The following is a 53,776-nucleotide window of genomic DNA, read 5'->3' as shown; positions in this document are numbered from 1 at the left end:
ATAAACTATAATAATATATATCAACGAAATGAACTTAGAACTGCAAAGAGATAGTAAGGGTGGGGGAAAAATATGATCGCTTCAGATAGGGTTACCAACTTCAAAATTAATCGCCATTTAGCATCTGGCGTTAATCCTTTATAATGACTTGATTAGAAATTATTCTCATCATTTTACCAGCTAGTCAATATTTGCGTTTTTATGGTGCTGTACAATGTTTAACTGTTATTTTGGGAGAAAATTATATGGGTTTGATTTTTTAATGCTAACAAGGATGATTAACTTAAATAAACTGTTTTACTTGCTGTTTTTTTTTTTTCGTTAGATGTCTACATTTTGAAAAATACAATCTTTTAACATCCGATATAAGAATCATATTTTGTTCTTTTTTCAAGCTAACTTCGCTTTATTAGGATGCAAATAAATGAAAAGTCTCTATTTTTCTTATAACATGCATTTCAAGTTTTTAAAGCAAAATTCCATTTTCTTTATGAGTCAAAAATTAAAATGCTGAATCGATGGCTTAATTTTATTTTTGCTTCAGCTGTGTCCACAGTTATTAATGATATGTTTATCATAGGACTCTAAAATGCAATTTAAAAATAATTTAATCAAAAATATTTCTTTTACAAGCCGTTTTTATACCTTTGATGCCTTCACTTGGAGAATTGCGATCTCTTTGCATCCGCTATGGGAATCCGATTTTTTCAATTTTTGATGTTTAATACACATTGTTAAGAAGTAAACAAAAAAAATCTCTTTTTATTTTTGTTAAAATGACGGAATTTATAAGTTTTAAAGGAAATTCTGTGCTTTTTAAGAGTGTCTTGGGTCAAAAAGTTAAATGCTGCTGAACCCTCGTCTGAATTTTATTTATTTATTATTTTTTTGTTACAATTATTTTAAATGCTGTACCGAAATATTTCTAGTATAATTTAACATAATGTAGAATGGAGATAAATATTGCTACTTGAGGGAGCGATGCCTCCCCCCTGCCAAATACTAGAAAAACACACCAGAATGATATTCTCAACATAGAAGAGGAAAACACTCTACTTTAAGTTTAAATGATGCAGTTTGTGCCCGCTCTAAATTCTAAAATTTCGATTTAACTTTTTTTTTTTGCGAAATTATTTGATTTTTCACAAAATTAATTCACTTTTCACAAAATTATTTTATTTTTCACAAAAAAACGGACCCTGCAAAAAATTCTGGACAGACCCCTGATTTCAAAAAATTACCAGGCCCACAGCCCCATTTTTAAGAGTTCATGTTCGAAAAATTTATGGGGAAGGGCCCTCGAAATCTATCCCTCTAATATCAATAAAGAATGATAAAAACTGTTTTCAAAACTACAGTTTCAGTAGTTTTAAGGGGAAGGACCTCTGAATTTATTCCTCTAACATCATTGAAGAACCTCTAAAAACTTTGTTTTAAGGACTTCAATACCGAAAAATTTCCAGAGGAGAGTACCAGGAACTCCCCTTCCTTTAATATCTTCTGATTGTTAAAAATTTCGTTTTTGGAGCTTCAATTTTGAAACATTGAGTGGGGTGGTAAATGGACTCAAAATATCGATCGGAGACATTTCCTAAGCCCCATTTCTTTATCAACAAATCTTCAAAAAATGCAGTCTATAATCACGTTTTTAAGACATAAATTTCAAAAATTTTCTGGGGGGATGAGGCCGAAAACTTGCTTTCCTTAATATAACCAAAGATCATCTCCCAGTTTTACCTCCCAACAGCCCTGTTAGTTTTTGTACGAGTGTGTATATATTTCAAATATATGTCTGAGGGGAGGGAAAAGAAAATGATAAACTATTTTCAGGTTGCGCCACAGCTCTTCTTGGAACTTCAAGAGAACTTGGAACTTCTTTTCGGGAGAGAGTTTTGAGAACCTCTATTTTCCCCTTACGTCAATGGATGGAATGCAATCGCGTTTTTAGGACTACAATTCCGAAACATTTTTGAAGAATCCCAACCCTCCTTCCCTTACTTCATCAAAGATCTTCTGAAATTGCGTTGTTTTGAATTACAATATCTGAAATTGGTCGGTGGACAGTCCCTCAAAGGATCACCCCATCGTCTCTCCTTGCATCCTTGCTAGCCCTTTCTATTTTTGCATTTTGTTAAAGGCAGTATTACATAAAACCATTGTTTACTGAAAATGCTATGCGCATCAATTACTTTTTGTGCAATAATAAATCAATCATTGTTTTACGTTTTTTTTTTTTTTTTTGCTGGGAGGAGAGGAGTGTCAACACTCCCCTCATTTGGTGGTGTCATTTGGTGGACGTCATTTGGTGGTGTCAACACCAGTAAATGACGTCCTAGGTGTCATCCGTTCTGGGAACTCTACAATGAAATCACATTATGTTCTACATTAGTTTATTTAAATTATTTTTTGTTTCCAATAGCAATGAATTTTTACTTGATATTTTTTTACCAAACGGAAAAATAACTGAATATTCAAAAGTAAAGACGATGTGGATAGCAAACAAAAATGTGATTTTTCCTCCTTTTGAGGGGGGGGGGGGGGCGAGCGCCGAAGTTGGAAAAAAATTGCCCCTTCTTGAGCCGAATCCTGGATCCGCACCTGGCGGGAAAAGAGGACCATTTGGGAGCCCTGAGATATTTAACTTCAAAAGTCGTAAATCTTAATCCAGAGTCCGTACTCAAATGAGAAGTGATTTGTGAGCCTTCGCAGAGTCCCAAAAATAAAACAAGGGGGAAAATAGTCACTTTTTCATAAACTTTGAAATTAAATATCTTTGCACCGCTTCTAGCTATACAGTCGACGCTCATTATAAAGACCGTCCCACTATAACGACCAGTGGCAAAAATCCCAACTTTGTTCCTATGAACACTACGTTAATTTGCCTTCGTTATAACGACCATTCTGTATCGTCTAATCCAATACAACGACCGAATTCAGCGAACGCTATTTCGGGTGTTCTTCCCAATAAAACAAATTTGTAGCTTGAAATGGCCTTGATTATTGTTTACGGACATCTGCCTGAAGTTTTCAATGTCAAATCCAACTTTGAGAGGGGGTGCGCGTGGATTACCATTCATCGCAGCTAGCACAAAGAAAAAAAAAAAAAAATAGGAGGAAAAATCGAGAAATTTCCAGGTTCCTAAGAAAAGGGAGTTAACAGATGTGTTGGTAGTTTGGTGTTTGAATCTAGCGGTTTTTAAGATTTGCGGTTCTCGAGGAACTTTTAAATGTTTCTTTGAAAAGAAAAAAAAAAAAAAAATAATAATAATAGTAATAATAATAATTTATCACCTATATCTGAAACGGAAAATAATGCTTTGCAAAAATCTGTTTCTGGTTTTATCTTCAGAAAATGTAGTGGTAGCAGTAACATTTTCCTCCTCGATATTTTCTACTTTAAAATTTCTATAATGTTCTGTCATAGTATTTTGCACACGATTTTTCTAAAAATTCCTACGATAAAAACAATTTGGGCATTTAACTGGAATGTTTGAAAAAGTACCATTTTTTTACGGAACAACGGGGCATGCAAGATGACTGTGTATATATTTTTTAATTATACCTCTTATAACGACCACTCGTTATAAAGACCTTTTTCTCTGGGACGGAGATGGTCGTTATATCGGAGATGGTCGTTATATCGAGCGTCGACTGTATAATAAAAATAAACGCACTTTTTTAAATGTTTTTTATGCTATTTAATTTATCAATGATAATTTTACTTGCAAGTACAATCGGCGCTTTTGGGCATGAAGCGAAAACTTAAAAAACGCACCTAGAATGCAAGATGGCACTGCGAGTTCTCTTAGCATCCGGCCATATTTTGGTAGACAACGCGGCAAAAATACATTATATCTAATCACAAACATGTATAAAAATAGTGCTTTGTTTAAACAAACATAGATGGAGGCAGAAGGAAGGGAGAACCTTGCTCTGATAGAACTGTGAAACCTTTGCTGGTCTCCTTTTTTGATCAGGCGCAGAGGGAAGGAGAGGGGGGTGGAGAGTCATGCTTAAGTGACCAAAAATAGCTTAAAACTAGCATCTGGGGACTTCTATTCCGGAAAATTCGTCCATGACCCTCTCCTTAACCAGACGCTTCCTTAACCAGACGCTGGATCTTGCCCTTGTTTTTGATAAACGCTCATTTCAATTTTTAATGAAAAAAGACTAATTTTTCCCAAACTTGTACCCCAACAGGATTTACTGTGATATCACTTGAAAGCCAACTTTTTGGTTGATTTGACAGATTGTAGCTCTAACGATAGTTTTTGAAAATGCTCATTGCAGATTTTAGCACCAATTCAACCTTGAATATTTCAAATGTTTCAAAGCATGTAGCTCGCTGAAAAATTTGACTATCTTGTTAAAAAAAAAAAAAAAAAAAAAAAACATTTAATAGGATTTTGTCTGATTTTTCTAAATATGCATTCATTTTGTGTTTTGGTTTTTTAGGAACTTCAGAAAGTCTTTTTTCTCAGAAGTTTCTTTTTGGACTCATTTTTTCCCATCTACACATAACTCGGTTACAGTTAGGTATTTGGACAAGATGATGGGCAGTTCTATGCTCCACTTGGGCTCTTCTATCTGCACCTTTCGTTTGGCTTACGTTTTTTTTTTTTTTTTTTTAAATTTTATAATGGGGAACCGAACTTTTAACGGCCTGTTACAAGTAAAAACTGAAGAAAACTAAAGTTTACGTTTCACAAAATCTTGCCCCTGAGAACCATTCTGTTAGAAGAATTGCTCAAATGTTCCAAGTTTTTCGATTTGGTGTTCACCCTGCACAATTTTACAGTGAATGGAATAACATTGGGGTCATATTAAGGCATGGGCAACTGGGGCAAAGGTCCAGGGCACCAGAATTCGGGGGGTGATTTATGTTGCATAAAAGCAAGATGTGAATATTAGATTTATAAAAAAATCTCTCCTTAACATTTTAAGCGAGTAGGAGGGCACCAAAAAAAAAAAATCATTCCCAGAGTTCTCAAAAACCATGAGCCCTGAAGAATGTAAATCAGAAAAACATTTCCATTTACTTGAAACAAAGCAATTGTTTCTAAATAAAAAAAAGAAATAAAAACAAAAGAAGAATATTAAGAATCTTTAATTACATGCTCCTTAAACAGAAAACTGTTTTACATAGTATGCTAGAAATTTTCAAAATGAATGTTTAATTCAAATATTTACATTTTAAAGTACAAAACGAGAAAGAAAATCATGTAATTAAGGCAATGGTCCCATAATATATATATATAAACATGCATACATTCAATAAAAACTTTTATGTAGAAAAAGAATAATACATATCTACATAAGCAATACTTCTGGAGCATTCAAATGGTCTCTTCTGTACACTATTTGTTGAGCATGAATCTGCTAGACATTTCAAAATTTGAAAAGGAAAAAAAAACTCATCCATATTTGTAAAGCATTCACATTAAAAAACCTACTAGCATTTTATAGGAAGGGAGAAATTCCCCCATAACAATTTTAAGTTAAGAAGGAAGATTAACATGCAAAGCTACAATTTATTCCAGAAAAAAAGCTGATCTTCAAACGGAAGAAATTAGATGAAAATGCAAAGCAAAGAACTGTTTTCGAAAGAGCAAGAAGAATAATCAGGGGAAAAAAAGAAAAAGGAAAGAGGAATTCATATGTGAAGCAGATAATACTTGTAAATACTCCCATAGATACAAAACACAGTTTGTTACGAGAATTTTTTTTAGACATCAAGAAAAACTTCTTTTGGCAGTTTGATGTTGATGACTTTTCAAAGTTTTCTGAAGAGATATCACAAATTGTCTGAACAGAATGGCCCCAGATTCTTCTCTTAGGAATATATGAACTAATTCTTACTCACTTAACTTCGATAAAAGAAGAAGTTTTTTATTTAAAAAGTGGAAATGTAATGCATCTGTATCAAGTATGTTACATGCTTTTGTGATTTAAAAAAAAAAGGCATTTACAGAAAAATCAACAAATATGCAGAATAATTTGTTGTCCCGAACTATAGAAAATAAATTTATGAACTTCATAGCTAATAAATAATTTATTAAATGCAGAAGTCAAATTGATAAACAAATACAGCCATAAATTTTCAAAGTATCAATGTAAATGAAGTTGAAATAAATAGAGAGAACAAATGATAAGGAATAACATATTAGTAAAAGTATCATTTCATAAAATTTACAAATGTTTAGTGAAAAATTAAAATATAACATGTTAGATCCAAAGTGTATTATTGTGCCCAAGTGGGGAAAAAAGGAAGAATTCATAGAAAGAAAACAACATCGACAGTTATTTTTTACATATGTAAATAAATAATGACTCCATAGTTTAATTTTACATTTGTATCATTCATTATTTTTTAAAATACCCCCCCCCCTTTCCCTTTATGAGTTAGTCATGGAACTCCAACCAGGTTGTAAATAGAAAATTAAGTTATGCAGCACTAACAGGGCAAAAAGCATGTATTACTTGAAAATAAAAAAAGCAAGAGTTCAAAATATCAAAATATGATATTTTGATTAGATAAATACAAAGGACATGCTAAAAAACGAAAAAAGAACTTCAGTTATGCTGAGAAAATTGAACAGCATACAAGTGACTTTATTGGAACTTTGTAAAGTTACAAGATGCATGATAGAAGAAGTGAATATACACTTTACACAACTTCTTCTCAAATTTTTAGAAGAAATCATCACATAGGTTACAGAAGAAAACCAACCCTCAATACACATCAAATTTGGAATTATTTACACATTCACATTGATAACATACACAATATCCATGTCATTGAAAACTTCAACACTACGGTTAATTGGCGGATCACCAGGCAAAGGACCAATTAGAGCGGACATGCTCTGATGATGAAAGTCATTTGTTCGGTCCAAATACATGACTACCATTTCCACTCTTATTTCTGGTCTAGTTGAAGGTTCTGTACCACATTTCATGCATAAGGCGCCACCTTTAATTTGACGATTGCTAGACTAGATAAATAAAAGCAAAGAAATTTAGCTGTTTAATATTTAAAGCACATAATTTAAAAAGAAACAGGATGACTACAAATTTGAAAAAGATTTTCAAAAACACTTTAACTTTGCTAACTAACACAAATTCAAAAGAAAAAAAAATGTTTTTGTCTTGTCTGAAAAGGCAATGTAAACATTTTCTTGAACTGAAGCAGTGGCAGAACTTTCAAGCAATGTTTGACTCATAGTACAATACCACCTTGTTTTTCCAGCCTTCATTAATCTGAATTAAATTAGTAGATTTTTGTAAAAAAATTAAAGTTCACATAAATATTAATTTTAAATTATGATAACAAAAACGGAGCTATAAGTACGCCAAACATTCATTTTTTATTTTGATTGATTAATGTTAAAGCCTTTGGGTGACTGCTTCATTCAAACACCATTTGTTTGAGACAAAAGTCAGGTGATTAATTCTTTAATTAATCACCTGTCTAATTAATCACCAAGTGTTTTTTGTTACAAAACACTTTTTGTTATCATAATAAATGGTAAGCTCCCTTATTTAAGGATTTGTTTTGCTTATCCAGATCAGGGTTCTCACTCATATTTAAAAATGAAATTCCCGGACTTTTCCAGATGAAATTCCAAGTGATTTTCAAGTTTACAGCTTTGTATAAGCTTATAAAAATTATGATTTCTTTTGGAACACCAGTAAAATCAAAGTCTTAAGCATTTTAATATCAGAATTTTAAAGTTTTTTCTGTAATGATTCTTCTGGCTGAAATGGTAAGTCTTTGGTTAAGTATGCACTTAAGATCTACATTTCTTCTGGTTTCAAAGCAGTGGCTAAAGAACATAGTAGCCAACTTACTGTAGCTCTAAATGATACAAAAGATAGTTTTATTTTTCCGTATATTTTCAATTTCCCAGGTTTCTGACAAAATTAATTATCTCCTGACTTCCTTGATCAAAATAAAATTTTCTGGCGACTTCAAAGTTTCCCTGACCAATGAGAATCATGATAGATTTTTGATTCTCTGTGCTGTCTTTGGCTCCAGTTATTCTGGATCAACGAGGTTGTACAGTAAATACAAATAACTTATTTTCTTATCAGTAATTTAAAAAAATTACATCAATAATACCAGAAATTAAAACTTTTAAAAATATTGTAATTTTTTTACATGAATGAATTAACCTTTCAGCTCTGAAGACTTTTATTGCACAAGTTATATCTATGCAGCATAATTTTTACTCTAAATGATGAACTAGCATATAGGTTACATTGCTAAATTCTGATTGCATAGAAATTTATAAAGCATAAGTCACAATAGCAAAAATATTAAAGTGAATCAACAAAGGAAAGAGATAGTAATTACCAAAAGATTTTGTCGACGCTTTAGAACCAGAGTAGTATGAGGTACAAAGTCTTCTTGACAATTGATGCATTTTAATGATGGTTCAGATTGCAAAACACTTTTTGATGATACAGGATACTCAAACTTTTCCTAAAGAGTTAATTTTTAAAAAAAAATCAAGTTAATGAATGCCTTACTAACAATTAGTAACTATTTTTGGATTTCCAATGAAGTTTAAATACAAATTGGTTTCATTAGAACAAAATACTACTGGAATTTTTAGTTTATTTTAGTTATGTTGCTAAATAATTTATATGTAAAAGTAAGGGAATTTATTTAGATGTTATTATGAAAAGTGCTGGTATCTGAAAACCAGACGGTTGCAAATTTTTATTTGCTGACTTTCCTAAAAGAAGATAAAAATACACATGTGCTGTTTAGATGAATAATTACATCATATTTTATGCATGTGCTTTAAATTTGCACAACAATTGATGAATGAAACAATGTTAAACAATGCCAGAGTTTTTAAGTTTCCTTTATAATACTTTTTAAAAATCTGTATACACTGAGCAATTGACTTCAGTTGCCAATACTGATATTAAAATTAACCATTTGTGTCACAAGGTTGCTTGATTGTTTACACACACACACACACACAAAGACAGAAAGTTCTGGATAAAAAGGCTATTAACAATAAAAATGTAATGACCAAAACTTAAAAGTCATCTTGTGACTGGCTACTAACCAAAATTTTAAGTTTTCAGTTTGAATAAGGAGAAGGACTTTGAGAAGATAAGAACAACAAAATGAAGATGAATCTCAGGATCAAAATAAAAAGTAAGGGATAAAGGTTGCACTGACTAAGAAAAAAATCAGAACATGTGGAATTTAGAATTTTCAAGAGGAATTTTAGAGCTAAAGTTGAAAAATGATTTAAATCATTGGTTTAAAATAAAATCATTTGATTTAAATCAAGACTTAAATCAGATTTAAATAATCGACACCCTGTTATAAGGCATACATTGCCAGCTTTTCAGTTAAAATTACTATGTACAAAATTAGTTGATACTGTTTTGAAAAGCACTACGACTATGAAGGAAACAAATCATGCTTTCAATTTAAAAAACATGGTAAACGATAACCTTAAACTTAAATACAGTAGACCCCCCATTTTACGCGGTTTTAGATTTGACACCGTTATTTATATTTCACACGGAAGAGTTTCGGTTTTATGCGGATGCGGCAATGCAAACAGATAAAATGTTCCCCTCTTTCAAAATCCAAACTTCTAAAGATTACACCTAAAAAAAAAGTGCATTTTGGTGTGCTAATACTCGAGCTTGGGCCACTGGAGACATTTTATGGGATTGCTTCCAGCGCTCTTTCCAGGTTATTAAACTCACACAATTCAGAACTCACAGGATACCGACATTGATGACACAGAACGAAAAATGTTAACATTGAAAATTTTGAGTCATTCCTTGACAATAGAAATGATCTTTCTGATTTGTTCGTGAAGGAAGATTCCAACATGGAAATGATGCAAGTGATCATGGATGCGTTAATGCTCTGCAAAGGACTACAGAGAAAAATTCTTAATAACTGCCAAAAGACTATCATAGCCAGCTCCTTTTTATAATCAGAGCACAAAATTAATTTATGTTTTCTTTTATAAATGTTGTGTGTAGAAAGATATAAGTACATATTAAACTTATTATACAATTAGTCATCACTAAAATGAAGTTTTTTTTTATCTATTGAACCTAACCCCTATTTTACTATGCAGTTTTGATTTGTGCGGTATTTCCGTGGAACATAACTCCCGCATAAAGCGAGGGTCTACTGTATTATAGATTAGTTTGAATTAAAAATAAATAAACAAATAAACTAAAAATAAATAATATAATATTAAATGAACAGATATAAGAAATATAATTTGCAAGTTGCATCACATTTTAATATTTAATTTTCCAAAATGTATATTATGGACCTCCATATAAATAACCCAGCAGTTGTCCATCAAGCTCATTTAGAATTAATTGATGAAATTAAAATAAAAAAAACTACTTTACATTCTAAAGAGGTCTCATGAAAACAATGAAAAGATAAAAAAAATGTAAGGATAAGAAAATTGTTTGCAGAAACATGTTGTAGTCAGATGAGAATATGTTGATGAACATGCAATCAATATTGACCAGTAAATTGATACATTTTCTTTTGAGACAAATCAGTCTTTTCAAAATGTAATGATTAAATTAACAAACAAAAAATTAAACCCAAGCTTTGATTTTTTTTTTTTAAATAAATATAGAAATCAGTTAAAAAATTTTAAAAGGAAATAGAAAAACTAATGAGAAAAAAAATTTCTTTTAAAATTTTTAACAAAAATATTTGATGAAAAAAAAAACAAGCTTTTAAGGTTCAAAGGGCAAAAAAAAAAAAGAAATTTAGGAGGCCTAAAAGGGAAGAAAGAGTTCTTCAAAGGGGCTTTGAACATGACTGTAGCTAAAGACCAGTAAATTTTAAAATTTCAACTATGACAATACTTGCCTGAGCTATATGAAGAACTTTAAGCAACTTTTCAGGAAGCAGTAGAGATTTTTTGGCTCGAGTTAGAGCAACATACAATACACTAGTTTCTTCAGACCATGCTGGATCTAAAAAATCAATATGTGCAACAGCACCTTACATTATATTCACTAAATAAGGATAAACTAATCTCCTATTCTTACAATAATGCACTAAAATTACTGTACTTTGTCATGTATGCCTAGTCAATTACTTTTTTTTCCCATCTAATAAAGATTATAAAACAATTCTAATATGCTTTGCCTTCAATTTAGGAATTGAGCCGCACAATATCTATGAACTCTCACTGGTGAGATAAATTTACTTCATCTAACAGTTTGTTAGCACATTCAGCTTCAATGAGATGACACCTGCCTCCAGTTCAGTTATTCCCTATTCTAGACTGACAAGTCCAAACTAAGACAAAATAGCAGTGTGTGGATGGGATAACCCGGCTGTCGGTATGTTGCATGAAATTTAAATATTTTTTTACTCTAACAATGACAAAAATTTAATATGGTATTGTTTTCAATGGTTTCACACACTTATTTTCAGGGTGAAAAATGGATTACAGAGCCTCCTAATGCTAATAAATAATTATAGTATTCCACCCTAATGGAATTTTTAAATAAGAATTGTGGGAGAAAAGAGGATCGATGTTCTATGCAACATATCCAAGAAAGATTAACGTATTTTTTATGTAAGTTCATAAGATACATATATACATAGAAACTAGTATACATAGTATATATACATAGAAACTAGTACATAAAAAATAAAGTCAGGGTTCGTACTCAATTTCAAAAACAAAATGAAGGAGTTTTGGAGGAGTTCTGAAGGAGTAAAATGAGATTTTGAAGGAGTAATAATAGCAGACTTGCCAATCTTATGAAAAGAAAAAACGGGAGATCCAGTCAAAGCTTTAAGGGAGAAAAAGGGAGATTTTAAACGACGCTATACTAAGTAAAAAACATTGTTATAACAAGTATTTATTTAATTTTTTCATGAAAGAGAATTCACTCGTATAATCGCTCTTTTTGTTTGTAGATTTTTTTTTTTTCAGACATCGCTAAAGATGAATGTTAAACTACAACGCACGCTGTAGATCATGGTGAAAACATGCGGCGCAGTTAGCATGTGTCTGAAAACTGAACGATACCGCGAAAACGGCAATGGCGCATGCGTGAGATAGAAGAGGAAGTGCGAACGTAGAGTTAAACCAAAATACCATCTCCGGAAGCATTTCGGTCGACACTCCGAACGCACCCATCGGATGTTTGCCACTCACCTTGCGTTCGACAAACCTCACCGGTCGATCGGTAAGTAACTGGTTACTAACCGCAGCGTTCTATGATCAATCGGTTACCGCATCCGTTATCATTCTAAGCAGTTGATTGGTTGATTGGAGCACGTGATCATTAGCTGTCACATGATTAACTAACCGGTCATGCTCGTCGAACATGAGCTCACTGAGCAGTGCAGGTTTGCTCTGCTAGCCACGCCATCTATTAGGGCTGTGAGTAACTGTTTTAAGGAAGAAAATTAAGTTTAATTTTAAAAAAAAGAAAAAAACCCGAAAAAAATATAAAAACGGTAGAAATGGATACTCAAACGTACAACCGGGAGAATGGAGTAAAGAACGGGAGTCTCCCGTGAAAAACGGGAGAGTTGGCAGGTCTGTAATAGGCTACTCTTAAATGATGTTGCATTTTTTTTTTCCAACATTTTCAACTCCCTTCCCCTTTGTCAAAGTGTCAAACTTCACCTTGCTACTCCTCTTGTCATATGTCATATCATTATAATAACTGAACTGTGCGATGTCAATTTTTGTCAACATCTCTCTTCCCCTTGTCACAATTTCATGAATCCGTCTCTCCCTCAAGGCACAGGCCCGACGAGAGACAAAGTCAGCCTAGTTGGAAACTAGGGGCCAGCGACAATAACGCAAAAAAAAAGAAGAAAAGAAGAAAGGAAAAAGAATAAAGAAAAAGGGGGTGGGGAACTCCAAAGAAGAGAGAACATAAAGTTTAAGTGAAATTTACTCTTTTGATATTTACTTTTATGGCACTTAAAATAGAGTTAATTGTTTTCTAGTAAGCAGTTTCAATTTTTTTTCTTCTTTTGTTCCGTTTTCTTTTCTCCCCCCCCTTTTTCTTCTTTTCCCCTTTTCTTTTTTTCTTCTTTTTTTTGGGGGGGGGGGACGGAAGGGGCTTGGTGACATAACTGACAAGGGAACCTGTTAACGTATCCTTGTTAATGTGGATGACCCTTTTTACAATACCATAACTGCGATTTACTAAACAATCGCTTTTTTAACACAATCACTAATTAAGAGTACATCTTAAAAATGCTTATGTATTTTTAAATAATAATTAGACAAAGTGACTTTTGCTGCTGAGAGTTTGGTGGAGGGAAAAGCAACAATCAAAAAATTTGAAAAAATAGCCAAGCACCATTAAAGCATGTTTTACTACACTTATGAAATGTCTTAGTCATCTAATAATATTTTCAGCTTCAACATCAATGATCAATTTGTAATTCTCATCTTTTGAAAAATATAAATATACGAAACTACTATATAAAAATCGTCCTTATACCTTTGCACTTGTGACGATGTTAAGTTGTCGATCGAAGCTACTGTCATAGAAGAAAATTTTGTAATCTTGAACTAAAAAGAAGGAGTTTGATGGGCCCTTCAAAAAAATTTCCTGAATGAAGGAGTATTGGAGGAGTTTTGAAGGAGCGTACGAACCCTAAAAGTGTAACTTTTTTTTTTGAAATTCAACTCAAAATTTTAGAGGTTCAACTGTAATAAAAAGTGAGCTCTTCACAAGACACATTACGTACGCATTACAATACACAAAACTGAAACAAGGATAAAAAATAAGCTAGGGTTTCAGCATTTAACTTTTGACAGACACTTTTAACGAATACTGAATTTCGTTTATTTATTTTTTTTTTTAATCAGAACAAAAGAGATTTCCTTTTCTTTTGCCTTGTAAAAAAACTTAGTAAGCATCAAAATGAAAAACAGAATCTGATTCTCATCTCGATGCAATTGCATTTTTCAAAAAGAAGGTGTTATAAGCAAAAAGAATGCAAAAAAAAAAAAAAAAAAGAATTGTTTAAATAACTTCAGAATTGCATTTTCTTTTTTTTTTGGGGGGGGGGGGGGTCTACTAAGGTCAATCTTTCTAATGACTGACAGTCATCGACTATTAAAAGAAAGTTAAACAGAAAGTATTTATTGTACACAAAGAAAACAAATTGCTATAAATAATATGGATGCAACCTATTTTTTTTAAATACTTACTATTTATATCAACAGGCACTTTTCCAATTTGGTAATCATCTGTCAGAGAAACAGTATCAAATTCTAAACCTTTGGCTTTGTGAGCAGTAGAGAAAACAATACCTGCAATACATTCATGCAAGTTATCAATCTGAAGTAAAAGGGGGAAAAACAGTCAATGCAACTGAATTTTAAAACTGTTTTTGACTTTTAGAAATTTCAGTTCACAAAAAGTTTTATTCTGAGACACTTAAAAAAAGGGTGTCTTAACCCCTCAACTGCTAATGCCTTAACTGCCCTGGACATACTTATATATGCAGCACGGTAGAATATTCAAGTAAAAATTTCACCAAAAATATTTGACTTGTTGAAAGCCATTCTGCTGTTAAATTCAACTCTCTTTTTATATTTATATCCATCTATGTGTGTTAGATAGTTGAAAACAAACGATGTGTAGGACTATTAAACATAAAAATATTTTATATTTTTGAAATATTATTAAAGTATTTTATACGAATTATCTAACCGACTTATTTTTTTTTACAAAGAAAACAGAACACTTCTGATGCTCAACACTAGCTGTATGCTTTCTAATACTTGCCCTTTAGTGTTGCCGTCAAACCAGTGGTACGGCTTAGGGCCAAGACCGCAGTGATACCCTGTGGAAGTATACAGACAATAGCATTTTAACACTATTACTGCAGTGAAGGCAAAACAAATCCTGAGATTTTACAATTAAAAAAATCATAAGTTACATAAAGAAAGTAAAAACATTTCCAACTAAAACTAATACAGTTTTTTAAAGTTATTACAAAGAAAAAAAAAAGGAAATGACAACTAAAAACCTACTGGCAAGTTCTATAGGATGACTGCATTTTTCTTTTATGGTCTTAATGTAATCCACAATTTTGTAATCATGCGCATTGATAAGCTCAATTTTAGCAAGAAGATCAGGATCGTCTGCGTTCTTGGCATAGTTATTTAAATCAGCAAATGTTTTGAACCTGGAGATGAACTTGTCTTTTACAGGAAATTTTGAGTCTGAAAATAAACAAGAAAAATTAGGCCTCAATAACTGAATATTAGAGCAAGTAACTTCTTTTTTCACATCAAGGAACTAAAACTACAGAAGAATTATTTATAAGTAATAGAAACATAATAAAACAACACAAATAGCAATTGTCTTTAACTTAACACATAAAATTACGAAAATTTCAATTTAAGCCATGGACAAAACAACTGCTAAATTTACAAAATCAAAAACAAGAGGATCGAAGCATTCAAAATAGAAAAAGAAAAAGAGAAGAAAGAAAAACTACATGATAAATGAAACAAGATTTTTTATGAGCATATTTTCATATTATTGATATTGTTTAAATAGCAATAAAGGTAAAATTAAACTCAATCAAAATAGTTGATATGACTATTAGTCAATCAGTAACAAGTTATTTCTAAAACAAAGTTTTCTCTTCAACATTAACAAAAACATTAGGGTAAAGAAGTCTACCATTGAAAGACTGCACCCAAATGAATAAAAGAACCTATCTTTTCTTTTTCAATATGATTTCAAAGGGTTATATTCTTAGATGAATTAATAACAGCATTCCTTTTAAGTAATTCCAAAAGGGCAACATCTAGAAAATTTTATGGTTTGTCTACTTTTTAGAAGTGTTTGTTTATTGAGTTGCTGTATCACTTTTTATTTAATCTCCTAAAGAAACTTTAAGCAGAACAGTATAAGTTATCCCTGTTCATATATATATATATATATATACAGAGTGTTCCGTTTTAACCTCCAAGACCTTTATTTTCGCAACCGTTAGTCCTAGATGTATACTCCCAATTGCAAAAATGTTCAAAATCAGATGCAGGGTTAAGATATTGAAAGTTTGAAGTAAAAATAAAAATGAGTCAAAAAATACAAAATTTAACTTTTTATATGGGCCCTACGTCCCCTAATTAATATTTAGAGAAATAATCTCCATAGAAAACTATTAGTGACACAAAAATCTCGGCATTTGTGCGACAAAAACTGAAGGAGATATTCCATTTCAAAATTTTAAGGCACCATACAGAAGATGAGAATGGAACTTATCACCCTTTTCGAAGAATGGCAGGTTGTCAAAGTAGAAAATCAAAGTATTTATATTTTAAATTGCTGTTCAAAAATAAATGCAAATATTATGCCATGATTCGCAAAAAGACACTACAAAACCTCAAACAATTTGAAAAAATCACACTTTATGCACACATATGATTTTAAATACTTGTTAACCGCTATATTTTCCCCCTAAAGGTGTTATTGAAGGCTAGTGAAAAGTGGTGTAAGTCACAAAACGCTGCGTTTCCTATCTCGGTGAATATTGGTTGTACTAATTCCAAACTTTTTGTGCTGGAATTATTTTTTAATGGAAATTATTTCACTAAACATAAGTTAGGGGACCTGGAGCCCGTATAAAAAGTTAAATTTTGTATTTTTTGACTTATTTTTATTTTTACTTCGAACTTTCAATATCTTAACTCTGCATCTGATTTTGAACATTTTTGCAATTGGAAGTACACATCTAGGACTAACGGTTGCGAAAATTAAGGGCTTGCAGGTTAAAACGGAACACCCTGTATATATATACAGTCAGACCTTGAATAGGAATTCTATGTCATGTCTTGTCAGATATATGGTCAAGGTTTTAATATATTAATCGCTTATAAGGTTACTTCTGTCTGATTTCTTTAAATGATTTCAGTGCTTAATAGATTCACTTCCAAGAATTTCGGCGATATACGATCCTTAAAAAGTGAAATGTTGTATTCCTATTAACGTAGCATGTAGTGCACCGAATGCAGTAGAAAGTGAGTATTAAGACAGTGACACTAAAATATAAAGCAATAACGAGGGCACTCAGAGTGTACATATTGCACTTTTTTACCAGTCATGAGAAGTCAAAGAAAATTTTCAGAAAACAATTAGAAACATTGTGTTTAAATTTACGAAAAACCCTATTAGTCAGGTATTAATTATAATTTTGAGTTAGGTAAGTTGCACATCAGTCCTCTGCTTGGGCACATTTGTAAGCAGCTTTACTCTACATGAAAGTTCTAAAAAAATCATTTTTAAAATTTCTTATTGATTCCAAAGGTTTTGATTGATTCAAATCTATTAAAATAGTTATAACCTAATTACTGATATTTTTGAATGTTTTAAGTTTTGAAAAGAATTAAGGTATATACATGTTTATTCTTTACACACACGTTATAAAATATATATGAATCGGTTATAATGTCACCCCGCTTATAAGGTCATTTTCGTGAAGTCCCAAGGGGTGACCTTATGTCGAGGTCTGATTGTATATAACTAAGCATATCAATGAAAATGTTTTTAATATCATGTATGAGAAGTCAGTTTTTAACAATAGTATGAATCTATGAAAATAAATTTGAGCATAATAGTTCATTTTACTGATAGCTTATTCTAATTACTATTTATTAGTATCAACACAGTTCTTTAAAAAGAATTTCTTCATTAAAATTTAGAGCTTTTGAAGAAATCAGACACAAATCCTGAGGAGGGAGGGGAGAGGTCATGGAGGTCATTATCTCCTTTAAATGAACCAAAAATAGCCTAAAACAGCATTTTTGGCAGTTTTTTTTTCCCTCTTCAATTTCGACCAGAATTGTTTATATGATCTCTAAAGGAATTGAATATTCCTTTAGAGATCATATAAATAATTAATCACACAAGTTCCAAATATTAATTTGCTGCCAGTTTTTCATTTTATGAAAAATTCTTTTAAAAAATTTTTATCAACTTTGTAATCCATTAAAATTAAATATTGAAAAATTTATGAAACAGAAAGCTGTAACTAAATTTCTATTCTTTGTTTAGAGAATTTAAAGCTGAAAATTAATTTCTGAAACATTTTTGGTGACTTGCACAAGATAGATGGGGAAAAAATTAAAAACCTAAAACAATATCCAATATCAAACAATATTTATTTGAACTCTGAAGGCGATTGCTAAGCACTTCAAAAAATTCAAAACCTGTTAAGAATGTAAAATGATTGCACATTTCAATACATAGATAACAGATGTCAAGTTTGAACAAAAAAATGAAGGATGGAAAAAAAAAGAGTTTGATTTTATAAACCTACTTTAATTATCTTTACATCATTTAAAATACATAAAATTGATGGATAACAGTACATTATAGTCATCTTATAACTCTTGAACAATGTGATTCCATTCTGAGAATAATACATATAACGTCAGAGATGAGAGACAAAAGGTGATTTTTTGCATTATTATGGAGTTAATTCATGTCTGAATGACATAGTTCCATGAAATGGGTGATTTTTGTTTGAATACTTGCCAACAAATACCTCAAATCATTTACTAAAGAGAAAAAAAGTCAGAAAAGGGAGGGAAGAACAGAATGCTCTACAAGCTGGGCAAACAGAAGATTTTTCTCATTTGACTAGAAAAGTAGATCTGTGAAAAAAAGCAAGTCCCCTGTCAAAATAGATGGTTTGGCAGGCACAATGTATCACAGCTGTTAATGCTAATTCCAGGGAATAAAAAGTGAGGAGGGATTGTGAATGCATCACAAAATAAAAAGAAATATTTGTTGCATTGTAATTTTTTTACAGCTAAAGAGGGGAGGCAAATAAAAAGCCTGATGAGAAATGTCAACAAGAAGTGATAGAAATACATTATAATATAATAATTAATAAATAATTTTCTAATGAAAAAAAGACTTCGCAAGTACTAGCATAACAAAATTGAAAAACAACTTACGTGTTCTAGAATTTGCTCTCAAGTTATAAATATCGATAATCTGATCAAAACCATAACCTCTAATGCCCTGAAAAAAAAAATGTATTAATTACAATGCTATGTTAGTGTAAATAGAAAATTCATTGGTACTTCACTTTTAACCATACAGAGCTGCCACAAAAGTTCAAGAATGAAATTCCCTGACATTTTCAGGATTTCCAGTTGCTTTTAGAAAAAATTCCAGGTCAATGAAAGTCAACTTAAGTTATTAGATACCAATACAACATATTTTTGATGTAACTAAACCTAATTTATGAATTAAATAATGCTTTAAAAATTATCAGTCATTGTAATCAATATTTAGGTTAAGTTAAGATAAACTAAAAATTTAATTACATTGATTACAAATGCTTTAAAAGATCAGCACATGGGTGCAAGTTTGGTGATGTGTTCAAGACGGAAAATATTTTGACCCCCCCCTCCCCCTCCCACATGCGTTCTTAAGGAAAAATATATGAGCATAAATGTTGTAGATCTTGACATATGGCAGTTTTGGAACCTGTATTTGCTTTGAATTTTTAGCTTTTGACTTTTCTAACAACATGGACCTAGTTTAAATTGCAATATTTAAGCGTTTTGACATCGTAGTTCCAAAAACCTAAAAATCACCAATAATGGGGGGTCTGGGGGCTCTCCCCCAGACGTATTTTTAAAACGTCCAAAAAACGCAATGGTATTCCATTTTGGTAAAGTTCAGGGAATGGAAAGGTTCAGGGACTCTCTTACATCAATTTTTTCAAACTAATAGTCCCAAAATCACAAAATTGGGCGATTTTCAAAAATATTATAGGAAGAGGGAGGGGGCGCTGGCTCTCTCCGAAATTGAAGCTTTGAAGACGTTGAAAGTGAAGTTTTAAAAACGAAATCGTACTCCATTTTTCAAAACATTTACACGCTTTTTGAATGCATTATTGAAGGTATGGAGTTCAAGAACTCTCCTTCGGCAATATTTCGAAATTGAAATTCCAAAAACGAAATGTTACACGATGTTGGATGATGTTTGGGGTAAAAGCATTCGGGGCTTCAAACCATTAGTTTTTCGCCTACCGTAAACCTTTTTATTGCAACAATAAAATCGCTTGGGACATTCGGCACATAAGATTTTCACTTTTGCAACATAAATCAGTTCTGATCGGAAAGTCTACCCAAGATAGCGTGAACAAATCAGAAAAGAAAGATAGGTGAGGGAAGGATATGGGCGATTAATGAACTCGCACCAATCCCCCCCCCCCAGTCTACATTTGAAAAAGAAATATTGTATATCATAGCAGGTGGTAAAATTACCAATAAAAAAACAGCTTCAGTGAAGTAGATACATTTTTAAACGAGGAACCCTATCCAATATTCATTAATTAAAAAGTGCAATAAGGGAACTGAATGCTCACCCCAAAAGGGAGGGCACCTGCATTATGTCCCTCAAAAGGTACTCAAATACAACCTAAAGTAGCGTTTTAAATATTTCAGCATCGAAAAACTTTCGGAAGAGCACTCCCGTACCCCTTCCTCTAAGTTCACCACAAATTGATTTGCATTTTTAAGGCTTCAGTTTCTAAATTTTTTTTTTCAATTACGCACACACACAGTACCCTTTTACCTATATACTTGACTTATGACCGCCTAAAAGTTTTAATACTTTAATTTCCGAAAATGTTTGACAGAAGCTTCCTACTTCCTTCCTACTTAAGTCATCCAAAGATAGCTCAAAACAAAGTTCTTAAAACTTCAGAAACCACAATTTTTCGAACTGGGAGGCGGAACACCCCCTCTCCCTGTGAAAAGCAGGCACACTAAAGGCAGTGTAAGTTTGTGTTTAATATTTATTTTTCTATTGAAAGAGCAACTCCCCTCCCCACATCGCCAATGACAACACAAAGTTTTAAGACTTCAATTTCAAAAATGTTTCGAGAAAGACCCCCGATTTCCCTAACTCTTAACTCACTCAAAAATAGCGAAAATACCAATTCAATACTTCTGCATAATCAAATTTGCGGGGGGAGAGAGACCCCCCCCCCCCTCAAGCTCTTTCCGCTAAATTCACTAAATTTGACTTAAATTTGCGGTTCCCCCTTTTCATCACTGAAGTTTTTAGAATTTAATTTCAAAAATTCATCGAGAGAAAACCTTCGAATTCCCTCTTCTTAAGCCCCCCAAAGATTACTTAAAGCAGAATTCTGAATACTTCAGCTTTGAAGGGGGAGGGGGACCTTGAACCCCACCCACTACGATCATTAAAGATGGTCTAAAGTTGCGCTTTTAAGACTCCAGTTTCAGAATTTCGCCTAAAGAGAGCCACCCCCCTCTTGACATTGCCAAAGACAGACTAAAAGTTTTAAGACTTCCAATTACAAACATTTCTCGAGAGAGTGTCCCATATACACTTTCTCTTAAGACATTTTAGTATGGCCTCAAATATTTACTAATGCATCAGTTAGAAAACATTTTTAGGTTAGAACACCGAAACCATTTGTCATAAATTCATCAAAGATTGCCTAGATTAGTATTTTTAAGACTCCAATTTCCAATTTTTTTTAAAGCCTCACCCTCCCCACTTTTACATCATGAAAGACAGCCTAAACATTTTTACCTTTTTTAAAGAGTTTGCAGAAGAGAAATCCCGAACCTCTCCTAGCTTCAAAAATGGCTTAAAATTAAGTGTTTCGATTTTTTTTATTCTGGAGCCCTTGAGTAGCCCTCCCCCCCCCCCCTAGATTTTCCAAAATATAAATGTGTTAAGACTTCAGTATCATGGATTAATTTGCGGACTTACCCTCTTTGCAAGAGCAGCGTTTTTTCGCAAACTCCTGCTATTTTTCACGTTTCTTTCTCTCCCCCTCCCCCTATTCTCATTCTAGCGAGTGTTAGATTGAAAGTCATTGGAATTTAGTGATTCTTCAAGTCTTAGAATAAACATGTCAAAGATGCAGGAACAGTTGCTCGTCGGTGTTTCAAACCAGCTTGAAACTTGCCTCGTTTTCTTTCCAGAATTCCCATTTGCATTAAAATCTTCAAAATACCCAATAGTTCCCGATTTACCTGGTATGTGGACGCCCTTTGATGTGACGCAAACATTTCATCCCGTCAGCAATCACACTCAACCGTTGATTCAGATTCAACTATAAGGCAATTTAAGAGCGCACATAATTTTCATTTATGCGTGTAAAGTTTGCAAGAAAAAAAAACGTAAGGATGATCGAAAACAGCAAGTGAAAAATAAAGACGAAAGACGACCCATTCGAAAAATTAGCGAGAAAAGCGAGCAACTCCGCCGTCTGCAATGCAGTGAATTAGAAATAACAGAGCTACCTAAAAAAAAAAAGTCAAACAGCGCGAATCTAAAAGTCACTCCTCCGAAAGCACGTTGCAAACAAAACAAGCTCATGGCGGAAAATGGAGAGAATGTCGATGTAAATTCACGATTATGGAAAGGTCCAGTAATTAAAGCATTTTTTTCAAACACTCAAATTTTCGTTTTTTAGTAAAAACTGAAAGAAAGTCATCGAATTACTTTCCGTCCTGACCTCCGTCTTGGAAATTTTGTCCAAGACGGAAATCCGTCCTGAGACGGAAGGTCTTGCACCCATGGATCAGCAATTTCCAATAAGTACTTTTTGTTTTTTTGAAAAAGGACTGAAATTTCAAATGCACTAAGCAATTTTCAGCAAAGCCAGTTTCAATGCTGACATGTTTCAAAAAAAAAAGTTTTAACCTATAAAAGCAAAAATGTTGAGACTTAAAATTTTAAATTTTAATAACCAATATTCATTTTATGAAAAAGGGGGGGGGGGGAATGCAGAATGAAGGCTATTAAGATGCTAATAAGAGCATGAATTGCGGAAAATACTAGTAACTTCTAGCTAAACATGGCTTGTAATTTTTTTTTTTTCAGAAGAAGCAAAATAAAATGTAATAATACTAAATCAGAACTTTATGATTTTCGTATGAATATTTCTTTTCTTTTCTTATTTTTGTAGCCTTATTGGATTCAGTCTTGGAAAATGAGCTTGAATTTTCTTTCTCTCAACTACCAAAAAAATTCGCATGTTTAGATTGCAACATTTACTGTACAGAGCATTTTTGCCCAAATGGTGCAGCAATTTCCAACATCAGGTGGATAAATTGGGAAGGATTCCCTGACATTTCCAGAAATTTCAACAATTTGTGATATTCCCTGACCATTTTAGGTAATTTTCATTTTCCCTGACCTTTCCAGGTTTTCTATGTTTTCCAGAAGCATGACAACCCTGCCATATACGTTTTACATACTATAGTAGTCATTAAAATTTAAAGTAGGGTTGACATTACCTCAGATTATTGAAAACTTGGATAGATGGTAAAAAAAATTCAAAATTTGTCCTAGGGATTATAATTTCTTACATTTTAAGATGATAAAACAATATGCACATGCTTAAAGTCTCAACCATAATAATACACAGGCTATTCATGGTTCAAAGAAACTTTTGTTTTTTTATTTTTTTACAAAGTTAATTCTCCTTTTAGACACAAAATCAAGTCTAAAAAGTGGGGGAAAGGGTGACTCTCGAGTGATAAAACATTTAGTGAATAGACAAAAATAACAGCATTTTTGCTACCATGAAAAAAAAAAGGTCCAAAGTTTTAAATGAACACTTGAATTAAATGGAGCACCAGATTTTTAAGACTTTACTGTAAAATGTAAAAAAGCCATAATATTGTTAAAAAACTAGAACCCAAGTAAGAAAGTATATCAAAAAATCTTACTCCAGCAAATGCACCATGAATGACTGCAGGCTCATATCTCTTCCTGTTTTGCAGACAACATATTCTAACAGCTTCATTAAACAGTGTAACATTTGTGCGTGATATTATTGCATACTGTCCAATAACTCTACCATCAGTGTATGCTAAAAAGAGTTACAAAAGTTTCAAATTTGTTAATGAAATCCAATGAAATAAATGATTATTTAGAGCTAATAACTTTACAAGAATATTTTATAACAGGGGTTTTCAAACTTCCAGAGTCTATGCCCACATAACTACTAAAACTAATTCAAATGCCCAAAAGAAAGAAAAAAAGCAAGAAAAAAAAAAGGGAAGGAAACATTGAAGATTATTATTTTCTGAAACATTAGACAAAAGTATCTTACATGTCTTTTCACTTCCCACAAGAGTTTCATGAGAATTCAACTTCAAAACTTCCAAGCAACAGGATGCAATGTAAGCAATTTCCGGACCAAATCTAAAAGACTAACAAGAAATCTAACATCAATGAATCAAATTACAAAACTATAAAAATATTTCACATAAAAGCACACAAATTCAAGTTCCTTAAATAGCACTATGCAAGCACTTACTTTTGTCAAATAGTAGGTGTGTGTAGCAGACACACTTTGTAGGGCATTGTTTGCACCACGGAAACCATAAATTTGCTGATTTGGGTCCCCAACAAGTATGACAGGCAATTTCTGACTTAATACAACATCTAGCATTGCTGTTTGTTATTTTAAGGAGAAAAAAAGAGGTTTTATGAGTAAAAGCAAAAGTTAGACACATGAAACTTCAAAGTGAATTTAACTATACACATTAAATAACAAGCTTCTTTTCGCATTGCAAAAGACCAAACTTATTTATTACATTTGGACTAAAAATATTCAAAAGGAACTTTTAATAAAAGTAAAGAATGATAAAAGATATCATTTGAGACTTGATTTGATTAAATGCTTACTTGTTTACATGAAGTAGAAATGGACAATTTTAGCCATTTTTAAAAATTTGAGTTAAAAAAAAATGTGAATAACTCCTGCCGTAATTAAGTTAGAGCATCGTAACAAATTGAGTAGCATGCGGGAAAATTCTATCTTTCCCAACAATATACATAATATTAATATGTGCAAGTAATCCCAACCCCCCCATATTCGAAAGTGTATGTGAAAATTGGCCCTAAATTGAAATAAAAAAAGAGCTATTCATCGATTTTTTTTCCCAAAGTGTTCTGCAAACCTTTTCGGTACTAAAAGAAAGATACTGTAAAATTTTTAGCAAAATCGACCCAGTAGTTCTCCAGTTTTGTGCATTCAAACAAACAGACGCTTTTTGCAGGCTTCATTTTATACTATGTAGAGATGTTTTTCAAAAAAAAAATTTTTTTTTAAGTTGGAACAGATGATTATCTACAATGATTTGTTAATAAACGCACTATAGTTAATTTTATCTGTTATAATAGAGCCTTCTGGTCTGTCTAATCTCAGATAAGAGTACATTTAATTAATTTTACTTTTCAATATTCACATAAATTTTACCTTTTAAATTTCAACTGTTTTTAAAAGTTTGGAGTGAACCATTATTGTCATTTAAATAATATAAACTATTTTTTCATTCTGCTTGCATACATTTGAATTTTGCTGGTTTATGTCACTTTAATTAATGTTTGATTCATTTTTGCTATTTCTATATCAGTATATCATGGAAGTTATCTTTTTTGCTCAGTGTAACTTTTGCTAACTCATATTAATATAATCTCATAAGGGTCAATGCCATGCTGATATTACTAGTACCAAAAAAAGAAAATAATAATAATTTTTTACATGAGAAACTTCATGCAGTTTTCAACTCTTTATTTTTGTTCTCATGACTGAAAGTGAAGCAAAGAACTAAAATACTTTTAAAATATGTATTGTATATTTAACAAAATTCAGTGGACTCCCAACAGATTTTTAATTTGTTCCCAGGAAGAAAAGGGGTCAGTAATCGGTCACTTTGTCAACTATTTACAAATGGCTAATTTTAATTGATTAATAGGCTGATTTTTTTTCTTATTATTATTACACTTACTTCTGGCTAGAACAAGAAACTATGCTGAATGAATTTATTACACCAAACCAATAGTTTTGAACACTGTCATGCCGCCATATGACTCAAAATTTTAAATTATCATTGCAGGGGTGTGAACAAGACATTTTTATAAGAAAAAAATAAAGATGGATAAAAGAGGTTACAGGGAAATAATTTACAGATAAATTCAAGATGAAATTGAAATTTTAAAGGAAAAAGGACTTGAAACTAAAAAAAGGACCAGTTGAGAGCCCAGAGCTCAATAGTAATTTCATGACATAAATTATATTTCAAATGCTCACCTGGATTGCAATCCTGAGCTTCATCAACCATAATACAATTATATTCTGATAATTTAGGCTTACTCAACTGATAAAGCTTGAGATACACATCGTGAGTTATTTTAACAGAGGTATCATCCTTATTAATCATCTTCTTCCAAATCTCAACAGCATCTTTAAATACTTTCTATTTAAAAAAAATATTTTTTTTTCAGCATTGAATTAAAAAGCATAGACAAAATTTCAGTTAAGACTTGAAGAAAGAAAAAAAAAGCTATATATAGATTTTGATATGAAAAGAAAAAGACTGAAATGTGATGAGAGTAAAAAAACGTTGAAACATGGCAACATGAGACATCCTTAAGGTCTGAGTAGATTAACTTTGATTCCAAAATATGCATTACAATTGAGGAGGTACTAATCAAAACAACACATGTCAGTTTCAACAAAAATCAAGTTAGCAGCAGATTTAATTTTTCACAGAATGATTCCCACAACACTGTCTTGTTAGTTTCAGTAAAAGAAATTCATATCATATTTATATTGTTTTAAAACTTAGCATCCTAAATCAAGCAAGAACAAGTCCAAAGGCTTGCTTCAATCAAAAAACAACAAGTACATTCAGACAATAGGCTGCCTCCATTTTGGTCAAGTGACCTGAAGCTGATATACCCTTTCAAGATTTATGATTAGCTGTTGAAGTTATGGTGAACGTCTGTCAACGTTTTTAGGCTCTTAATTCGTTCAAAAACAAACATTTTTATCATAATTTAACCTTAAAAAAAAAAACATGTCCATCATATTCAATCAAACAAAGACCTGTCCTAATTTTTAAAAAATTAAGGTGTATCGATCTTCCTACATTTCAAGGTTTTAGTTTAAGAATATTAATGGGACTAAATCAATCTATATAAATATATCAATACATTTTCCCATAAAAGATTATTAGAAACACGTTTTTCATGAATTTCCAAAAATTGTTTAGAATGGTCATGTGTGGTTTTGATTAGCACCTCCTCAAATATACTTTAGTTGGGGCAAACCTAACATGGCAGCGTCGTAACGCTGTGATTCGGATCTGCGTAGCTGTAACAATGCTGCCACATAAGGTTTATCTCAACTATAGTGTGCTCAACTTGATATGTGTGAAGAGTTATTCATTTACAAATAAAAATAATAATATTATTAATTAGTTGAATACCAAACTTTTCGAAGAAAATAGCTCATATATGGTCAATAACAATTCAAGAATGATCATTACAGGCATCGGTAACACAAGCATCAATATTCAGTAAAGCTTAGCAAGAGAAAGATAGAAAAGCAATACTTGAGTTTTTAAATGTTTCAATTTATAATTCATTTTATGTGAAAAGAACTAATATTTCAATCGGCATTGCAAGATGCGTACATTTTTTTATTATTAATATTTATGCAGTGATTAAAATTCTGCCAAAATTCAAACAGCATTAAATTACATGCAATATACTCTGCAGAGACTGCAGTTCCGACCTTGTTATGAACTCTCTGGACGGCATAACCGGGCTGTCAATATATTGCATGCACTTCTGCCTTAGCCCTGGCTTAAAGGTGGTAACTTCTGCTTAACATCAAATTCGTTGTACAGTAAAAGCCTGATGTAACATGTACAGCAAATAATAGGAATCAGCAGGAGTGATTTGCAAGACATTGACGATGAAGTCAAGTAATATTCCTCTTCTATTCTGATTACATTACAGAAAAAAATAGAAACAGACACACATAATTATGAATTTCATAGCTGGACAATGCGCAGCTCAAATTAAAGCAAGAATTCTTGTTTTCGTGAGTTTTCGGTACAACCACACATGTCAATCTCATATTAAAGCCTTCAGCAGTAATCTTAACCAGGGGCAAATATGGAAAACCATTTTATGGGAGGGGGGGGGGGGGTCATGCTGAAGAATGACCCAATGAACAAACCTACGGCTTTAGATACAAAAATTTCTGCAATTGCTTGGGGGACAATAGAAAATATCAACTCAACCAGAAATAAGGCATCTAATTGGAATAAATGTTGCTAATTGATTTCATAAGCAATGAAACAAAATATTTACTTTCAAAAATAAGAATTCTAAAGATTCAGTAATCGTTTATATTTTATGCATAGTGTTGGGACAATGAGGACGGATACTGTCGTCAATGGAAAAGGAGAAGGGGGCATGACCCCCCCTCCCCCTCCTTGTAACCGACACTGACCACAACAACCTTTAATTTTTCTGAACCGAGGCAAAAACTAAACTTGAAACTTGTTCCCTTACCTATCTTCCTTCAAATTCGGGATGCAAAAAAAAAAAAAAAAAACAGTGAATTTGCCGCCTCTAAGAAGTTGTTACTTGGGGCATGACTTGCTTCCTCCTTAACAATTTTCAGTAGCTATTAGTGCTTATCAGTAACTCTTAAAACTTGACAAATGCAGAACCAAAAATTATTTGATACCCAAAGAAGAACCAAACAAACAAAGAATTGAATTAAAATACTCATTAAAATTAGAAAAGATATAATTTTGCTTTTATCCCCCCTTCTGAAGAAAAAAATTTAACCAAATTATACATTGCAATTAAAACAAATTCTGGCATCCTCCATAGAAAATGAAAGTTCACCCCTCCTTCCGAGCAAAAAAGGTTTAGTTAAAATACTCATTATAGATTTAGAAAAAAACCAAGCAAGTAGATCTGGTGTTCGTGTTAGCTATGTTCATGTGAAAATGGCTAAATGGAAAAATTTCAGGCTTCACATGAGATGAGATCAAGCACATAAATATAAATCTTGAAAACTCTGTTGGGATATAAAATATATTACTGCATTTTTTTTTTCCTTTACTTACTTCTCTATCTAGTTCAGAAACCAATCTTTTATCAACATCTCTGTGGTGGAAAGGTACATGGCTTTTATTGATTTCAGGATCAGCAGAAACAGTAAAATTTTCTAATGTATACAAAACAAGTTTAGCATATGAATGGACTTGGATAGTTGATGAAGCATGATATTTTAACAATGTGACAAGATCATGAGGGCGCATCCTTGTAACTAACTTGTGTTTCAACCTGTTAAATACGAAACAAATTGGTTCGGAGAAGGCAAAATTCAAACAAATAAAACTTTGACAAAAAAAAAAAATAGACAAGAAAATAGAAATAACATTTAATGTTTCATACTCAAAATACTCCTTAAAGGTACCTACAAAACTAAGCATCATACTCATATAGGGGCGGATCCAGCATCTGGTTTTGAAGAGTGTCATTATTGAAAAGACAGGAATCAAAGTGCAATTTTGTGCTCAAATGGGGATCTCGGAAGATTTTTTTGAAGTGAAGGTCCCCAAAATACAGATTTAGGCAATATTTGGACACTTTAGGGAGGGACATGCGATTTGACATGTATTTGATTTTTCCTAAAAACGACAGAAGTGAAATTGAAAGTGATCTAAAACAACAAGTGTGAATGATTAACAGAAAAAAATTTGTGCTACAATGTCTCAACAGAAAGTCAGCAGTCTGGGGGGGGGAGGGGGGAATGCGTCCATTTTCTAACCGACACTCAATAAATGTAAAATTCATGAAAGATAGCACTAGACTTTGTTGAATAGTATTGTAATTTTTAGACAATTGAAAAAAATATAATATTTTCATTTCATTTTTTAAAAATTGCTGACCATATTCTAATTGGGATTTTAAGAGACTTTGATGCCATTAAAGAACTATTATTGTCATTCTATTAAGGCTTTTTAATGAGATTTTTTTAGCAATGGTTATGAGGATTTTTAGAGATTAATCTTACAGTTGACTTTATTTAAAAACTGTTGCCTTTATTCTAAATTAGATTTTTAGGGATTGATAACAATTTTAAAATTGTAGGGTTTTTTTAAGGGGCTGTTGTTCTTTTTATAATAAAGATTTTTAGGAAAAGAAGATTCTTATACCAATAAGAACTTTTAATTAAAATTAGTTAATAAAGAATTTTAACTAAATTTCACCTCAGGTGCTTAGAAGAAAATGCTGAATTTGTGTGATGTGGCTACACTTTTTTTTTCTCCTATGGAGCAATGAATGCAATACTCCAAATAGCCCCTGCAACATTGAACTATACAACTGGTTATACAGTCGAACCTCATTAATTCAAACAAGATTTTGAGGCGAAAAGTGCTTGTAATCCCCGTCCTATTGCATTTACAAATAATGGTTGTGTGTGTGTGTATGTGTGTTTGCAGGTGTGTGTATGTATGCGTGTGTGTGTGTGTGTAGAATTTTGACGCAACCTGAAGACGGTTTTCGCTACAGAAGCAGCATCGTGAGGCCGGTCGACGGTGGTGCTGCAGAGGGTGCTGGTGGGAAAATAAAATCATAGGACATCAAAACAGTCAAATGAAATGAGTTTGGATCAACCCTTGGATTAGGATCTATGCAATCTTCACATTGCTGCCAGGCTAGGTTTGACCCAACTTTAGTAATAAAAAGTAACTTTAAGCATAATAATCAACAATTGACAACAACTCATATTTATTTTGATAGAATAGATATTCACAAAATCTCCCTCTTCCCTAAATGCATGCAACATGTACTCTAAGAGAAAATAAATATACATTTTAAAAATCCCTCTTTTGTTCAAACAATATTGGCATAAATCCAAATCTATCTATAGTTTCAAACTACCAGGGTTGGCAAAAACCCAGGTTTTTTTAAAAAAGCCCATGGACCCAGGGTTTTTTTTTTTTTTTTTTTTTAAATAAAACCCAAAAAAAACCAACTAAAGCTGGGTTTTTTTAAAAGAAATGTGGGTTTTTTTTGTCTTTTTTTAGGGGAAAGGTGGGGTACTCGTAGCTTATTGTAGCATAAGTGTATGAATAAAGCACAAAAATTGTCTTGATAAAAAAAAAGCTGGAAAATTCAGCATTTTCTGAAGAAAGGTATAAAAGACGACAAAATTCAAGAATGGTGAAGTTTCAGATTTTTTTAGTTTCCATGATTACCAACAGTTAAGGCAAAGTTACTTCTTGAGTGATAAAATCTATTGTTTATTTGTTCGTTTTTAATTTCAACATTTTTTTTTTTTTTTGTATTTTACTTTATTATATTTCATTTTGTTATGCAAAACTACTGTAGAACCTCAAGTAGTTTAAATCCCTTTTTACTGAATTCCAGCTTAATCAAGACATTTCTTTGAATTTTATGTTGCCTGTTTTTCTATTTCTGGGTACAGAGTAAGAAATATTACACTTTTTCGTAAGATAATGGAAATACTGTACATCCTATTCCGTTTTCTGTCCGACCATTTGTAAAACCTGTTAATTTCTAAAAAATATACCTTGTTTATTCGAGTTTTGTGAGGTGTTGGTTTGCAGAAAATAGTTCACATGAGAGCCTTTTAGCTAGAGTAGTATCCTTTGTATAATCTGCAAATATTGAGAAAATCTGACGTGACAGGACTTAGTCAAGATAATTTGAGTTTATTATTGACCAGTTGAAGGAAAAAAGTTAAATATATTTATTTAAAATCTTTGAAGCATTTTTTAATGCCCTTAAAAGTTAAGAAATACTATTAAAGTTCAAAATTCATTTTTTATGTCCATTACCTATTGTGAAGAAGAAATAAAAAAGAAGTTTAAATTGTAAAAGTATTTAAATTAATTATTTAAAAAAAAAAAAAGTTCTCAGAAAATTTTAAAAAACCCAAAAGTGGGCTAAATAATGGGTTTTTTTAAATGGGTTTTTTCAAAAAAACCCATTGGGTCCAACCCAATTGGGTCCAATCCGGCCAACCCTGCAAACTACAGCAATAAGAAGGGGGAAAAAATGCATTAAGATTTCTGTCATGATTTTTTTTTTCTTTTTTTCATGTACAAAGAAAAAATAAACATTTCCCAGCACATAAAATTTAAATTGATGCATTTTTCAGAAAAACCACACAACATTAATACAGAACTTAAAAGAAGTATCAAACTCAAGACACTTACAGACTGCCATACACTTTGTAAGCTAATGAATGAGCGGTTTTGCACTTCACATTTGGTGGAAATTGGGACTTCGCCTCCTCACAAATGGCTCTGTCGAAGAAAAAAAAATTAAAAGCAGAAAAAATTTATTTTAATGTTTTATTTAGTTCCTTAATGCAACAAAATTAAAAAACAGGAGAAAAATAATAACTACACAAATTAAGACTTGTTCTTGAAAAGAAATTCCGGCCTGTGATTTCTAATATAGACCTAAGGAAGGGGAAGGGAAGAATATGCATACTGCATAAGTCGACAGTTATAAAAAAACACAGAAATCTTTGATTGCCCTCAAAAATGACAGCTTCGTTTTAATTTTGAAATTTTGAAGAGCCTGTGGTTCATGAACTAACCACATCATCATGTGGTCCATCATGAACTAACCACAATTAAAGTAAGAAATAACAATGTCAAAAAAGCAAATTGCAGACACACAAATTGAAAAGACATCCGACAAAAGTCGGATGTTTTTTCATCCATAAGCTCATTACTTTTTGAATTGAAAAATAAGTTCCCTGTAATGCCAAAACACATGTCTGCAGTAATCTGCAATTTGTGCTTTTTTGATGGTTTTTATTTCTTACTTTACCGCTCAGCACCAAGGTATTTATTTATCCTAACCACGATTACTTTAAATTGTGCAAAAAGTACACACAATCAACACATATTGAAAAAAAAATAGGAGGGGGGGGGGGAGATAGCAAAAGCTTTTTAAAAATTCAAGTAGTTTATCTACCGCATTCATAAAAAAATTTACAATAAAATAATAAAATAGGAATGTTTAAGCTAGGGTGTCAATAAAAATCATGATTTAAAATAATGATAATAAAAAATAATAAATAAATGAATATTTATGATTAAAGTGAAAAAACCAATATAAAAATAAACAGAATTTTATTCTTTTTTTGTGCATTGTATTTGTATGAGCTGAAATGTTATTACATTTTTTTGCACGTTAAATTAATCCAAACTTGGCGATGGGGCAAGTTTACGCGTTGACGTCTGAGCACCTTTATGCACGTTCTTACCAGGGCTGTGGAGTCGGAGTCGGAGTCGAAGAGTCGGAGTCGGACTAATTTTGGGGTAAAGGTAACGACTCCGACTCCGGGCTTCTTTTTGTCTTTCATTTTTACTGACTCTCATTGCATTTTTTAAAAACTGACTACTAGCAATTGGTTTGATTACATGTATAAAAAGTTACTAATGAAAAAAATAACTGCTACAATGGCAATCAGCTAGCTTGAGTGCTTATCGAACTTTCTGTAGCCGTCCCCTAGTTTGCTTGCTTTTTAACTTAACTAATATATAGCAACTGTCAGCAAACAGTTTTATCGCCTAACATTTTCAAGTAATCAATTTCAAATAAAAATAAAAATATAGTGTTTTGTTCGATCTCAGTTATAAAATAGTAAAAGGGACGTAACAATTTAGTAAGTCGGGGCCCGTACCTCAGGAGGAAACTTTTGAGAGTGATCGACAAATTCAAATAAGTTCTTGCGCGAAAACACGAATACAAAAGATCCGATGAAATAATCTAATGTTTTTTTTCTTTATTAAGACTATTTCTATAAGTTTGGTTCTCACTAAAAAATTTGGAGCAAAATAAGTATAAATGATTTCTTGATTACAATACTAAATAATTGCAGTTAATCTTAAAATCTTCACATTAAGGTTAATTCTAAAGCAGCCAATAAAATTGAAATTAAAAATTTAGCGAAGAAGAAATATAGGTATAGTAAAAACTATTCGTATAAATCTGTATACCGCCGCATTTTGTGTAAAATTTGCTCCTGACGTATATGTGCCCTATTTTCGTTGAAATTTTATTGATGAAATAGAATTTAAAATATAATCGGGAGAATTTTCAAAATTAAAGTATTTATACCTTTTATAAACTCTGAAATTAACTTTAGGTGTCACTACCACATGGGTGTCACCCGGGGCAAACCACACCCTCTCAAGAACTTGGACTTAGAGGAAAAAAGCTTTTTTTTTTCTCAAATTAAAGCTTTCAAAAATTGAAAACACACGATTTGATCAATATCTATTTGTTAAATATTAAAGGGGGCAAGGTAATCCTTTTTAATTTTTTTAAAGGAATTTTTAAGCCATTTCGTTTTTAAACTCGAAACTGTTGGAAAATTTGATTTTTAAATTGAATTTCTAACGTTGTATGCATCTTGGGTTTACAAAAAAAAATGCGAAATTTTCATAAAAAGGAATTAATATTTTAATCTCTGTTTAAAGGTTTCCCCCCTTCTCCTGAAGGGAGAGAGGGAATTGAAAAATACAATTAAAAAAATCCGGAGTCGGAGTTGGAGTCGGAGTCGGGCGCTTCAAAATCCAGGAGTCGGAGTCGGGGTCGGAGTCGGCCATTTTCCTTCCGACTCCGCAGCCCTGGTTCTTACTGTGTCTTTCTAAATGTAACGTTTTTTTCGCTCTGAACTGTCTTAAAACTTTTTAGTATTTTCAGGCTATTTAGTTTTGAAAATCACCATTTAATTTTTAATTGAGTTACAAATTTGTATCTTATAGCTTACAATCACGTAGTGTTGTCTTCATGCCCCTTCAGCTTTTACTTTATACACTATTCAGTCTGTGACAAATTTGCTTTATTTTAACGATGGTAAGACATTATGTTCAAAACACTAAGAGAACCACGTTAGGTGTCAAAATAAATATGCGTAAACGTGCCTCGTGTGCAAAACAAGTTTACGCAACTGTCTTGGACTCAAAAATCATTTTTTTAACGGTTAAAACACTAACTGAGCAACAACTGAATATACCAATTTTGACTCCAGCAATTGCTTCCTAAAACTGCAATGTGTAAAATTTCCTAAATTGATACAGAATATTTAGGAAATTCATTGGAAAAAATCCGCGTAAACGTACCCTGGTCTAGCCTATAAGTATTATTGAAGATTTCAGGGCTATTTCTGTGTGAATTTCAAAGCAGTTGCTGATTTGTTTTTGAAGCCATAATACAATTGAGATAACATAATTATATTACATGCTGTTTCTGTTAATATCATGGTTTTCCCAAGAAACTACTATATGATTTCTTTCATTTTGCATTTTTTATAAGCTGAAAAATAAATCTATTATTTAGAAAATAGCTTGCTGGATCAAAATAACTCTTTTAGGCATGCCTACACATTTTTTCAAGAATGTTAAATCATTGTTTTAAAGCTCAAAACTTGCGGTCGCCAGTCGTCAAATGCGACCAATTTCCAAATTTTGGCGACCATTATTTTCACTTCAGTCGCCAATGTGGCTACCATTCGCCAATGCAACCCTTCCTGACCTATAGTCTTGACATATGACCTTTCCCCAAATTCTTTTGTCCACTAAAAGTTCGGCTATCGGATCACCGGGGATGAAGGAGGGAAGGGGGGGGGGAGCATTGTCCAATTGTGGCTAATTGTGCTATGTGTTCTTGTTCTGAATAGAAAACAAAAATCGCAATCAGGATGGCCAATTCGTTACAAAACTTCTATTTCGAAAACTCGGCTTTCTTTACACGCGATCGTAAAAATAGACAAATTTCATACACCAATTTAGCAAATTATGCTTTTTTGATCTTAAATTCATTTTTCAACTTTATTTCTCCTTAACAAATGGCTATTTCTTCATTTTGCGGTATTTTTAAACTACGCGTTTTCAAAATGGCGGCCATCGTTATTGTTCATTTTTACCAATTAAGACGAAAATGTCTTTTCCAAAATAAAAAGAATTAATCTTGTACATTTGGTTTACATATGAATAAACAAAAATGGCGCCTTTGAGTCAAAATGCACCGAGATAAGGTAAAAACGATATTGAGACAAGGTAAAAACGATATCGAGACAAGGTAAAACCGATATCGCTAAAAAAAAATTTTTTTTGCAAGATTTTTGATTTTTTGTTTTAATCATATTGTTTGCTTTTTCTTTTTTTCTTTTTAAAATATAAAACCTACTGGAGAGAGGACATATCCGTTTATTTACTTTATTTCTCCTTAAAAAAGTTGTTATTTTTAAGTATCGCAGTAAATTTTCAAAATGGCGTCTCGCGTTTTCAAAATGGCGCCGTGTTGTAGATTGTCCATTTTCACCAGTTAGAAGAGGAAAATGCGTTCCAAAATAAATAAAGAGAAGTACAATCAAAGAGAAGTACAATCGTATTTATAAAACACATAAATAATAAAAAAAAATGGCACCCTTGCATCTAGAGAAGGTGGAAAGAATACCGCTGAAACCCTTTTTTTCATCTGCTGGATCATGTATTTCATTTTTTTTTTTCGTTTTGTTTTATATTGTTTACCTTTCTTTTATTTATTCATTTTTTGACACTCAGGCTTGATTTTTATAAAATTCTGCATGCATTTGTAAAAACAAAAAAATATTTTTGTAGAATCGCAAATGGTTTAGGTTTTTTACATTCTGTTCAAGTTTTTGGTATTTTGTTGTTTTCTTTATCAAGGAACTAACTCGTGTTTTGGTTGAAAGCTGTGATGTTTCTAGAAGTTTTGAAAGCTGAAAAAAATTAATAATAATAATCTTTATTTATTTATTTTTTTATCGTGATGTGTTTTGCTTAAAGATAAATTAATGCAGATTATAGTTTGCAAAAGATGTGTTAAATAATATCTGGGTAGGGGTGCCCATTCCCCCAAGTTCAATTCCCCCCCCCCCCCTCCAAAATTTTTCCTCAACCCTCTTTTCCTTTTTTATTTTTAGCTCGCTTTTTATTTTATTTATTTTTTTTTTAATATTTTTTATTTACTTATTTATTTTTAATTATTATTTTATAAGAAACGTTCGTTGCTACGCCAATGGCATATACACTCATACTAAATAAATAAACGGAATAAAATAAATTAAATAATTTTAATTAAAATAAAGTTTGGCTATCATTTTTTGAGATTTGGCTACCATTTTGTGAGGATCTGGAAGCCATTGGCTACCAATTCAAAATTTGAGTTTTGAGGTATACATTGATTCCATCAATGAAGAATTAGTGAACGAATCGCAATATTACGTTCTCTTGAATTCGAAACCAGCGATTTAAATGTATTCTGCCACTCTGGGCCTCTGACCCCAGTATTACTTCTTTAGCAAAAAAAAAAATGCTTTTATTTAAAATATGCTCGGTGTGCTTTGTGTTCTTTTTAATTAACTATGTTAAAAAATGCTATAGAGAAGTCAATTAAAAAATAATGAAAAAAATAGTTAAATAAATTCATCCTTTTGGGGAGGGGGCATGGGCTCCATAGGCCCCCCTAAAATTCGCCACTGAAGTTACTTAAGAATGTAAAGAAATAAAGCAAAATTTTCCTTACTTATTAAACATAACATTCAAATATCGAACTTGAGGATATAATCTTGCAAAATGTAACAATGTAGTAGTTTTCCCAGTACCTAAAAAAATTGCAAATAATGTACTAATCGAGAATTATAAACACAGACAAAGAAACAAAAAAGACTAAGAAATACCTGCTAGAGCAACAATTTTGATTATCTGATTTGGATGAAAACGATGGTTCAGTATCCTCAGCTGTTCATAAGTCAGATTGGTCTTGGAGGAAGATTCACTAAAATTTAAGAAAAAGAAATTAAAGAAGTTTTAGTTAAAACATAAATACTGATATACATCCTTACATTAATAATCTGATTTTGCTTAAGGAGAAAAATGGTGCCATAATAGAATGTAGTGAAATTACAGGAGTACTCTTTTAAAGGGCAATTTTGTTTCTTTCCTCTCATTTGAAGAGGGGGAAAAATGACAGAAGCATAAAATAATTACAGAAAATAATAGAAAATACTTGCGGAAAAAACCTGTATTTTTCTGTATATTATTCGTGCAGCATATAAACCGCAGGACTTAAAATCGGCTTGAAGAAAAAAAAGTCTTCATATAAGCTGCAGCGGAGTATAATCTGCGAGTAATACAATGCAAAAAAATGAATGCCATGTAAATAGAGCTGTTTTTTTATCTGGACCAGGAGCCAAGACCCCTGACCCAGCACACACAGAAGAATTGATTTGGAATGGAATTTTAGAGGACTTTGTGATCAGGAACATATTTAACATGCTCAAGTCACCATGAAAGAACACGAAGGACCTTCAACCAGCTGGCATCGAACTAGGGATCCTCCAGTCATGAGTCAGACATCTTACCGATCAGGCCACCACAGCTTTTAGTGCTTTTGATTGGCACAAGTTGTTTTGGAGCAGGTTGACGATGACTTATGCTAAGGATGCCTTTTAACAAGCAAAATTGATAAAAATGCACATTTAGTCAGACAAGTACTTGAATTGTGATCGATGAATGACAGCTAAAGAATAACTTGCCAAAAACTGTTGCACACAGAATTGTGAGTGAATATTTAATTATGAGGAAAGCGTGTGTAAAATTGGTGCTCAAGGTGTAGACCAACCGTGAAAAAAAGAGATGTTTTACTGTATGCCAAAAAACCTGCTTGAGAGCGCTAGTGATGATCCAGACTTTGTAGAGAACCTTTTCACCAAAAAGGATGTCGTCACTACGGTATACTTAAGGCCATTCAAGAGGCCATGATAAGAGAGCTCAATAGCATTTTAGATGACACTTTTCCAGGATGCCTTTCAAGACAGGCAAAATTGTTAGAAACACTGTGTAGATGCAGAAGGATATTACAGTGGATGTCGTTTTATTGAATCAGTGGTTAATTAAATCAACTGCTTTAATGAATCGAATTGTGAAAAACAGAACAAAATTCAGCTTTACTGAAGCAGCAATTTTATGAAATCAAAACTGTTTAGAACAAACATGATTCAAATAAGCGGCGACCGCTCTATTTGGAAAATTTTTAACTTGATGCACCAATAGGATCAATAAATTTTTCTTTTTATTGACATGTCTCACGCCTTTTGGACAAACCCTGTATTAAAAATAATGCAAAGAAAATTAAAAGTTGTACCTGTAACTATGGATACTTTGCTGTCCAGGTAAACCTTTCATAATTTTCAACGACTTTTTAAGTGGTTCACTAGGAAGATTATTTTCAATCATGTACAGTGCATGATAAACTCTATAATGCAACCTGTAAAATAGAAAATGAAATTAATGTTTTTCATCTTTTAAATTCAATTAAAAACAAAAAAAAATATTTTAATAAGTTTTTAACACTTAAGAAAAAGAATCCTTATAATTGTAGTTTAAACGCCAGGATTTCATAAAAACCATAGAATTTTTTCATCAACAGATAAAGCTTACAAGTTAAGTTATTATGTTATGTATTTCAAAGCAGCTTTATCAAAAACATTCTTACATTATCCTTAAGCTTAGTACAAAGAATATTTTTATGTCTTGTAAAATAAATAGATTCCAGATAATCAATGATCTGGAATTCAGGAATTCCATTGCCTTAAGAATATAATATGTATAATGGAAAGAAAAACATGGCACTAGTATAAAGTTCTAGATTAGTGGTCACCAGCCTCCAACTTGAAACCATTTTATTAGAAATGGCTACCAAAAAAACTCATTTTCTAGTCGGCAAAGGTGGCGACCACATGTTATTTTATTTGTTAAAAATAATATTGTGCTATGACAACACACTTCCAATCCAATCTTATGCTTGCAGTTATCCTTGTTCAGCCCATCAGTTGCCCTACCAAAGCAACGTACTTATTTGAGCCCTTCTCTTGCGTCTATTAACTGTTATCTTGATTTTGTAAAGATACATATTTTTCCATTGTACATTTCAGATTGATTTTTTTTTTCAATTTAAGTAACAAAATCAATGATTTCTGACTTTTTTACATGTACTACTTGTATTTAAAAATGGTCTGTTCTTACAGTTGATTTTTTTTTTTTTTTGGAGGGGGAGGATAAAGGGTTCTTGCGTTTATGACCTTTTACAATCGTAAATTCCGCCTGTGTAAGTTCTCATATTTGCTTTCAGTTAGTTATATAATGCCTGCATTTGCATTATATTTAAACATTTATAAAATATTTCTTTTTGTAGTATGCCTGTATATTTTATATGTAAATAGATCTCAGTGTTTTTTTTTTTTTTGTAGAGTATCATCATCTTTTAAACTGTTGTTACTATTACTAATAGTGAATAGGTTATTTCCTTTTTGACCAGCATCTGGGGTGTTCCCATAGAGTATACTCCATATACTCTCAAACATTTTTTAAAATTATAGCGTATAAACTCAAGCTTCAAAAATTTTCAATTATATTTCAGATTCTATCATCGCATTTTTGAATTTTCCTAAAGCAAAAATAATACATTTATGTTAACCACATTTTCCCACAAGCAACCTTATTTCTTATATTTCTTAACTCTTAATAAATCAATACCTTATGATCGCATACACATATTGTGCATAATGGATTTCTGGGAGTATACCCTTGGAAAAATTGATAGGAACATCAGTGCCCAGCACGTATACAGTTTGAACACAGATTATAAGGAATTGGCAAACGCCCAGTTAAGACAAGTCAATCTGAATGAGGGGGGGGGGGAGTGAAAATTTGACGTTCCTGATCTGCTCATTTGAATGTGACTCCACATAACTTAGCGGCTAACATTCATCTGCAAAAGCTGACATGCCTGAAAACTAATAGATGCATCCATTTTTGCCTCTAAACCAATAGGTTTCCTTTCCATCAAATCGGTGGTCAAACAGCACTTTTGGAAGAAATGGCTGCCAAAAGAGCAAAAGTGGCTACCATGTTTTTGAAAGTTTGGTAGCTGGTGGCTACCATTCAAAATTCCCTAGTCTAGAACTTTACACAAGTAAAATATCATAGCTGCCAACATTGAAAGCTGAAAATTATGGAGACATTGCAGAATAAGTAACTACAGTCGTTTGTGTTAAACAGGTTTTTAAAAAATAAGTAGGACTTGTATAGGACTCGAAATTCCTCGGATCCAGTAAGATGAGAAATTGTGTTTACTGTTATCAGTATTATTACTTTTTAAAAGCCAAAAAAACTACAAATTAAAAAAAATGATTTTATTTGTTTGTAATAAGTGATGATAAACATTCCTTGAAGCTAAAAAATCCATTTTTTAGGGAATTTCATTGTTTTGATGAAAATTCAGGAAATATTAATTTTATTAGGAAGTTCAGGAGAATTTCTCTTCTAAACAAATTGAGAGAGTTGACAGCTATGCATTAAATCTTTTAATTATGCTATGCATTAAATCTTTTAAAGCAATTTTCAGATGCCTTATCATATAAAACGTCCAATCTACTATTAAAGATGTAAAATTGCCTTTACCCATGGTTTAGCCCCACACCATTCTTGAAATACAGCAAAAATGTTGCAACACAATACATTGCATCTGTAACATCATGTATGGAGGTCTCAGCTTTATCAGTAAAAAGGCATTTGTATAGTCGATAAACATCCCAAACACTTTCTGAAATTATCATAGCAACTGCAAAAACACACCATGGCCTTGTATCCTATTTGGACAAAAAGGAAAACTTTAAATACTAAAAGGTAAAATACAACATTAAAAAGCACATCTTATACTTTTCAGCACAAAGTTATTTATTTAATACTTGAGACGCTTATAAAAATCATGTGTCAAATTAAAGTTTCTACACTTAAATTAATAAGAAATAAAATACCTAAAACACACACAAAGCTTTTCTTAATGCGTAAGTAGAAAAAGAAATGAATAGATTTTGTGACACTTGCTTTGAAAAAATGAAGCACAAACACTTTGAAAAAATTCTTTCAAAAAAGAAATATTTTATCTCCAAGTATTAATCACAAAATAATAATAATAATAATAATAATAAATAATAATAATAATTTGATTGTGTACAAAACGAAAGACAGATCGAAAGACATTAAAAAAATAAAAAAATTTAAATAAGTGAGAGAGAAATACTAAGTTAATGTCAACGTTAAAAGGAATGACCGCTCATTTTTTAAGAGGTCGTACTGCACCCTTCATATTAAGAATTTGGTCTTTTGGACCCATTTGTTCATAAACAACACATCCCTACCCACTATAAAAATAAAAAAATAAAAAATGGGTGGGGGGGGGGACACTGAAAAAAATTAAATTTCTGGAAAAAAGAGGAAACTCAAAAAAAAAGAATAGTGGATTCGAGAAAGAATCTTATGTTAGTTATTTAGCCAAGAATGAAAACATTTAAATTTTTAAAAAGTCGTATCAAAATACCTTTGTTATAAATGTAGATCACTCATTATGGATTTAGTTATAGGCCAAAAAAATTACCGACTCAAAGACAATCATAGTAGTTGTGATTCTATATATTCATATATGTTTTTCATTAATTATATGCCGTTCCAATCAGAGAGGTAATTTATATTTTTAATAATTGAATAACTTTATTATTTTTTTATGTTAGTGCAGAATATTTTAATTTTAAAATTATACATGTTTCTTTCCTTTTAAGTTATTTTTTTGTAAAATAATTCTAATTCGTAATCTGTTAGTCTTTCTTATCAGAATAATAAGAGTAACATTGTTAGTCGATATTTTAACGTAACTTACTTAAATAAAATGGCAATTTGTATTAATTTATATGCAATATTGTAACATAATATGCACATAAATAAACATTTATTCAGTGATGAAAAGAGCAATTTTTTTTTAATCAAGTAAGATATTTATGAAACAGCAGTAAAAAACTTTACTAAGATATGAGTAAAACAAGACAAGGTATATAAAAGTACAAGTAAAAGTATTTAGAAAGAAAAAAAATAGCAAATAGCTTTTTCAAGGCTATTAAAAACAAGCCTCTTTATCAGTGCATAAAAAAGAATGGTTCACACAAATGCAAAAACAAACATTCAAGTGCTTTGGAAATCACACAGACATTTGATTTCGTTAGCAACAAAATTTTATCCACTGCCTTTTTAAATTATTAGGTTTAATTAAATTATCACGTGCGAGACAGTTAAGGGTGCTCCGAGCGGAGGTCACTGATTTTTCAAAAAATTTTCTTGTTTGACAAATTTTGTCTAATGATTTAGCAAATTTGGAGGCATAGTTGCAATTTTTAAAAATTCAAATGTTTCTTTGCATTAGATCTACGTATGTGCAGGTTTAGATAAAATGAAAAGCTTTCTGCAAACACTAATCCTAACTGTAAAATTTTCTGCAAATAATTATTTTAAATTATTTTAAATAATTATTAATTACTCACCCTTGTTTGAAGAATTAAATTTTTATTCAAATATGAAAGAGAAAAAAAAAAGAGCTATAAATCATTTTTTTTAAATAACATATAGTTTGTGCTTATTTTATAGAAAACTGCCAAAACCATTATTTTTTTCACACGTGTGCTTTAAAAGGCTTATGGAGAAAAGCTTTAACAGAAATAAACTGGGATTTTTTTTTTAAATTCCCTTGATTTTTTTTTTTTTTTTTTTAATTAATGTTAGCAGTTTGAAAAAAATTTCTGCAGAGCCAAAACTTTTCTGCAAATGCCGAAAAGTTTTGGCTCTGCAGAAACTTCAGCAGTCTCTCAGTCTTAACACTCTGTCTTAAAACTCTGCAGTCTTAAATAACATAGGAGAATGTTATTTAAGACTGCTTATGTGTACATACAGTAAAACCTGTATAATACGATACTGTTGGGACCTAAAAAAAGTATCGTAATAGACAGGTTATTGTTATAGACAGTTTGATTATTCATGCTGACATTTTGCTGGGGCCAAAAAAAAAATTGTTATAGACAAGTTATCGTGATAGACAGTATCGTTATACACAGGTTTCACTGTACTAGTTTTTGTTTTCATTCGGCAAAATTTGAAATTCCATTTGGAAAATTGACAATTTCCCCCCTTTTAAAAGTTTAAGCATGGGGTGCCCTTGGAGACAAGATGGCCATTTTTTAGTGGGCTAGCGTAATCAGCAAAAAGGCGTACATTATTTATGCCTAATGCATAAAAGTTGGCAAGTTTGTTTCACTTGTAAAAGTCCAACTGCCAGTTTTATTCATTTATTCATTGCTTTTTCAAAAAGTATTTGGTTATAGTCACAATAATTTCATATTAATCAACAATAATTGAAGCTCGTTTACATAAATTAGCATAAAATACCTTGGATTGCAGCTCAGGAAATCGTTCTGTAACAACAGCGTCAGCTAGACATGCTAAAGGATTTGCAGCTAGAAGAATGCTCATGTCTGATGCAGGTTTTCTGCAATATCTGTCGGCCATAAAGCTGGAAATATAAATTTCAACTACTTTTAAAATAGGAACTGATGAAGATATATATATATATATATATAACAGTATATTTTCACCTAACCCTAACTTAAATTGTTCATTCTTAAGTAAAATAAAAAAAAATAAAATTGCAGTAGCTCCCTGTTATTTCGTTAAAAAAATAACCTGGTTTTGATATTTGCAATTAATTTTATAATGAAAGAATTTGATTTTGGAATCAGCACTTCAATAATGCTTTTGAATCAACTGGTTCTTAAATACATGCTAGCTTCCATGAATGTAAAAAAAAAACCTTGAATTAAACTAATGATTCTACAACATACTATTATATGCTATGATATACATCAGCAAAGATTTACAAGCTGTTGTAACAAAGCTGTTTGTTACATTACCTAAAATTTTTAACAAGAAACTTTGGTTATTAAGTTGTGAGCAATTACATAGTAAAAGGATAAATTTGGGGAGATTCATTAGTTGCCTGTGGCTGGTAGTAACAATTTCATTTGTAGCCATTATTTTTTACTTTAAGTGCTGAATAGGTTTTAATAGGGTTCACCGATATATATCATGATATATATCACGATATTTTGAAATTTTCGATATTTATTTTTTCAACTTCCGTTTTTTCAATATAAAAAATCACAGCAATTTTATTTATTTGCATTAAAAATAACCAAAAGTTATGTACTGTATTTTTATGATGTATTAATCTATGATTAATGTAACAAAGTAATGTAATATTCCTTTTTATTTTATGTTCATAAATATATTAGCAATGTAACAATTGTAATTCCTATTAAAAGTACCTAATTAAATATTAAACATTAGTCAGAAAAAAAAAGAAAATGTCTTATGATTGTGCACCTACTAATGCATATTTTTTATTTCTGAATCATACAACTGTGTAAAGAAGAAAAATGAGTAAAATAGCTAATGCTAAATTAACTCTATTAAAAATTGATAAAAATGTAAAATGAAATATTAGATATAAGTAATGAAAGAAACCTTATTTTGAGTCTACTTATTGTAATAATAATATAAGAAAATAAAGAGTGATTTGAGGATGTGCATTTACTATTTTGAAGGCTTTAGTTCGTGCTGATTGAAAATATCGGATATATATCAAAATATTGGATACATATCAAAATATCCGATATCTATCAAAATATCGGATATTTTCGATATTTTTGAAAATATCATGATATTTTCGAACCCTGGGTTTTAAAGATTGAAAACTAGAAATTAAGGGGACTTTTTACAAAAATCCGGAGGCTTTGTCAGTAAGAGAAGTCAGTAATGAGTGTAAAAAGGATTTTTAAATATAAGTAGAGAATTCTTAAATTAGGCCCGCATAAGACCAGAAATTATTCCAGTGTTCCGAAATCTGGCAGGATCAGAACTTCAGATTACTATTATGACTTGTTTGAAGTAAAACAAAAATAAGTTTAAATATTTTTAAGTTAAAAAAACTATTTTAAAATAGGCAATAGTTTGTTTCTTCTTATAAGTGATAATAAATATTCCTAGCAGCAGGTAAAGCTTTAGAAAATTCAAAGTAAAAATGTTGACATTTTACCCCATGTTTTCGGAAACACGAATTTAAAAAGAAGGAAAATGGAAGAAAAAAAAAGACTTTAATAAGGCATGAAAAATGGTAAATTATTGCATACACGTGTTTTAGGGTTACAAGGATGCAGGTTTCAATGTTAAAGACATGGATTTAGGAGGAAGACGATCCAATAAAAGCGTGAGAAGGATTTTGCTAGATTTTTAAACGATTTACAGTTTTTGTATTTGCATTCCTTTTATTTCACTTTTAGCAAAGATATTGTTTTATTACATAAATTGATATTGGTTACATTGTTAAAATGTATAGGTGAGGTTGGGTACGTTGGACCGTGGGGCACGTTAGAGCGGTCTCAATTAGTGATGTAAAATACCTGGGTATTTATTTTTAGGGGTAAATACCCAGGTAAATACCCAAAATGGATATTTACCCGGGTATTTATTTCAAAAATTTATATTCAAATTTAAAGTTTTACCAGTACAAATACAAAGTGAGTGACAAACTAACGCCTCCTAAATACTAAATGCCTATCGTGTTCTCCCTTTTAACATAGAGCAAAATGATTCCAGTAAACATAATTTTGGTCTTCTGGCTACTGCCAACTATCGAAGGTCGAAAGCATTAGAAATTAAAAGCGGAGAAAACAATTGGTTAACTTCTAAATTTAAAGTTTAAAATTAACCAAATAACAATTTGATTTGAATTGTTTAGATCCATCGTCAAAGCAACACCATCCATGTATTGCCGTCAGGTAGTAGCGTTGTTTGTGTACTGGCGGAGGATCCTTTTAAAGCAAATGTGATAGGCATTTCATATTTAGGAGGCTTTGAACAAACTGATTACAACTCAAAGCCAAAACTAACTAGTAGCATGATATTATGAAAAATCAAAGATGAAAAGTTGTGCTAGCGCCATCTATATGTCAAAATTAAATTTAAATCATTTTGTTTTACCCCATAAAAAATTAAATTATCCTGCCATCCTATTTAAGTTTTAGAATAGTTCGTTCTAAATTCTGACAGTTCTTTGATAAGATTTCATTATGCCTTTAATTAAAGAAATTACAATATATAAATTTTTATATTTTTAATCTTTCATTTTACAGTTTATGTTTTAAAAAGAAAATCATCATCTTTTGATACCACCCAAAGTTCTTTTTTGGCGAAATGTGCAATTACTAGGGGATTTACCCTGCCTTCGGATAAATACCCAAAAAAATATTTACCTTCCCACCCGACATCACTAATTGCGTGTATTAAAAATAGTTCGAATAAATTTTCATCATGAAGTACCGGGGAGCAAATGCAAATGAGCAAGGCAAGAGAAAACAATATTTTTTTTTTGTTGTTGTTTTGCTTATTAATGTGAAAACTGTTTCTATATTTGCACGTTATCACTTAAACAGCCATAAAATAAATAAATAAATAACATCATAGTCTTAATAACTTCTCAGTAAAGTCTTCCAAGCATCCCTCATGCTTACTTTTTTTTTTCATTTTGGATATGACTAACCTAGATTGTGATTTTGAAATCCTGAAGTTCATCATTGAATTGCTTATACTTGTCCAATTATGACATTGAAAAGAAAGATTCTTTGGTTCACGATATGTTTCTTTCATAATTTCATCAAGTCTTCCAATAAAAAATATTATAAACTGTGTATCAGTTTTACCAATTATTTCATATTTAGATTTAAAAAAAAAAAATCCGACTCACTTTTTGCATTTTTTTGTAAAATAGGGGAGACCGGGGTTAGTTGTTACACGGGGTAAGTTGTTCCATTCGAATTTAAAAATAACCGTCAGGAGAAATTGACATTCCTTGCAGTAGATGATAGCACTCGCCCATTGGCTGATTATCACTGGAGTGCTTGCAGTCAATAGCATGGAGAATGCTCAAGGAAAACGATTTTTGGAGTCTGAAAGTAATTTTTCTTTTCGCTGTTATTTTTCTACTTGTGACGAAGCGGGTGCAGATAACGAATTTATTTCTGTACCACGTGAAAGCCTACATTTTTAGGTAACTGCTAACATATTTAAAAGTTTTGTACAAAGATATAATACCAGTAATATGTGCCAAGAACTAAAGTGGCGTCGTATGGGGCAAGTTGTTACAATTTTGTTGGGGTTAGTTGTTACAAGTAACAACTTGCCGAATGCAAGTTTTAATTTAATATTATGTTTTCTTTTAAAATGTGATACGGCGAGGGACTATAAAAACAAGACGGGCAGGGACAAAACACCTAAAGGTACCTGGATGTGGCTAAAGAAGAAACTGCAGGTAGTTCATTACGAAAGGCAGTCGATGAATTTCATGACACTACAGAGATTCTGTAGTAAGATGAAAAATGCTAGTTGTTGGTAAGTCTTATTTCTGATCTGTTTTATTGCATGATTTAATTCATAAAAGTACTGTAGTTGGATGACAATAGTAATAAAAGTAATAATTCTGATCTCTTTCATTCTATGATTAATTTATTGTTAATATGTATGGTTGAATAAATAATAATAATTACAAAAATGATAATAATAATAAATAATGTATTATTCGATGTAGGTCTTTCTTCAACGCTGCAGGAGTGCAGAAGTGAAGACGATTCGCAAGCGGAAACCATAGGTCAGCGCCACTTTAATAGATACACCAGTAAAAAAATGTTTTGCAAGCCGAAGCTGGGAAACAAAAATCTGTGAAAAGGAAATTGTGTCTAACAGAGAAGAAATCAACAGACACAAAGGCAAAAAAAAAAAAAAAAGGTGCGTCCAAAACAGTGCATCCTTCGGATGAAGATGATAAAGACTGGTTCTGCATAGAGTGCTCTAAACCGTACTCAGAATCCAAAAAACCAACTAAACGGCTTCAATGTCGTAATTTTGACAAATGGGCCCATTACCAATGTGCTAAGTTTGTTAAATTATATGCGTGTGAAAATTGTAATTCGCGGACAATGATAATGATGATGATAGTTTATTAGAATAAGTTATTAATGAATTAAATTCGTAAAACCAAAAGTTTTTGATTTTTAACGTGGTTAAGTATTTTTAAATTTTAACAGAATAAGCCAGAAAATGTGTAAAATTCATTTCATCACTAAAATATGTCTCATGTAACAACTAACCCCATATACTGTAACAACATGCCCTGTGGTAGGGTAAGTTGTTACAATCTACTTCTATTCAAAAACCTTGAAATATTTTGGAGTAGTGGCTTCTAATCATTTTTTAAAAAATATGTTACGAATGTTAAACAATCTAGATGCATTTTAAAGTTTCACGCGTCTATGTAAATAATTTAAATAGTTTAGCGTGAAAAAATATTGAAAACAATTGTAACAACTAACCCCGGTCTTCCCGACCCAGTTTTTGGGTATTTACCCAGGCCTTGGGTAAATACCCAAAAAATATTTACCTACCCACTGGGTATTTACCCGATCCACAACACTAGTCTCAATTATTTTAATACTTATTTTTTAACTTTATTTTATGACCAACAAATAGCACTTACGGTCCTACAAATCCTATAATGAAATCACATGGTACAGTTATATTGAACAAATTTTATTCCAGAAAGTGTTATTTCAGTAGTCCTGAGTAATTTTCAGAAAACTGTAACTTTATTTTTTTTAATGGTTTTCATCAAGATTGCAGGGTGGGAGTTGAACTCCTTTCTTAAAGTAAGTCCCTTTAGTTCAATATAATTGGCAATTTTTTCATTCTCTGTCAAAAAGAAAAAAATTATGACATTGCTTTTTCAGACCAAGAAGGTGGGGTAGGTTAGTCCACTCTTTGTGGGACACGTTGGACCCAACCAACCTACCTCACATAGTTTAAAAACTTTTTTTTTGCTCTTAAATCTCAATAATTATAACATTATTCTATGATTTTTCTTTTGATTTTTAAAAAATAATTGCGCACTAATGGTGAATGCTTATTGCCGTTTTTAAATAAAGATGATTTATCAAAAAATCAATTCAATATGTTACATTGATCTTTAAACTTAATAGTTTTCACTCTACACACAACAGAGAATAAGGTAGTTACAACATTTGATAGTATTTATCACTAAAATTTTAACAAATGTTGTTTGAGTTATGCGGTTAACATGCCCCACCAGGCGGACCAACGTATCCCACTCGTGGGGCACATTGGTCCACCACGTTGGTTATGAGGTTCCATTAAAAAATTCACCTGTAAAAAGTTTATCAATTCAAAACTTCCAAAACATCTGTGGTGTTGAGAAGTGTTTAATGAAACTTATTGTAGAAAATTGAACTGATCATTAAATATTTTGATGAGATAAAAAATGATAGGTAAAAAAAGTACCAACATGCCCCACCTCCTCTTACAGGTTATTAATATAAGTAGTTCAATGCATAATTTTAAAAAGTCAAAAAGACCGACTTTTTTGGAAAAAGGCTAAAAAAAGACTTTTTTTGGAAAAAGGCTAAAAAAAGACTTTTTTGGAAAAAGGCTAAAAAAAAGACTTTTTTAAATAAATGCTGGCCTTTTTGCAGCTTTATCCAGAACCCTCAGAGGTATGGTAGATACATAACTACAAATTGAGAGAGAAACTAAGCACAAATTAAAGAATATAATTTAACATTCTTACTTAATCAAAATTGGAAAACAATCTTCAGCTTTTATGATGCCATATGGATTTCGAAGAACAATAAATTGATTGCAATAATAAGGTCTTTCATATTTAGTCCCATAGTACATTTTCTTCCATTCCATAAACTGAAAGTGAACAAAATTTAAATTGATACATATCAACATTTTCCAGAATTTGAGCATTCCACATTTGTAACAAATGAAATAATATAATTTAACTTCTAACTCAACTTATGAGACAACAAAAGAAGATTCTGCGTTTGCATCACTTTGAGTCTTGATAAAAAAACTGAGGTAAAGCACTTTTGAAATTTGAAAATGCATTTTTTGCTAAGAATTTTTTAATCATCCCATCAGCTAGGGGCCTCTTAAAGAAAACAAAAATGTTAATCGTTCTTGGCCCCGCTCCATTAAAAGAACCATTAGTTCCGACAGCATTACTAAGTAATACATCTTTATTTATTAGAGCCTTCAACCTATCCTCGACCTATTGTGTATCATCACATGAAATATTTTATTGTCATTTTAAATGTCCATTAAGGAAGAGGGCATATTTTTGACCAACACATTTCTCTCAATTAATCTAATTAATAAATCAGGTGAGAAAAAAACATAGATCACAACATGGGTGCTATCAATGTTCTATGCTTGAATTGGCAGAGTGGACTATTTTGTGCATTATAGTTATTGTCACTTTGTTTGTTTTGTGCAGAAATGTTCTAAAAAGCACTATTCCAAGAAAGATGCATGGATTGGATGACGAAGGAAAAAAACTGATATAAGCATAACTTTAAATAAGTATTTTATTTATTCATTTATTTATTTTTACTTCCTTTTACAAAAAAGGAAGTATTGTATTCACGAAAAAAATTTCACCCAAAAATCGGCCTTAATTTCCATTTTGCACCCCACCCCCCACAATGAATGTTTCAGGGTTTCGTTGTTGTTTTTTCCGACTCAACCACACGTGGATAATTGCCTAAGAACATATAGACGAGCGTTTTGACGATTGCCGAGTAAATTACAAAGAGTTTTTTTGTGACGTCTGTATGTCGCATAACTTGAGAACGGTATGTCCTAGAATGTTGAAATTTGGTATGTAGACTCCTAAGGGGGTCTAGTTGAGCACCTCTCCTTTTGGTTGCATTCGAGTGTTTCTAAAGGGATCTTTTGCCCCTTTTTGGGTGGAAATCATTGTTAATTTCAATGTAAACTCAAGTGGTGTTATAATTTGGCGGACACTTGGGGATGTATCGCCAGTCTTTTGGTTGCCAAGTTTTGCCCCCAACTTGGCGATTTTTTTTTTAAATCTGGTTTCAATTTGGTCATTGTAGGTTATATTTAGAGAGTAAACTATTGAATCACATTAAAATTGCCAATAATGGGGAAATTACATTAAATTGGAGTAAAAGGAAGTCATGTGATGCACAGATCAGCTCGTTTAAGTTAAACAGGGTTCATACTCTATTTCGATTAAAAAATTCCATGACTTTTCCAAGACTTTTTCATGACTTCAATAAAATTTTTCATGACCTTGTTATACGAAGAGAATAGCACTATTTAATATAGAACTTGCCAATTTCTGGAAATGAGCATTAGCAAAACTTCTACATGAATGCCACTGCCTCATTGAAGCACTTACTCATAGCGGAAAAAATATTGGTGTACACTTAAAAAACTAAACTATTCTTATTTGTCTTCATCATATAAATTTAAGTAAAGTAAAAATGCAGTGAATTGAATATGAAGATGCTTAAATGTCTAATATGTTTGTTATAAACAGGCAAATGATAATAAATGGGACAAAGGTTGAATGAGTAATCACTAAGTTTCAATAAATTTGCTTCAAAAGTTGCCTTTTAGTGTCAACAGTGCATTTAATCATCCACATAACTTGACAGTATTTTAGTTCTGTAAAGTAAAGCCACATAGTTTAGTTCTTTATGTTTCAAAACCAGATATTTATGTAAAAAACAAACATTCCGTAGTGAATAAATCTTCTTTTTCAAAAGTACTTTCTTTGTTTATTTATTCGCACATTTTCAAATGCATATAAATTAATAGGTCCAGAAATTCCAGAACATAATGTTTGATTCCTGACAATGAACGTAGCAGTGGGCTGCATGGATTAGTTAAGCAGACCGTATGTATGGGTACTAATGTTTAGAGTATTAGAATTCTCCTTTTTCTGTCTTCTATCGCCTGACTAAAGATCTTTATTCTCTAAAACCTTCAACAAATTAAAATAAACTCTGGTAAATTTAAGAATAAAGTTTTTAAGAGTGGTGGAAACGAACTTTGATTCAATTGACTGCGTTTTTTGAGTGGGTGTGGCAAAACCAGGAACGTGCTACTACAGAATATAAAACATAAAAAAATGTTGAAAACAATAGTAAATTCAAAATGAGTGATGCTCAAGCAGTAAAATCACCTCGCAAAAAAAGGCAAGTGGCTGCGACAAAAGTGGATGTAATGAGATTTCAAAATTCAGATTTGGTTTTGGGATTGTTCAAGTCTCCACTTTTAACAGCTTTTATGTGCTATATTGTTAAACCACTCAAGATTTCTAATGCTCTTTTAGTTACTGTTACTTTCTCTTCGTCCAGGACATTTTTCCATGACTTGAAATAAATTTCCATGACCTTCAGTGAAAATTTCAATTTTCCATGACTTTTCCAGGTCTGAAATTTGCTTATTTTTTTTCCATGACTTTCCAGGATTTCCATGACCCGTACGAACCCTGGTTAAAATACTTATACAGTTGGTTCTCTGTTTAACGAAGCTCTATTTAAAGACTACTTTTCACAGTACCGAATGCTTCACTGTAGTTTTAGAAGCATTCTACTTTAAGGATGATTTTTGTGGTCCCATAAAAGTTGTTAAATAGAAAGCCAACTGTACAACAAAGAAAATAAAAATTAACAATACTTGCATTAAAGCTACAGGACATCACATTTTGGCACCAGTATGCTACTACACAGTCAATTAGTGAAAAAATCATTTTGATACAACAATATGTATAAATTACAACATCTTCATATACATAATAGTGAATTCATTGATCGAGTAACTCTCTGATGTCACTAACAATGACACTTGCACCATAGCATGATAGTTTTATACAAAGCCGTAACCAGACTTTTGTTTTGGAGGGGGTTTTACAAAACACATTTTTAAAAACATTTATATGGTCTATCAAATTTTGCTTCAATGTGTATTGTATTGACTTTTGTTACAATGGATTATCTAAATGGAGGGAGGGGATG

At 31.5% G+C, this 53,776-nt stretch overlaps 1 protein-coding gene across 1 annotated transcript; it reads right to left on the bottom strand.

Annotated features, from left to right (window-relative positions):
* Nucleotides 1-5,109: 5,109 nt before the first annotated feature.
* Nucleotides 5,110-50,632, bottom strand: LOC129229606 (F-box DNA helicase 1-like). The gene is made up of 18 exons (XM_054863947.1): nucleotides 50,509-50,632; nucleotides 44,208-44,331; nucleotides 41,400-41,587; nucleotides 39,082-39,204; nucleotides 37,616-37,713; nucleotides 37,462-37,540; nucleotides 32,106-32,195; nucleotides 28,980-29,199; nucleotides 26,138-26,303; nucleotides 24,359-24,495; nucleotides 24,152-24,251; nucleotides 23,766-23,908; nucleotides 18,990-19,056; nucleotides 15,048-15,239; nucleotides 14,220-14,321; nucleotides 10,889-10,995; nucleotides 8,357-8,485; nucleotides 5,110-6,995 (listed from the first exon to the last, which is right to left on the bottom strand). Exons 1-18 carry the CDS (start codon nucleotides 50,616-50,618, stop codon nucleotides 6,759-6,761), a joined length of 2,412 nt encoding a protein of 803 aa, XP_054719922.1. The 5' UTR covers nucleotides 50,619-50,632; the 3' UTR covers nucleotides 5,110-6,758.
* Nucleotides 50,633-53,776: the final 3,144 nt, after the last annotated feature.

This window comes from Uloborus diversus, chromosome 9 (genome assembly GCF_026930045.1).
Source record: "Uloborus diversus isolate 005 chromosome 9, Udiv.v.3.1, whole genome shotgun sequence".
Classification (NCBI taxonomy): Eukaryota; Metazoa; Arthropoda; class Arachnida; order Araneae; family Uloboridae; genus Uloborus; species Uloborus diversus.
This window is presented reverse-complemented; position numbering and strand designations above follow the sequence as displayed.

Coding starts and splice junctions, on each gene's coding strand:
- LOC129229606 (XM_054863947.1), bottom strand. CDS start 50,618: ATGTACTATGGGACTAAATATGAAAGACCTTATTATTGCAATCAATTT. Junction 37,541..37,615: donor CAAAATTGTTGCTCTAGCAG/GTATTTCTTAGT, acceptor CAATTTTTTTAG/GTACTGGGAAAACTACTACA. Junction 24,252..24,358: donor ACACCTACTATTTGACAAAA/GTAAGTGCTTGC, acceptor ATTTCTTGTTAG/TCTTTTAGATTTGGTCCGGA.